At 46.5% G+C, this 70,382-nt stretch overlaps 5 protein-coding genes across 5 annotated transcripts; 1 reads left to right on the top strand and 4 right to left on the bottom strand.

The window, feature by feature from the left end:
• Positions 1-12,717: 12,717 nt before the first annotated feature.
• Positions 12,718-15,335, top strand: LOC124679071 (two-component response regulator ORR1-like). The gene is made up of 6 exons (XM_047214897.1): positions 12,718-13,105; positions 13,419-13,477; positions 13,954-14,031; positions 14,131-14,201; positions 14,633-14,825; positions 14,924-15,335. The coding sequence occupies exons 1-6, from the start codon at positions 12,982-12,984 to the stop codon at positions 15,059-15,061; spliced, it is 663 nt and encodes a 220-aa protein (XP_047070853.1). The 5' UTR covers positions 12,718-12,981; the 3' UTR covers positions 15,062-15,335.
• A 278-nt stretch (positions 15,336-15,613) lies between these two features.
• On the bottom strand, positions 15,614-22,264 carry LOC124679069. Its single transcript, XM_047214896.1, has 12 exons — positions 22,164-22,264; positions 20,531-20,683; positions 20,276-20,446; positions 19,981-20,063; positions 19,682-19,880; positions 19,008-19,129; positions 18,426-18,492; positions 18,301-18,351; positions 18,077-18,129; positions 17,546-17,756; positions 17,092-17,262; positions 15,614-15,911 (listed from the first exon to the last, which is right to left on the bottom strand). Exons 1-12 carry the CDS (start codon positions 22,242-22,244, stop codon positions 15,819-15,821), a joined length of 1,455 nt encoding a protein of 484 aa, XP_047070852.1. The 5' UTR covers positions 22,245-22,264; the 3' UTR covers positions 15,614-15,818.
• A 1,951-nt stretch (positions 22,265-24,215) lies between these two features.
• On the bottom strand, positions 24,216-27,747 carry LOC124674175. The gene is made up of 4 exons (XM_047210213.1): positions 27,376-27,747; positions 25,648-26,419; positions 24,772-25,157; positions 24,216-24,610 (listed from the first exon to the last, which is right to left on the bottom strand). The coding sequence occupies exons 2-4, from the start codon at positions 26,286-26,288 to the stop codon at positions 24,477-24,479; spliced, it is 1,161 nt and encodes a 386-aa protein (XP_047066169.1). The 5' UTR covers positions 26,289-26,419; positions 27,376-27,747; the 3' UTR covers positions 24,216-24,476.
• Positions 27,748-27,907: 160 nt separating this feature from the next.
• On the bottom strand, positions 27,908-31,239 carry LOC124674174 (putative pentatricopeptide repeat-containing protein At5g08490). The gene is made up of 4 exons (XM_047210211.1): positions 29,251-31,239; positions 28,773-28,901; positions 28,168-28,303; positions 27,908-28,000 (listed from the first exon to the last, which is right to left on the bottom strand). The coding sequence occupies exon 1, from the start codon at positions 31,191-31,193 to the stop codon at positions 29,265-29,267; it is 1,929 nt and encodes a 642-aa protein (XP_047066167.1). The 5' UTR covers positions 31,194-31,239; the 3' UTR covers positions 27,908-28,000; positions 28,168-28,303; positions 28,773-28,901; positions 29,251-29,264.
• A 7,749-nt stretch (positions 31,240-38,988) lies between these two features.
• Positions 38,989-44,290, bottom strand: LOC124673701 (auxin response factor 9-like). Its single transcript, XM_047209727.1, has 14 exons — positions 44,076-44,290; positions 43,062-43,177; positions 42,860-42,955; positions 42,682-42,738; positions 42,358-42,510; positions 42,194-42,278; positions 41,883-41,973; positions 41,600-41,764; positions 41,052-41,171; positions 40,885-40,969; positions 40,590-40,758; positions 39,999-40,426; positions 39,697-39,887; positions 38,989-39,610 (listed from the first exon to the last, which is right to left on the bottom strand). The coding sequence occupies exons 1-14, from the start codon at positions 44,125-44,127 to the stop codon at positions 39,403-39,405; spliced, it is 2,016 nt and encodes a 671-aa protein (XP_047065683.1). The 5' UTR covers positions 44,128-44,290; the 3' UTR covers positions 38,989-39,402.
• Between the last annotated feature and the right edge of the window lie 26,092 nt (positions 44,291-70,382).

Genomic DNA, 70,382 nt, shown 5'->3' with positions numbered 1-70,382 from the left:
TCAATAATGTGGCATGGAACATAAGAAATTATCGATACGTCGGAGACGTATCGGCATCCCCAAGCTTAGTTCCTGCTCGTCCCGAGCGAGTAAACGATAACAAAGATAATTTCGGAGTGACATGCCATCATAACCTTGATCATACTATTGTAAGCATATGTAATGAATGCAGCGATCAAAACAATGGTAATGACATGAGTAAACAAATGAATCATAAAGCAAAGACTTTTCATGAATAGTACTTCAAGACAAGCATCAATAAGTCTTGCATAAGAGTTAACTCATAAAGCAATAAATCAAAGTAAAGGTATTGAAGCAACACAAAAGAAGATTAAGTTTCAGCGGTTGCTTTCAACTTATAACATGTATATCTCATGGATATTGTCAATGTAAAGTAATATAACAAGTGCAATATGCAAATATGTAGGAATCAATGCACAGTTCACACAAGTGTTTGCTTCTTCAGGTGGAGAGAGATAGGTGAACTGACTCAACATAAAAGTAAAAGAATGGTCCTTCAAAGAGGGAAGCATCGATTGCTATATTTGTGCTAGAGCTTTGGTTTTGAAAACATAAAACAATTTTGTCAACGGTAGTAATAAAGCATATATATCATGTAAATTATATCTTACAAGTTGCAAGCCTCATGCATAGTATACTAATAGTGCCCGCACCTTGTCCTAATTAGCTTGGATTACCAGGATTATCATTGCAATGCACATGTTTTGACCAAGTGTCACAAAGGGGTACCTCTATGCCGCCTGTACAAAGGTCTAAGGAGAAAGCTCGCATTTGGATTTCTCGCTTTTGATTATTCTCAACTTAGACATCCATACCGGGACAACATAGACAACAGATAATGGACTCCTCTTGAATGCATAAGCATGTAGCAACAATTAATGTTCTCATATGAGATTGAGGATATATGTCCAAAACTAAAATTTCCACCATGATTCATGGCTTTAGTTAGCGGCCCAATGTTCTTCTCTAACAATATGCATGCTCTAACCATTTAATTAGTGGTAAATCTCCCTTACTTCAGACAAGATGGACATGCATAGCAACTCACATGATATTCAACAAAGAGTAGTTGATGGCGTCCCCAGGAACATGGTTATCGCACAACAAGCAACTTAATAAGAGATAAAGTGCATAAGTACATATTCAATACCACAATAGTTTTAAGGCTATTTTGTCCCATGAGCTATATATTGCAAAGGCGAATGATGGAAATTTTAAAGATAGCACTCAAGCAATTTACTTTGGAATGGCGAAGAAATACCATGTAGTAGGTAGGTATGGTGGACACAAATGGCATAGTGGTTGGCTCAAGGATTTTGGATGCATGAGAAGTATTCCCTCTCGATACAAGATTTAGGCTAGCAAAGTTATTTGAAACAAACACAAGGATGAACCGGTGCAGCAAAACTCACATAAAAGACATATTGTAAACATTATAAGACTCTACACCGTCTTCCTTGTTGTTCAAAACTCAATACTAGAAATTATCTAGACTTTAGAGAGACCAAATATGCAAACCAAATTTTAGCAAGCTCTATGTATTTCTTCATTAATAGGTGCAAAGTATATGATGCAAGAGCTTAAATATGAGCACAACAATTGCCAAGTATCAAATTATTCAAGACATTTTAGAATTACTACATGTAGCATTTCCCGATTCCAACCATATAACAATTTAACGAAGAAGATTCAACCTTCGCCATGAATACTATGAGTAAAGCCTAAGGACATATTTGTCCATATGCAACAACGGAGCGTGTCTCTCTCCCACACAATGAATGCTAGGATCCATTTTATTCAAACAAAAACAAAAACAAAAACAAACCGACGCTCCAAGTAAAGCACATAAGATGTGATGGAATAAAAATATAGTTTCAGGGGAGGAACCTGATAATGTTGTTGATGAAGAAGGGGATGCCCAAGCTTAGACGCTTGAGTCTTCTTAAAATATGCAGGGGTGAACCACCGGGGCATCCCCAAGCTTAGAGCTTTCACTCTCCTTGATCATATTGCATCATTTCCCTCTCTTGATCCTTGAAAACTTCCTCCACACCAAACTCGAAACAACTCATTAGAGGGTTAGTGCACAATAAAAATTTATATGTTCAGAGGTGACATAATCATTCTTAGCACTTCTGAACATTGCATAAAGCTACTGGACATTAATGGATCAAAGAAATTCATCCAACATAGCAAAAGAGGTAATGCGAAATAAAAGGCAGAATCTGTCAAAACAGAACAGTTCATAAAGACGAATTTTAAAATGGCACCAGACTTGCTCAAATGAAAATGCCCAAATTGAATGAAAGTTGCGTACATATCTGAGGATCACGCACGTAAATTGGCATATTTTTCTGAGCTACCTACAGAGAGGCAGGTCGAAATTCGTGACAACAAAGAAATCTGTTACTGCGCAGTAATCCAAATCTAGTATGAACCTTACTATCAAAGACTTTACTTGGCACAACTATGCATAAAACTAAGATAAGGAGAGGTTGCTACAGTAGTAAACAACTTCCAAGACTCAAATATAAAATAAAGGTACTGTAGTAAAAACATGGGTTGTCTCCCATAAGCGCTTTTCTTTAACGCCTTTCAGCTAGGCGCAGAAAGTGTGTATCAAGTATTATCAAGAGATGGAACATTGACATCATAAGCTCCCCCATCTGTAGTGGTACTAAGGGCTTTGTCAATTTTAGGCCTATAATAATATTTTTTTGGTTTAGGCACTTTAGAAACATACATAAACTTTTGCTCTTTACCCACATAAGCTTTCTCCTTAAACTTAAGAGAAGAAAAAGTTGAACCCAAAGTTCCCATAGCTTTTTCAAGTTCGCCAATCCTATTGGTTTGATTATCATGGACAACACAAGTTCCTAGGACACTAATTCTTTCATCAATTCCTCCTAAAGATTTATCACGTTCATCGGTCTTATCAAGTAACATTTCCAATTTAGTTTCAACACTTGGAAAATTTTTCTCTATGGTTTCCAATTTTTTCATAACATCTTCAAGAGAGGTTTCAATTTTAACTTCATTAACAGGTGGTATTCCAAATAAACTCTCAATAATGCAACTAGCTTCTAAAGCGGGAGCGCCTAGGAAGTTACCTCCTGCGAGACAATCAAGAACATACCTATTCCAACTAGAGATACCAACATAAAAATTCCCGAGTAGGATAGTGGTGGAGTGTTTCTTAGTGCACCTATTATGGGCATCACTAATTCTATACCAAGCATCTTTTAAACATTCTCCCCCTTGTTGCTTAAACGAACGAACTTCAACTTCAGGATTACTCATTTTAGCAGTAGTAAATAAAGCAAACTAGATAAAGTAAATGCAAGTAACTAATTTTTTTTTTGTGTTTTTGATATAGAGTGCAAGGCAGTAAATAAAGTAAAACTAGCAACTAATTTTTTTGTGTTTTGATATAATGCAGCAAACAAGAAAGTAAATAAAATAAAGCAAGACAAAAACAAAGTAAAGAGATTGGATTGTGGAGACTCCCCTTGCAGCGTGTCTTGATCTCCCCGGCAACGGCGCCAGAAATTTAGCTTGATACGCGTACAGCACGCGTCCGTTGGGAACCCCAAGTGGAAGGTGTGATGCGTACAGCAACAAGTTTCCCTCGCAAGAAACCAAGGTTTATCGAACCAGTAGGGAGCCAAGAAGCACGTTGAAGGTTGATGGCGGCGGGATGTAGTGCGGCGCAACACCAGGGATTCCGGCGCCAACGTGGAACCTGCACAACACAACCAAAGTACTTTGCCCCAACGAAACAGTGAGGTTGTCAATCTCACCGGCTTGCTGTAACAAAGGATTAGATGTATAGTGTGGATGATGATATTTGTTTGCAAAGAACAGTAGAACAAGTATTGCAGTAGATTGTATTCAAGGTAAAAGAATGGACCGGGGTCCACAGTTCACTAGAGGTGTCTCTCCCATAAGATAAATAGCATGTTGGGTGAACAAATTACAGTCGGGCAATTGACAAATAGAGAGGGCATGACCATGCACATACATGACATGATGAGTATTGTGAGATTTAATTGGGCATTACGACAAAGTACATACACCGCTATCCGGCATGCATCTATGCCTAAAAAGTCCACCTTCGAGGTTATCATCCGAACCCCTTCCAGGTATTAAGTTGCAAACAACGGACAATTGCATTAAGTATGGTGCGTAATGTAATCAATAACTACATCCTTAGACATAGCATCAATGTTTTATCCCTAGTGGCAACAGACACATCCACAACCTTAGAACTTTCCGTCACTCGTCCCGGATTTAATGGAGGCATGAACCCACTATCGAGCATAAATACTCCCTCTTGGAGTTAAGAGTAAAAACTTGGCCGAGCCTCTACTAATAACGGAGAGCATGCAAGATCATAAACAACACATAGGTAATAGATTGATAATCAACATAACATAGTATTCTCTATCCATCGGATCCCGACAAACACAACATATAGCATTACGAGATAGATGATCTTGATCATGTTAGGCAGCTCACAAGATCCAACAATGAAGCACATAAGGAGAAGACAACCATCTAGCTACTGCTATGGACCCATAGTCCAGGGGTGAACTACTCACTCATCACTCCGGAGGCGACCATGGCGGTGAAGAGTCCTCCGGGAGATGATTCCCCTCTCCAGACGAGGGTGCCGGAGGCGATCTCCCGAAATCCCCCGAGATGGGATTGGCGGCGGCGGCGTCTCGATGAGGTTTTCCGTATCGTGGCTCTCGGATGCGGGGGTTTCGCGACGAAGGCTATTTGTAGGCGGAAGGGCAGGTAAAGGGGCGTCACGAGGGGCCCACACCACGGGCCGGCGCGGCTAGGGCCCGGGCCGCGCCGCCACGGTGTCCGGCCACCTCGTGGCCCCACTTCGTCTATCCCTCGGTCTTCCGGAAGCTTCGTGCAAAAATAGGACCCCGGGCGTTGATTTCGTCCAATTCCGAGAATATTTCCTTACTAGGATTTCTAAAACCAAAAACAGCAGAAAACGACAAGCGGCTCTTCGGCATCTCGTTAATAGGTTAGTGCTTGGAAAATGCATAAATACGACATATAATGTGTATAAAACATGTAGATATCATCAATAATGTGGCATGGAACATAAGAAATTATCGATACGTCGGAGACGTATCAATGAACCACATAGCTACCGGTACAGCCCTTAGCCTCGATGGAGAACTACTCCCTCCTCATGGGAGACAACAGCGTTGATGAAGATGGCGGTGGTGTCGATGGAGATGCCTTCCGGGGGCACTTCCCCGTCCCGGCGGCGTGCCGAACGAGAGACTCATGTCCCCCAGATCTTGGCTTCGCGATGGCGGCGGCTCTGGAAGGTTTCTCGTACCGTGGCTTTTTCGTATCGAAGATTTAGGTCGAGGAGGCTTAAATAGGCGAAGAGGCGGAGTCGGAAGGGCTGCGGTGGCTCCACACAATAGGGGGGCGCGCCCCCCCTTGGGCCGCCCCGCCCTACTGTCTGGTGGCCCTGTGGCTCTCCTCTGGTCCCTCTCGGGTGTTCTGGAAGCTTCGTGGAATTATAAGATCTTTGGGCGTTGATTTCGTCCAATTCCGAGAATATTTCCTTACTAGGATTTCGAAACCAAAAACAGCGAGAAAACGAGAGCCGGCACTTCGGCATCTCGTCAATAGGTTAGTTCCGGAAAATGCATAAATATGACATATAATGTGTATAAAACATGTGAGTATCATCATAAAAATAGCATGGAACATAAGAAATTATAGATACGTTTGAGACGTATCAGTGACCCGCACAACGTCGATCGCGACGTCGAGTCCGTCGCCTCCCACTGGAAGTGGCGGGATCGGGACGCCCCCCGCGCTCAGGCGCCATCCTCCGGGCGCGCGGAAGTCCGGCGACGCCGGATAGCCCATCATGTTCAGAAGTCCCGCCTTCCACTGGTGTAGGGAACGCCGGCCGAAGCCGTTGTTCGTCGCGCCTTCGCCGTGGCCCGCCATTGCTCGCTGGAGGAGGATTGAGGAGAGAAGACATGGCTGGGGAGAGAAGGGAGACGGCAGTGCTGAATGCGGCCAGACGCGGTAGTTCCGCGATAAATAGAGGGAGCCGCACGTGAATCCGAGACGGCGGCATTACGCCGTGTGGAAGCTATGCGTCCGGCAAAGATTGACCGGCGACAGGCTTTTGCAGCGCGCGGAAGACGATTGGCCTTTCTTACCGACAAGTCGGGACCACCAGCCGCGCGGGAAGTTTTCTCGACGTTTCTCGCACTTTCGTTTCCTCCGGACTCCCCGAGTGCTCCCCGGGGGGAGGGAGGGGCGGGGATAACCTGGGCTTGCCGGATGGATGAAAGCCCAAATCCGGGCGAAAACAAGGATTCGGGGGCATGACTGGGCCGTTTTCGTTCATCTGGATGAAAAAAGGGGTCCTGAGGGCTTTCCCGAGAAGACGGCTGGAGATGCTCTCAGTGTCAAAGATAAATCCCCTTGATCGCGAAAAGTCATTTTGGATCCTTGGTATTAGTGCTCTTACCGTATTTAAAAATTCGAAAATTATATTTATGTGTTCTAAAAAAAATGTAACAAAATTTTAAAAGTAGCTGATGATGTATCCAACTAACGTACAAAATCTCAATTACAAATGCTTTTTTTTTCTGAGCTTCATAAAAATAACAAATGTGTAGGATTTGTTATTTTTTTGTAGCTCAAAATACACATTATTTCAAGTTAAAAGTTTACACGTTTGTGGGATACAATATTAGCTACATCATAATTTATTTTCATATTTTTCTAAACCCGTAGTCCGGAGGAAGACTACTCCCCCTTGATCATGGTATTGATGAGGAAGACGTTGGAGAAGGTGGAGATCCCTCCGACGGCGGCTCCGGCGGAGTTTCCCCCCTCCAATCTTCAGTGGCGCAGCGTCTGTTTTTGTGTTTCTGTGGCGCTCTCTTCCGAAAACCCTCAGAGGTAATGTATATGGGTTTTTAGGTTAAAAGAAGTCGGTTCACGAAAGAATTAGCCGAATCATACGATTGACAGCGAAAAGAGGTAGGGTGGCGCCCCCCGCTGGGTGCGCCACTTACCCTCTTTTGGGCCTCCATGCCCTCCAAGTCTAGTCCAAGTGCCCATGTTGCTTCTCTTGATGAAAAAATGATGTCCCCAGAATTCTAGCTCAATTTAACATTTATAGGTCTTTGAAAGTGAAAAATACACAAAAATAGGAGTTTCATGTTCTGCAGAGTTATAATACAAATAAAAAGAATCATTGGTAAATCCCCATAAATCAATATAAAACATGGAAATAACATCATATATGTTGCAAATATGTGGGAATATGTGTTAATAAAGTACAAAGTTCATGTATGCATTTTACATGCATCAATGACTTGATGATGAATTTGTCTCCTTGATCCAGTAAGAGAGAGGAAGGGGTAGATAAGATCTATGACTAGCAGCGCTACAGTGGTGGTGGCTACAATGGATAACTCCGTGGGCCGGCATGGCTTCGCCTACGCTCATGAGAGGAGGAAGAGAGAGGTAGTGGATGCATGGCCGGCTAGGGTTGGATGCCCCTGCGTGCCTCAACTTATATATTGGTAGGGAGGGGTGGCCAGCCTTGCCCCTCCAAGCCCTAGGGCCGGCACACAAGTGGGGGAGATTTCTTCCACCAATCGGTGTCTCTAGACCCCCTCCCTTTGGGCCAACTGCATGGGCCAAGTGAGGTAGGTGTGCTTCCCCATGTAGGCATGTGCACAACCCCATGGTCTATGTGGGCTCTCCATGATAGGTGGGGCCCATTGTGGGACCCTCTAGAACCTTCTAGAATTTTCCCGATACAATACCAAAAAAAACCTGAACTTTTCCGAAACCCTAAAATGAATTTCCCATATATGGTTCTTAATCTTCAGACCATTCCAAAGTTTTTCATGATGTTTTGGATCCCATACGAAACTCCGAACAAACCTTGGTCTCACCATCATTAAAATATCATTTCTATCCTAGCAAATATTATCTATCTCTCCACAACCATTCACCTTAAATTCAGAAACTTGGAAAAATGTAATATTGCATTTTCTACTTGAAAATTAGCTAAATTAAACATATTAACAAATATTTTCAGAGGAAGTAGGATCATATAAAGATATACTTAAAATGGGATTTATGAGAAAGGTAGATATGGAGTAATATAAGAATTATAAAAGCCCATGAAATTTAGAAAACTCACAAGTATTCCAAAGAAGTTAAAAGATCCAAGAATTTAAAACTCTTTGAAAAGGGGATCTTATGGTTTGGTAAAAAAAGAACTTGTATTCCACGATAAATACGAACTTGATGCATTTTCCAAAAATTACAAGAAGCTTTAGTAACTTCTTATAATTTCAGCTTCCTTTTTTTCCAGTTTTTCATTGTCACTTTAGTTTTTGCCTACTATTTTGTGATAACTAGGCTGTCATGTGCTTGCGAAATTGCTGGTACGGGCTTTCTCGGAGCCTGATTTTAGTGAGTCGTATGAGAAAATTTAAACAATATTGACAAGCGAGAGTCTCTAATAAGATGTGTGTTATTGGAGTTGAGGACAAACGTAATTCTTCGCAATAATAGGTGGACTAGAGATATAAGTTCTGTTTTATTGAAAGGTACTTGCAAAAACTTGCGTACCTACGAAGTTAAGATTCTTCTCATGTACGGGGTCAAGGATTCGCTAAAATACCTACAGTTGCCATCAGCTGCTGGCACTGGAGTATTGTACGTAGGATCAGATTTAGTCGTATAACCCAGGACAGCAACATGATAGTTCCGGTTTAACGTGCAATACAATACAAAAATAAAAAATGAATTAACTGTATCGGTTTTGCTGGAAGTTCATTAATACGGGTGCGCCGGTGGAAATAAAGTGAGTTCCCGCGACTAGGCTTCCGCGCGCCCCGCCCCCCGCCCCCCCCCCCCCTCCCGCCTTCGTCCCCGACTACCTCCTCCCCCTCGGCCCTCGTTGTCGCTCCCCGCGGGCGACAGGAGGGCCCCCAGACCCTAGCGCCCCATCGAACCCCTCCTTCGGCCTCCCCTTTCGTCGCCGTCGGCGCAAGCCGTCCGGGCTAAGCCCCGGGCGGTGCCGGCGGCGGCGGAGCTGCTTTTCCCCGGGCGTTTGGAGGTGGGTCGCGGGGCCTTCTCCTCCTGCGACGGTGCTCCTCGGCTCGGGAGGTTCCATGGCAGCGCAGGTCTTCGGGCAGCACAGCGACGGACGGCGGGCTGGCGATGGCGCGACTGCTTGGCGGTGGGGCGGCGAGGTGGCGCGTGGCAGGGCTCTCTCGGCCCAGAGCCAGGCCCTCGGGGGCCCATCTGGGGCTAGGCGGGCCGGGCTCAGGCGCAGCTGGACTGCTTCTCGCGGGTAGGGGAGGTGGCCGAAGCTGAGGTGGAGGCGCGCGTCCAGCAGCATCCCGACGGGGGCTTCACGAGCATGGACCAGGTGGGTCCGTGCTCGGCCGGGCCAGGAGGGCCCGGTGTGCCCCTTGCCGACATGTACGAACGGGTACCACCATTGGCGGTGGAGGCGGGTCCCTCCCACGTGACCACTACCTCATCGCTCCACGGCTTTGAGACCCTCCTTTAGCTCGCTATCCTCGATTCGTTGGTCGCGGTGAGGCGGCGATGGTAGTTCTGCAGTCGTGGTGGCGCATGTTGGTGGGCGTTGAGTTTGGTGGAGCACAATGGAGCGTCCGGGGCGAGGATGCGAGGGTCGGGAGAAATCTCTGTCGGTTTGGCCGACACCAACGCGGTGACGCTCGCGGGTACCACCTTTTCCTTCCTGAAGGTCGTTGGGTGAAGCTCTCCTTCCTTTCCCTTGCGTACCAGGGAAACCCTAGGAGCAGTTCGGGTAGCAGCGTCCTCGTCATCGCATGCCTTCTTGAAGGTGCTACTTGGTACGCGGTGTTGCAGAGTGCTAGGAGGGTGGTGGGAATTATCCGGAGGGCCCAACGGATGTGGAACACCTTCGTTTTCGTCGATCCGACCTTTTCGGCTTTCTTTCTCTTTTCTTTCTTTTATATTTTCTCTTGGGCGTGCCTGTGCTGATGCCCCAGCAGTTGATTGTACCGTGCGGTTGCGATATTAATATAGCAGGACGAAAACATATTTGGAGAAGGAAGTTCATTAATACATGTCATATTAAGCTTACGTCGAGATTTCACATAAATGGCTTGCGTTGCACACGTATTTTTGGAATTCTGTCAGATGCCCTTACCTACTGGTTGAAAGTTAAAACCAACCTCAAAGATCAATACCAGTTCTAGTTCTCTGTAAACAAGTTTAATGCAGATATAGATTGAAGAGTCTGAGCTGTGCATATTTGCATTAACATAAACAAGGCGGCAAGTGGAAGAGCATGTCAAACATTGTCTCATCTCTCGTCGCATATACATTACCACTATCCACCGCATATCAAACCATATCCGGGCCACTCGATCGCAAAGTATATAATCATCAAGATACGCATCCAGGTGAGCACGATTTAGTTGGCACAGACATGACGCGAATAAACATCCGCTTGGACGAGTGATGAAAACGGTTGGGACGTATCCTGAACCGAATCCACGTGCTGACTTTTCTAGTCCCACCGTTACCAAACGCCCGTCGTGTCATCATCAAGGTTTACAATAGTATGCTAAAAGAAATAGCGTCAATCTTATTTAAATGCAATACACGCTATATTATGCTAATATTAGCTCTAATATTATGCTATATTTTAAATAACATATTTAAAAAGTACAACATGTAGGCTAAAAGTAATGGATTTTAGAAAAAAAGATATATATTGTCTAAAGTGACACAACCATACATACATAACGATACATGCGAAAAATGTTTCGTGGCCCCGCACCTCCCCCAACCCCCTAGTGCCGCCTCTTCACGTCCCCTCCTTGCTTCCTCTTCTCTCCGCCACCGCTTGCGCGGGCTGGCGGCAGCGGCCGCACGGCGACCCGTGGCGGTGTTCTTCGGCAGATGGCGGTCTGGCGCGGCCGGGTGGTCTCAGTGGCGGTGTCGTAGCTTCTTGGCAGCGGGTGGCGTGTAGCTTGGGGCCGGCCGGCTGGTTGCCGGTGTGCGGCCACCATCACCTTCCGACCCAGATCTAAGTCCGCCGGGCTCCCTTCGGGTCTAGGCGGGCCGCCTAGGCGTGGTAGCGATGCCCCCCTGAGGGAGAGGATGATGCGTCGACGGGGATGGGTGGTGGTGACGCTGTCATCCGGTCTGCTGCAGCGCGGCGGTGGGGACTTTGCGGGCCAGTACGGCCCGGTGTGTCTCTGCTGCAATGTTCCACGAAGGCGGTGGAGGTAGTTCCCTCCCGCGTGGTTGCGGTGCTGCTACCCCCGACACCGTTGTCCTACTTTCCGTTCCTCTAGGCCTCGCAATGGTGACCACAGTGAGACGGCGAGAATGGAGCCAAGGCCATGGTGGCGCGTGCTGGTGGACGGTAGGTTGGGTGGGGCACTTTGAATCATTCGTGTTGGTGTTGTTGGGGGTTGGGAGAAATCCTTGTCGGCTCGTCCGGCACCGACGCAGTGACGCCTGCGGGTGCCATCTTGCCTTCCTGGAGGGCGTCGAGTGTACCCCCTCCCCCCTTCTCCGCGTATCGGGGGAAACCCTAGGACTAGTCCGGGCAGCAACGGTGTCGTTGTCGCTTTCCTTGTTGAAGGTGTTGCTTTTGTACGTGGCGATTCGGTGTGCTAGGAGCATGGTGGGACTTCTCCGGAGGGCGCAACAGTGACAGGTCATCTTCGATTTTCGTCGATCTGCCGATGTCGGCATTTGTTTCTCTTATATTTCTTTCTTTTCTGTTGGGTTTGGTTATGCCGTGACTCCAATATGTTCGTTGTACTATATGGTTGCTACATTAATATAGCAGGACGAAAGATTATTCCGAGGAACCATACATACATAACCACATATAGTTTTCTAATTTATAAAAGCTTAACATCAACATTTCACAAGGCAACACTATAGTATAAGTTATTTATTAAGGATCACCAGCACTAGAGATATTATCTTTTAATTCAGAAGAGGAACCAGGTTGCAGTTCACCATCACAACAAACAAAAAGCAACTTTTTTTTTCTTAAGAAGATAATCTCGGTCCTTAAACTAATAGGACGATAAAATAGCATGCTAAAGCTGTAACACTTTAGCATGATATAGCATGATCGATGTTTCTTATATAGTGCCATAGGGAGCAAAAGCGCTAAAATTTAGCGTGGAATATATACATATGCTAACCTTGGTCATCATGCTGGCGACGCGCGCGGACTAGCAGAAAGGATCAATCGAGATCGGACCCCGGCGCAGGTCAAATGGTTCTTAATCCCGGCGCACCACCGGTGCGCATATTACAAGAGAAACGCTGCTGATGATACTACCAGTAATTAGCGAGATTTTATGTGATACGCACGCGTCGCTCCACGACGGGGCCGATCGCCGTCGTTCGTACTGGCAAAAATCCTCGGAAAGGACCGGGGGTGGAGGAAGAAAAGGGAAAAAGGAGAAATGGAGAGCAGAGGAGAGGAGGTGGAGAGCGAGAGATTCCCCGACAGCAAAATCTAGAGGGGAAAAGCATTCCTTCCCCCGTGCCCCACGAGCTGGCCACCGCGGCACCGCCGGCGGGACCCACCGGCCGGCGCCTCCTCTCTATCTCTCTCTCCCCCACGCTCGCGGTCACCACTTCCCTGAAGAAGAGGAGAGCCTTCATCACTCGGCTGCAGGTGCACCGGGTCATCAAATGCTTGTCCTCCTCCCCAGACCTTCCACCTCCTTCTTCTTCCCGGCTGCTTAAAAAGGTAGCCGCGGTGACCTCACTTCGGTGCAACAACAACCTGCGGTCACAATTCTAGCATCTTACCATCAGTAGGAGGTCAGGAGGAGCTTCCGCTGCTGGACTGGTTCTTTTCTTCCTTCGGCAAGAGAGAAGAGAGGAGAGATGGAAGGAGGAGGAGGCGTGGAGGAGGGGGTGATGAGGGTGCTGCTGGTGGACGACTCACCGGTGGACAGGAAGGTGGTGCAGCTCGTGCTCGGCAGCAACACCTTCGCCGGCTCCTTCCACGGTCAGTCTCAGTCTCAGTCTCAGCCAGCCCCCTCCTTCCTCCATTCATTCCATCTTTCTTCCATGGCTACCGGCCGTTCAGTTTCCCTTTTGCTCCCTGCCCGCCTATGCTGCGATTCCCCTTTCACGTTTCTTGCTCTGTTTGCTCGTCCCGTTTCTTTGCTTCCCGTCTTCCGAATAGCATGTCTGCCCTGTTTTTCGTCACATCATTTTCCTCTTGCCTTCTCATTGCTGTCTCTTCTTGCGTGCTTCCATCACCATGATACTGAATTCTTTCCAGAACCTGAACGTCATCTTTATTGTTTTCATTCCAGTTACCGCCGTCGACAGCGCCAAGAAGGCCATGGAGTTCCTCGGCCTCAAGGACGGCAAGGTAAAAAGAAAAAAACTTAACCCGCCCTTTCATGAGCTTTCTTTCCATGGGATCCCCCCTCGCATTCAGCACACAGCAATCATCAAACCGCAAAGCAAGACTTGCTAGGAGTATTACTTCTTTTCATATTTTTGCTTCGCCATTGGCGGCACCACGGCGGTGCGCGCCACTTGTCGGTGGCACGCCGGCCGGCCGCCGTACCGTACGGGGTGGGCTCGCGCATGCGCGCGTGAGGGTTTTGTGTTCTTGGCATTGGGAGGAGCACAGAAAAGGTCGCCACTTTTTCATGGGGAGAAAGGGATAAAAACTTGCCATGTTTACAGCGGCCTGCCCCGGCTGTCTGCTCTGCTAGCTACATGACACCAAACCTCTAGTTTAAAGCATGGTTAGAAAAGGCTGTTCCTTGGATTAGGCCCTTAGGGTAACTAACTTAAATAAACTAGCATCACCAACTAACCCGTGGTGTTTGTTTGCAGGAGCAGGCCATCGACATGGTGCTCACCGACTACTGCATGCCCGAGATGAACGGCTACGACCTCCTCAAAGCCATCAAGGTACATGTCGCTCGCTGCATCATCTTTTTTCACATACATGGCTCCTGCTCCTGCAATTTGTTTTTCCAATTCAAATAATGTCTGTGGATATTTTTTCAGGCGATGAGTTCCCTAAAGCCGATCCCGGTGATCGTCATGTCGTCGGAGAACGAGCCCCAGAGGATCAGCAGGTGAGCATTTGCCCTTTCCCCTTTCATTCACATTTGAGTACCCATTTCTGTGCAAAGTTGATGCGGCTGTACGAGAGCAAACAAAAGGCTGTGTCTTTGCTGTAACAGTAGGCGGTAGTACACCATCATTCATTCATGGGGTTAAAAGCCGGTTAAAAACACGGATTCGCGACCACGGTGCTTTGCTTCAGTAAATACTCTTGTCAGTCAGTTCATTATGCTGCCTGTACTTATCCTCACAATTATGGCCGCCGCTTCAGTAAATCGTTCCCAGTGAAAGCTTTGTTTGAACGAGTGGTAGTACTACTCTAATGGAGATCTCGCTTTTCCATGCGCATTCATTGTGTCTTCGTAATATTCTGAACGTACTATAGAATCCTGCAGCTGATACCTTGTGATAGTAACCGGTTTAACCTTTTGCTTGGGAGCAGATGCCTGAAAGCCGGTGCTGAAGATTACATCGTGAAGCCTCTCCAGACCAAGGACGTGCCGCGCCTGAGGAGCTGCTCAAACGCGAAACCGAAGGACAATACTGTGAGCAACAGGAAGCTGCCTGCAGACCATATCGTCGTCGACGGCGCGTCGTCGCCAGGGCGGCGAGCGCACATCACCGAGATCGCCATGGCACGTCACCGCTCCTGCCACAGTTCATATCGAAACGTCATCTAACCATCCGATGTTCAAGAACTCATCGTCTTTCTCTTGCTGTTTTGCCTTTTCAGATTCTGCATTCGTCAAGTGCTGGGCTCTCGCACTACTTCCCGTTCCTCTTCAAGTTCATCCTGCTGGTCTACACCATCCTGTGCCTGGGCGAGCTCCTGCACAGATGGTCCAACGGCTCCTTCCTCTCCATGTGGTGATGGTGCTGCAGTGCATTCCAACGACATGCCGCAGCTCAGCAAGGAGTTGTAGCTTCTGCAGTGAGCAGTGAACACCCCAGGTGTTCAACAACCATGGATAGAGAGCTTTTAGGTAGAATTTGTTTGGTTTGAGATGATGCTAACCGGGCTTTGGTTCTTGGCCTTCGGCTGATGAGTGACTTGAGGAAGAACCCCCTGTACTGTATCCTTGTACAAAACGCACAATGAGGCAGGCAGTATCTCATGTCCCTTTTGGCTTGGATCTTGGCCGATCTGATGATGTGACATTCAGGGATCTTTTCTTCGCCTTTCGCTTGGCTGACGCCGACTTCTCACCTGTTTCATAGTAGTAGTCCAGATCAGATCTCGTGAGAAAATAACAGCACAAGTTGACCTTAAAGTAGCATCAGATACTTCTTCTGATGGAAAAAATGAAAATGCAGACACTATTAGAAGGTTCGCCTCAAAGTTTCCTAGTCGTAATTGCGCTTATACAGTAGTTCAGACAGCGAAGTTGCATCATACAACGGATGTTTCCTTTCAGACACGACCTTTCAAATGGACGACTTCAGATTAAAATATTTGCTATTTAAAATGAAGCAGAATATTTGCTATTTACATGCCTAGTAATGTACAAAGGTGGGGGATCCGAGTCTTTGATATCACAATATCGCCTCCTGGGGCAAGGGATCACCCGTATTCCTATTGCTACTTCATTCGTGCAGTAGGGTCATATGCATAGCTGCACTTCACTGTTCTACATTTCATCATCTTGTTGAGCTGCAAATTCCTTCATTATGTCTTCCTTGTATGGACCTGAATCGCGCAGGACATTGATGACATGCTTAACCTGATACAAACGCAAAAAGACAAGCATTAGTTGTAACTGTGGGCAATGGCACCAAGTAGAAAAACACCTTTTGGAGAATAAAAGGATTCTATAAAACTGGAGTGGCATAAAAATCAGCTTTCTCTAATATTTGTCCCTATATTCAAAAGCGTGGACTTAGCAAAGAGAAAGTAAATCCTGCAAAGGTATGGAGATAAAAGTAAAGAAGTGTTTATTAGAAAACATGGAATAACTCATGACATCATGAAATGGAGGTAGTCAGTACTGGTTAATACATTTCTAAGATGGAAATCCTAAAATATTTATTAGTTCATTTCTCCCTTTGCGCGTGAGTGACAAGTTGGAAAATAAATGACAAGAGTCAGCACAGAGCGTCAATATTATTTTTTGTGGGAATTCATATTTAGACAAATGTTATCATTTCAATGAATTCTAGTTAGTATATTAACAATCATCTTTTTTAAGTGCGCAACAAAGCATGCTCGTTATGCATGTGATAACATGGTAGACGAGGAGTGGCTAGACTGTTCGGCCTTTCTTAGTCACAGCATTGAGGCTGATTGTACAAACATTATGATGAATTAATAAAGAGTGTGGGTTCCCTCAAAAAAAAACAAGGCATGCACTCCTTCGCAGTAGCACTAGCCATTATCATTTAGCATTTAGCTTCAAAAGGTGAGGATCATGAACAAAAACAATAAATTCCTTGGCCATGTGTACATAACTCAGCGCACAATGTGAGAGAGGGAGTAAAATGCAAAACTGTGGGCCAGAGAACTATATTAGCTTTAATTGTGATGTATGCTCTACACAGTGCAAACTTGAGCACTCAATCTGCAAACTAACATGAGGTCATTGTTAAGAGTGTGTATATATGAGTATAAGGACCTAGAGCTATGTATGACATATATGCGCACTCCTATCAGCCATAAACACTTGAGTAGTAGTCTTTGGCTATGAGTTTGGTTTTCGGATGACAACATCACACTAAGTAATTGCAGACTATGCATGCAAATGGGTGAGTAGCAATTGTGGATGCAATATATCCTAAGAAGGCACATTAGAGAAGATCCATATGATGCACATATTGAAGCGAACAAAAATAGATGGCCCATCCACATTTAAAAGAATATACTTTTGAATAATCCTTAGAAATTGATTGAATATTCATGTGGAATACCTGAGCTGTCTCATGTACAAGAAAATTTCCTATAGCTGTCGCAAAACCAGGTTCTAAGAAGTAGTGGCAGCTGTATGTGGTCACTGGGAGGTAACCACGCTGGATCTTGTGCTCTCCCTGAGCACCTGCTTCCACCTTACTCAGGTTTAGTTCTATTGCTGCTTCAATTGCCTGAATACATAAATATTCTATAAGGACCATATGACCATATTGTTCAGAGTACCACTCATATATAATATGATTATTACAAATACAAGATACTTGTGAATTCAAACGGCTGATTCTTATGCACAGATGAGATGCATAAGTGCAATTAATGGATAATTGGATAGCCCACCATTTTTGCAGAATGGTCGAGTCAGGATGTCCAATAAAAGTTGGGAACAGTATTGTAGTGATGCATTGGTTCTCATTTAGTACAATACATATTCTTGTGCAAAGATGTGTCAATTACCTGGTAATAGCAAGCTTCAAAATGCAAATTGGGGAAATGAACATCTGGTAGGCATCCCCATAAGCGGCCATATAATGTATCGCCTCCAATAAGATTAAGAGCTCCAGCGACTAGTTTATCATCATGTTCAGCAACAATAAGCATTATCTTGTCACCCATCTTTTCTCCCAAAAGGTGAAAGAACTCCCGTGTCAAGTACGCTCTGCCCCAGCTGCAAACAGAAATATCCTTTAAGTGAAAAAATCACTGCACAACAAATTATATGCAAGTACCCCAGATTCAAATAGAAACTATGGGAGAATTCTATCAAAGTACAAAGGATATTCAACTTTGTGATCATTCTTGTTGTTGATAAAGATCAAAAGATGTGTTACTCAGTTAGCAAAGTTTGGTTTAATATAATGTCAAATAGAACAGACAACTATTTCAAGAAGCCCTTGTGATGTTTTTAGGACAGAACCACTTGGGAATTGTTTATTATGAAAAAATACGGAAAGTAAGTTACAAGGGAAGAGTGTTATTGGACCGAACTGATTATCAGTTGTGTTGCGGTAGAATTTATAGAAGGTGTCCCAGTGGCTGCTCTGCAATGCGAGGGAAAATCATTATAAATTAATAATATATGTAATTATTTTGTAAATACACTTAAAAGCACCTCAGATAGAAAGGAGGCTGAGAAGGTATTAATGAAAGTATATGATGATGTCAAGAAAACTAATATCGAGTGCAAATAAGCAGTTGACCATTGTAAGTACCTTTATTTCATCTCCGCGGAGCCGCTTCATTATTAAGTTCTGGGCAGGAATCTGGAAAGTGGGACAAAAAATATATGTTATTTACACCCAAGATTGAAACCAGGGGATCCAAAACAAAGGCAAACCTTTTTGCGTTCTTGTCTGATATTCTTCCGTTTGGGCTGCTTCAAATCCATCAAAAAATCGTCAAAACTGAAGGGGTGGGACAAAAAGATATCAGTTTATATTGATATATCATAATCACGTAATCAATAGCATGTCAGCTCATAAAATTTTCAAAATAAGCACATGAGGGCAATGGCTCCATCATAAAGTCCACAAGGTATAATGTTTACGCTTTTCAAATGGCAATTTCTGTTTCTGGCTATGGTCAACAAGATTAGATGTAATAGGTTCTCTTCTCTACAATTATCTATCCAAATAAACTCCACCACTAAAAGGAAACAAAAAGGTATATCAAGTTATAACCAACCTGGCACCATGATATGTTAAGGTGTGGAAGATTATTGTAAGGTAAATCCTGGAGTTTGCGTTATTCTGATTAAAATTATAGGTACCACCAGTATGCGAGCTTGTTTGTGCTGTAAATATGTCTACCAGTCCGTTCTTATGACACAAAGAAAGCCTTGACTTATAGTCTTATATGGTCAGAAATGCACTTTAAAGAATTATAATCCACAAGTACTATAGATCCCATGTTAGCATACCTTTTGTAGTTCCGGTTTCTCCAATGGTATTGCAACCCAATTCTTTGCAACAACCCCCTATCCTTCAACTTGCTGAATTCACCTTCTGATGGGAAAGTTATATGCAGTGATGACGCGTTCAGCTGAAATGCACCAGAAAGCAATAAGTTTGTCAATTCGTTCAGTAGATCTGAAGGCTGTCCACCTATTTAATTGTCACAGAAACAATCAATGAAACCAAGAATGGATAGGCAACTTACATGCTATTATTACATCGTGACAACACTCAAATCTAAAGAGGTCAGACTATAAAACTTTAGTACTTTTCACATTAACTTAGCGCTGTTACATGATTCAATAAAGATGTATCATCAATTTGAAAACATTAGCTGCAAGCGGACAACAGAATTCTTCTAATTCAGTGAAATAAACTTGGTGCCCTGTAGGGGTGTGCAAAATTTAAACCGGTTGAAACCGTTTCAAACAGGTTAGTGGGAGTAGTTCATTTCCTTTCACAAATTAAATATTCACTTCCACTTTAGTGCACAAAAAATTAATTAAGCTAAAACCGGTCAAACCGTGTTTGCCCACCTGTACTGCTAGTACTAAAAACAGTACCAACATACAGTAGCATTATTCGGTAGCCAAGAGATTGTTCACTTAACAAAATATTGCTAGTACTCTGATTTCAATACCTTGGTAGCCAAATTCTTCAAGGCTTTTACTAAAGCATCAAAAACTTGAACCCGGTAGGATGTATCTCGAAGTAATATTCTTTGACCAGTTACTGGAGTAAAAGGCACACAAGACTGCAACTTTGGATAATATTCAAGTCCATAACTGTAGTAAGCTTCTGCCCATGACTGATCAAATACAAACTCGCCCCTAGAATGGCTGAAATGCATATTGCAAATGTTCAGCCAATAAACAAGATGAAGAGAAGTTTACAGCAAGTAGGCAAACAGTAGATGATATTTTGTTAATTATATTAAACCTTTTAAGGTAAAGCGGAACAACACCCACAATATCTTCGTTCCCGTCCCGTGCAACAATATGCAGAGGTAGCCACCCCGTTTCCTGAAATCAGTCCAGAACATGACGTTTTCAAGGAGGGTCATGATTATTTTAATTGTAGCACCTGTGCTTATTGGTACAGAACAAGGGTTGGTGCTAATACTAGGTATTGAAATATCTGGAAGTACATTAACATGGATAAAATGAACCATGCATTAAGTATAAAGTCTGATTACGGAGGCAAGGAATCAAGAAATGGTGTTTTATGTGCTCACCTTCACTGCAGAACCTGATTCTTCTAAGCTTGAGAGAAATGCATGGGTAAGGAAAGGATTTAGCTTTTCAGGCTCAGCTGAGTCAACTGCACAGGCATCCCACTCTGCTGGAGGTATGTCCATGATAGAAGAAACAACAGAAATTGATACCTCGTGTGGCTTCATGTCCACCTAAAATCAAGAAAATGGTTAAGAAAGCCATGAATCAGGAGCACAAGTCCTGGAAAAGAAATTCACATAAGAAACACAAAACACCTCTGATTCTGACCCTGTGAGAGTGTACGATTCAGCAGATGGGATCAATTCACGAGTCCTCGCAAGTTTATCTCCCTTAATCCACCCAAAAAGTGCAGTGACTTTTAACCGTGAGGCCAAGCTTGGGGAACCCAACTTGGAAGGTGAGTACTCCTACAAATCATTGTGGATGGAAAGAATAATCAATGGCCTGAGAACAGAATTTGGCACGAGATAAGAAACATTACGCAGAAAACACAAAAATGAAGTTACACAGATTCCAGAATGGATATCATTTGTAGACACGGGCAGGAAGTTAGTGTAATGACAGATTTGAGTGTATATATGATTCATTTCTCCCATATTTATCGAATAATGTGGTCTATGGGTTTCATCTAGATACTTAATTGCACGAACCGGCACAGCGTGATCGAAAAACGACTGGCACTGGTCTTAAGCTTACCAAGATACTAATAAGATGTATGTACTACGCTACAGAACTAGAAAAAGATAATGTGAAATATAGCTTAGTTATATGTCAAATTAATTCATTTTGATGCTTCCATTTATCGGGGGCAGTAGTGGATAGAGTAGGTTGCTGCTATGCTCATAGAATTGTATGGTCGCACTTGTCAGGGTTAAGCCGAGGAAGGCTAGAAAAGGAGTGAGTAGACGACCACTAGCTCAAATCTTACAAAAGACATTACATCGGTGTGTGCTCTACGTATTAATTCTTACAGGCCAAATCATACCAACCTCAACCCTAAACCTAATGCTGCACGTCAAGTGGAGCCAATTCTAGGGTTCCGTCCTCCTCGCCGGCGATACCGCTGGTCCGCTCCGCCTCCGGTGGCCTTGGGGCCTTGGAGGAGTGGTGGACCACGGTCCCTCGTCGGCGGGGAGTTTCTGTTCTTAATTTAGTTTGCTTTTCAGTCTCTTTTTTTGGGATGGTGAGGCGGCGGCTACATCCTGAAGTCAGAATAAGGTCCTCCCCGCCCTATCCTCGCTCCGGTGGTGCATCTAGCGCTGTCGGAGGGCGCGTGGAGTTGTGTGCCCGTCGGATCTGCTGGGATCCGGTCGGTTTTCATGTTTGTTGGTGTGGTTTCATGATAGTCTCTTCCGATTTACGGTTGTCATCATTGGCGATGGTTGCTGCTCTGGTGCGCTGGTCCTTTGGGACCTTAGCACGACGACTTCCCGTCTGTCTACTACAACAAGCTCTACTACGACAAGCTTTGCCTGACTCCGGCGATGGAGGGGCGAGGACAGCGGCGCGCCTTCGGCTCGTGCTAGTGTTTGTAGTCGTCGCTAGGTGGTCCGAATACCAATTTGTAATTTTCTTTACTTTTTGGATTATTTGTACTACTGTTGATTATTAATAGATCGGTGGATTTCTCGCAAAAAAAAAAAGTGGAGCCAATTCATTTTCTGGAAAAAAAGAAGTGGAGCCAATTCATGGGCAAAGAATTCCCCTAAATACTTCTATTTCGCCTACAGTACGGCAGTCAAACTCCGGAGCGCTGGCTAGACTAGCTGATGGATTCCACAATCCACAAATCGAAGTGCAGGGTTCATCCATCAAAGCGCAGCAGGTAAGGGCTACAATTTCAACCGACGGAGGAGGGGCACGACATGAACGAGAGTGAGCACTCACGTGACGACGGAGACGGTGGCCAGGGCCGGAGGCCAGGAACGTGGGGGACGTGAGCCTCGTCGCCACCGCCGGCGAGGCCATGGCTGTCTAGCGCCTGCCTCCGAGACCTCGGTGCCCCGTGCAGAGTGGAGAATTTCGGGGAGGGGCCGAGGCCGAGCAGTGGGGACTGACACCTGGGACCCAGCACACAAGGCTATGGCCAGGCCGCATCAACGGCATCAACAGACCTTGTCGTGAAAACAGCAGCCACGTGGCAAATTCTGGAACGATGAATCGCTTCTTCACATTTTATCTTCTCTTCTTTTCCTTCTCTTTAACTTGTTTTTTTTTTGTAAACCATACTACTCGGCAAGTTTGACAGAAATAACCCTTTTAGACGAAAGAATGCACAAAATGACCTCCTGACAAAATTATTTCACTCCACTTACTCTTTTGTATGTGACCAACGTGAAAAGGCACACTACTTTTTATATATACGGTGTGTTCGGTTGGTGTCACCAAGTGAAACGTAATGGGATGGTTCCGCACCTAGATCTCATTCCGGTGTTCATTTGGAAAATGGAACGAACCGAGGTGGTTCATCAAAAGAGATCTCCCGAACGCACTCATTCCTCAAAATTTATGGAATCTCCCTATTTCTCTATGCTAAAGTCATCCACACTCACTCAACTTCTCTATTATCTCATAACTTTATTCTGCTAAACGCACCCTATGCATGCTCACATATTGTATTCCCGCGAATCCGTTACATTTCACTCTCCAACCGAAGACAAAAACGAGACCAACCCACTCCATATTTTAGCTCAAACTGAACACAAAAATGGAACCAACCTATTTTTTCGAAATGGAACCATGACATTACATTCCACTTTGTTCCAGTGGCGTAGACACATTGTGGTCTGTGTGATCAATTGTGTGATCAATTGACGATATGTGTTTTGGTATAAAAATAGTACAAAAATATTTAAAATAGGTCAAAACACATGTGGTTGACATCACAAATTTAAAATGACAACAGAGAATTTAAGTCCTGGTTCCGCCACTGCTTTGTTCTCAAACCGAACACACCTATAGTATTTGTCCAATGTTGATATAACAATACGGTGGCTCAGCTGGATGAAGCTTTTGCTGGTGAATCCTAGGTCGTGAGTTCAATCCCCACACCACCTGATTTTATTTTTAATTTTAAGAATTGTGCTTTATATTATTGTACTCCCTCTATTCCATCTATAGTTTTTTGGCACGGAAATTAGCGCAAGAGTATATTTTACACAAGACCCCTAGCTGAACGATTGGAGATCAACATAAAATTTGGAAAATCCATATCTTACTAACTTACTATGACAAATTTGGGACCTGAACGATTTGGGAGCTGAACGGGGAGGGGGTAATTGAAAAAAAGTTAAGCTACAACCTTATATTGTGAAACAAATGCCAAAAATCTATAGGCGCTATAGAAAGAAACGGAGGGAGTAGTACGTTCCAATAAAATAAAGGAACTCAAGATCTAGAATTCGGCAACAAAGATTTTATCCAACTGAGCTACCATAATAACCGTAGATAAACACTATATATAAATAGTAGCGTGTCACCTTTGATTTAGGCGTCACATATGTCTTCCACGTTGGCAGTTGCAGGCCGTGCACACCACGTAGGCAAGATGTATGGCGCCGGTCGCATAGGCGTCACATAAAAGAGTTAGTGGAGTGAAATAGTTTCGCCGGGAGGTAATTTCGTGCATTCTTTCATCCAATGGGTTATTTTCTATCAAAATCGCCCTTACTACTCCGTACTTTTTTTCATGGAACTGAGAGCTTTATTGATTAATTAAACAAAGTTTCAATCCCAGTTTCCTCTGCCATTTCTTGTACGGAGTAGTTTTAATTTATTTTTCTTCTAATAACTTGCATGATGCATGTACAGTTGGATATCAAGGGCTAAATAACAAACAAAAAAGTGCATTATAATTGGAAGATAAGGACTGTCAATGCAATGTTTTATGAAGCCAAAGAAAGGAAAAAAAAATGCACAACAGAAACTCTGAGGCATTCGTACCATAGAGAACCACAAATCATGTTCCAGCACTAAGCAAAATATATTACAACGTGACCATATTGTCATTATGTACAGTTTGCATCTCTCCTTACGTGGCTACAACATAATATTAACATCTGTATAAATTTGTTACATGCAAGATACATGAACAATGAATAGCCAAATCTCTATTATTTTGTTTTGCTGGCAGAGCATATTTCACAGATATTTTTTGCCAAACTAATACAACTTGATCTAATGGTTCAGTCTTCCCAGGGTTCAGCGGCGGCGGAATTTAGGACGAACATTGAAGACACCAGGCCTCAGCTCATCAAATCGATACCCATTTTCAATAAGGAAGCCCCTAACTGCGGCAGGCAGTGAAGCCTGTCCTTTGCTGTGCTTGCCAATCCCTGTAAAACGCAAAGCAAACAAGTTCTCACTAAGTTCAGTGTTGCTCTTACCAAAGGAACAGCTAAAAAGAGTAGTGTGCCAAAGACGGCGGTAATAAGAAACTATGAAGATAAACTGCAAGGCTTGATAAATACAAAAAGAATAGAGAGGCATATATTACCTGTGATCACCTCTAACACAGACTGTCTAGGACGAAGAAGCACCACCACCTTATCTGCAGGAACCTCATCTGAGCCAGCAATTGTGGGTTCTGACTTATCAAATTCATCAGTTGAAGCTGGACTATTTCCTGGTGGCTGGAACTCTAACATGTGCAGATGCCTCTCCAGTGCAGCTACAGCCTCTGATGCATGTAGACCATGCATGTCAATCTTCCAGATCCCGTTGTTTCTGTTCCTGAGGTGAAATATTTCTTCTGCTGCCTTATTATTTAACTTTTCAGCAGCGGACCGCTCTTCTTGAGCTTGGAGGGAGAGCTCCTTGGCAGCAGCATGATCACCTCTCAGAAATGCATTACTGGCAGCCTGAGAATGCCTTGTGGCAGCCCTATACCAAAAGGAAACACAATGGGTCAGTTACACAGAAAAAAAACTAAACCTACTTTGGTCATATCATTGAATCTCTTATCATTAGATGATATACACATCGTTTAGTAGTAACACATTAACTTTACATATGTGTTATATCTAAGTTTTAACCAATGAATTTTCAAGAAAGTTAACTCTTCCTTCTCTAAATCAACTAAGATGCTGCGGACATCTACGACAACCATCATGATCATGCAAGATATAAATTACAAAGGTAAGCCTGTACAGAAAGTCTGCACTCATTACACCTACATTTGTCTTAGTACGCAGGAATGCACTCATTGCCCATGAGATCTTACTTAAGATGCCAATGCATACTAAGTGGAAGAAGTTAGGTTTGATCTGTAATTTTATTTGAATTAGACTTTTTTTTATCGTACTATTTGAATTAGACTGATATGCATATAACCTAGTTAAAGCCATACCATGAACAGGAATTTGGAGTATACCTCATAATCTTCAGTGCATCTTTCCGGTGGTTTAAGTAATCATCATCAAACTCTTCCAATTCAGGTTCCAGGGGTATAGAGACAACAGTTTGCAATGGTAACAACTTCGATTCATTTGGATATTTACTCTCCGCTGTAGCATTTTCCGACGCTAAACCGTGTGCTTTATTCATCTCAAAAGCAGGCTGACAAGTTGTTCTACCCTCTTCTGGTAACAAATCAGGAGAGACCATAGCTTTCAACAAAACAGATGCTTGGCCTACATCATTATTCACACCGGCCAATACATCCTCAATTAAATTACTGTCGGCCCAACTATGAGCATCCTTCAGGAGCTTAATATTGTCAGATGCAGAGTTTACACCAAAGTTTGTTTTCTGTGTGTGGTCCATCAAATGCTTATTTCTCTTGTCATTACTAACAGCTGCACATTCAACAGGGGGGCGAATCACTGATGCAAAAGGCTTTGCCTTTGGCATATTATTACTTTCTGCAACTGAGCTGCTAGCCAAACTGGAGCCCCTCGAACTCGCGAGAGCAGGAAATTTGTTGGCATCAACAACTTCCCCTCCATCAGCTGTGCCGCGCAACCTGCGATCGAAAGCAGCCCACCCAGAATTGGAGATCTTTTGCCTATGCATGTTTACAGTTGACAGTCTTCTTCTAATGGTCTTATTTTAGCTCAAAAATAGATAAGACCCCAATGCTCGCCGAAAGGATGCTGGGTTGCCTTTGCTTTACTTCCTTGAATCAATCAAGAATTGCTCCAAACCTTTGATATAATGTGGGCAAAGATGTCAAATCACTTAATCTAATGCATTCTTTTAATATAAGACATTTCATAAGTGGGGAAAAGTGGAATAGAACACATCTCTACTAACAGATAGATAAATCAAACCCAACATTTTTAAAATTTCATAACAAGGTCTTTCGGAGCCCAATATGTTTTTCTGCATTAGATCATACTAGTATCAAAAGTAGCAAAAGTAGTAGTGCACTAGTTGTAATTTAAACTTTGACTTGAATGTGTGGGAATTAGCCCAACATTTATTTCAAAAGGGCTGATGCTTATCTAGTAACACTGAGCCAGCTTTATAGTAGAAATAAATAAGATAGTGATGTATGCGTGCGTGTTTGTTGACTAAGGCACAAAACTGTCACACTGCAGAATACATGAAACCACTGTCATGTACATAAAATTTGAGTTATAAGTATAATCGTGAAGTTATTTTCAGTTGATATTGCCTGTTTCCAGTGCTTTATTGATCGAAAATTTAGGCCCCAATTGGAACGAAGTAATTTCATAAGGAATTGGGGAAAAGTCCCGCTGAATGGGTCCACATTTATTGTGATGATACCTACTTCCTAACAACTACAACACTGCAGCAACTACGGCCGTCCTGAAGCTTCTGCTGATATGTAGAGTCGTTCTTTATCAATTTGGAGCTCTCCTTTTTCACAGCAATTCACGAACAAGTAGATAACAGACAAATAAATCTACTGCGCACATTTTTTTCACTGGATCCACTTGTCCGACTGTCCAACTCTTACAATTTATCCCAAATAACCCACGCTCAGAGATTTACCAGCCCTCCCAACAGAATTTACACAAACAGCACAGACAATCAAGCTTCAACCGAGCACAACTTAAGACAGCCTAATCTTTACCCATCATTCAAAATTTCAAACAAAACTGATATACCCGTATGGCCGTATGCACGTACGTACCTTTGCAGAGTCTGTTATTTTGAGGCGTTGACCCACAGCTCCCTGAACCACGGCGTGGAGGGGGTCGCTGGAAAGGGCAGGCCGAAGGGGCGTAGGGATGCACTGCTCTTCAATTCGTTCTTGCTGGTTTTTGCGGCGGTTCTTCCGAAATCCATCAACTGCTGCGGCGGCGGCGGTGTGGTCGGGGGGAGGATTCCGGCGAGCAAACGTGCGAGACTCTTTCTTTTCTCTGTCTGTCCGCGCGGTCGCGAAGGGGAACAAATTCGTGGGTAGGAGGCGAAGGCCGTTATTATATGGCCGTCGCAGGCTGGTAGGTAGGTGGCGTATTCCGACACGGACGGTGGGCATAAAAAGCGCGTGCCAGCAGCGTTCCTGAGGTAAGTTCGTGCTGGACTCGGTCTCCGTTTCTGTTACCCGCAAGGCCGCAAGTTTTCTATTTCCTCGAGGGCCCGTTCCCGGTCAGCCTGCTGGGCCTAGGTGTTATGGGCCGGGCTGTTCAGGCTGGCCGATCCAGGCCGGGCTGCACCTACCTTGCAGCGAGTGTATGTATGTCCACTCGAAAAAAAAAATGCAGCGAGTGTATGTTAATCTGTCTCTTTTCTTCAGCCACCTGACGATGACGTACCTGGAGATCCGGCAGAAGGGCTTCTCATTGTTAAACAGTATATAATAGGTACAGTACACATGCAAATCTTTATTGATTTATATGTAAGGAAATCGAAACAAGCAGCAAAGTGAGTTAACTGCACAAAGATATCATCGACAGCGAGCCAGTGGAACACAAGATCTTACTCTGATTCCTTCTGCTTGTGGTGTTTCATCAGCCAGACTAACACCGGTAGCAGAGGTCTAATCAGGTTTGCTAAAGTAGATGACAGTGCTGACATTCCCAATGCCAGAAACTGCTAACAAGACTTCCAGAGTAAACCTGTCATCAAGGAGCAAAGTTTATTCTTTCAGGACCTTGGTCACATTGGGCTCCTTAGTCTATTAGTTTGACTCGAGAGATATTATACTTCGTAGCTTGTCGCATAAGAGTTGTACTAGGAACAGTGAGAACTATGAAGAAAATAATGCCACTGTCTGATATGATGCCCATGACAATTTTACTGGTTTAGCAAAAATTAATATCGGGTTTCGGAAAGGTTGATCTGTAAGGCGTGCAGGATTTAGGTACAGGTATTAAGCACAAGGACCAGCCAAATGAAGAAGCACGCTTTCTCATCACGGCTCACACCCAAAGAAATACATAGTTGAGCCTCTTCTGGAGCTAAAGTAAATCAGCATGAACCCTTGTCTTATATTAGTTCAGTATCATAATTAAAATACTAACAAGATGTCAAAAACAAACAGCATGTTATGATGACAGGCATGAATAAACTGAGATGTTACTGAACCTGGTTTTGTAGAAAACCAAAAAGAGAGTTCCAATGGAGATAGCACATAATTTAATTGCCTCCTGCTTCAGTTACAAGATGCATGCTGTGATCCGGTGGATGGCAGCATGTTACTTATTTACCTCAAATCTGCCAGTAGGATGAATTTGTCAGTATAATTAAGCACCAATGGATACAAATTTAGAAAGTTCATACACGGTTCAACTACACAGAGATGTCACGAGACAAATGGGAATGCACAAAATGCATATCAAGTAATGTGCTTAGGTAACTGCTTATTTGCATACTTTAGGAAAATAAATACAGTACTATGGATGGCAAACAAGCTATCAAAGACACGATTGGCAATAAAAATCCAGATTCAAGATTCTGCAACCTGTGACCACTTTGATTACACCAATGTTGAAACCCATAACTGAATATTATGTGCATGCATCTTTCATTTGCTGGAACAGACTTCCTAACATAAAAGACCTACCTTTGTGTTTAACATTACTGGCTATATACAAGTGCCTGGCTGCATCCTGCAGGTTTCTTCATATCCTTGGACGTCAACAGTTTCCTGACATACTCAACACCATCCCATTTCTCATCAGCTGCATAGATGTTTGAAACGCTAATATAGTTCCCCATGTCCCCACCCTCCATGGCAAACAACTGATCAGCTGCGAGCTGGCCGATTCTGACCTCTCCATGGACATTGCACGCACCTAGCAGAGAGCCCCATGCATTGGCATTGGCCAAGTGAGGGGGAATATCCAACGCAAAACTGTATGCATCTTGGAGACGCCCACCACGGGCAAGAAGATCAACCATGCATGTGTAGTTCTCTGCTGTCGGTTCGAATCTGTAATTCTCTCTGGCGAACTTGAAAATCTTGATTCCTGCATCAACAAGCCCAGCATGACTGCAGGCTGACAGCAGAGCAGTTAGAACTACATGGTCTGGTTTGATGTCAAGTGTAAGCATATCAGAAAACAGCTCTACTGCCTCTTCTGCCATTCCATGCATTGCATAACCTCCTATCATGGCAGTGAATGTGACAATGTCCTTGTTAGGGCTGATTTGAAATAGGTTGAATGCATTGGCTATATTCCCGCACTTCGAGTACGCGTCAAGAAGAGATCCTTCAAGATGAATGTCTTCTAGGGATGCTCTGAGCATGTAGCCATGGCATTCTCTCACAAGTTGTACTGAACTCAACTGGATGCAAGCTAGGAGAATATTTGTAATGCTGACAGCATCAGGACACTGCAACTGATGAAACAGACTGAAAGCTTGGTCACACATGTTATTACGTGCATACAACTGGATCATGAGATTCCATGTTGTCTGATCTTTCTCAGACATCTGGTGGAAAATCATCTCAGCTTCCTCTACGCTGTTATTTTTCAGGTAGCAGGAAATCATGGTATTGTCTGTTACAATGTTCCGACCTGCAAGGTTTCTGAAAAGCATATCCGCATCCTGCGTGTGGCCACACTTTGCGTATGCATCAATAATAGCGTTTGCAACAGAAATATCACCAATATAACCAACTCGCAAGGAACATCCATGAGCTTCCCGAACCATCTTAATCCCACAGGAGGCACTCACACGGATAACATTCAAGATCGTGATCGAGTCCCAACGAGTTACCTTGCAGCACATTGCACTGAAGAGCCTGACGAACTCCTGAATATGGTGTCCTCTGTTAGCACAGGCTGATAGAATTGCATTCCATGATACAGAATCCTTGTCCAAAATATCGTGAAAGGAATTAAGTGCCTCATCAAGCATGTCACACTGGCTATAAAAAGTAACAAGAGCATTCATCAAGGATGTTTCCCGACGAAGTGCTGGACGTCGAAAAATATAGCCATGAACCCCCATCCCTCCTCTCACATCACCTACTTGAGCACAAGCAGTGAGCAGGCTGATGAATGAAACTGAATCCGGGGCCATCCCTGTAGACAGAAGCCTACGGAACAGGCCTAGCACCCTGGAGTGGTACCCGTTCATCGCATACCCAGCCATCATTGTGTTCCACGTAACTATATCTCTTGAACCCATACTTGTGAATATTGATTCCACGACCCCCATTTCACACACCTTGGAATAGTGGGCCATCAGCGCGTTGCAAACAGATACGTCCGTGTGTAAGCCAGACCGGAACACGAAACCGTGTACCTCTTTGCCGTAGTGCCTGCCGCGCTCCATGAATGAGCATACGGGGAGAATATTAGCCACCGTTGAATAATTCGGAAGGCAGCCCTCCGAGATCATCTGGCCGAATAGCGCGAGCGCTTCCTCGAACGACCCGTTCTCGGAGTATCCCGCGATGACCGAATTCCATGAAACAACATCCTTGCAGCGAATTGAAGAGAACGCGTTTCGGACATCACCCGTGATTCCGCTTCCGCCGCCGCATTTTGCATACATGGATACTAATGCATTCCCACAGAGAGTATCAGACTCCAGCCCGGTCTTTACGACGTAGCCATGGACAGTCCTCCCGGCGCTTAAATGTCTTAGCTTTGCGCACACCGGAATGACGACAGCCACCGTCACCGCGGTCGGCATGCTCTCGTCCGCGCCGCAAGCAACCATGGACCGGAAGAGGCTGAAGACGGAGTCAGACAGCCCGGCGCGGGAGGACCCGGTGATGAGGATGTTCCAGCACACGGCGTCGGGGCAGCTCATTTCGTCGAACACCAGGCGGGCGTCGGCCAGAGCCCCGCGCCTCGCGTACATGTCCATGACCGCCTTGGCCACCGCCGCGCCCGCGGCGTGCCCGGCCCTGACGGCGAACCCGTGGAGGCAACTCCCCAGGGCGCCGCGGTCCGGGAGGGACGAGGCGGACTTGATCGCCGCGGCGAGCGCGAGCCTGTCGGGGCGGAGGCTCTGTCGGAGCATGCCGCGGAGGAGGGAGGCGGACCCGGCGTGGTCCCCGCTCGCGGTGCGCGCCCTGAGCAGCGCGCTGCACTGGCTGCGGTCCGGCGCGGGCGCCGCGTCGAACAGGTTGTGGGCGTCGCCGGCGTGGAGGTGGAGGTGGAGACGGTTGCGGCGGAGAGCGGCATGGGCGAGACGGGAAGATGTTGGTGGAGAGCAGCATCCGGGTTTGCCCAGTCTTGCGAGGAGGAGCATAGGAGAGTAGCTCGGCGGGAAGGTGGAGTGAGGGTACAGTAGGGCGTGGGCATTGGAGACTCGTTGTATCCTTGGATGGCTTGCTGCAGCGAAGAGACGTAGGCACGGGCCGCGGGCCCGCAGTCACGCTCCCTGGGATACCTGGCCATTTTCCAGGCCGGGCCGGGCTTCGGACCGGACCAAAAAAGCCCGAAGCTGAATGTCTAGACCTGAGTCTGGCCCGGCCCGACCGTCGGGCCGAGAATAGACCCAAACACAGCCGCAGCCTGATAAGGCCTAACCCGGCCCGTCCTTCGGTAAAATGCAAATTCCTTTGGCCCGAGGCTCGGTCCTGCTCGACCGTCACGCATCCGGGCCGGGCTGCCCATGCCTAGGTCTACTAGGAAGGGATGAAACGGGACCGACAGGAGACAAACTGGGGTTCCGCAGATAACGCGGAATGCGCGGGCATCGTGGACGCTTCCCGTGAACGCGAAGTGTTGTGGCCCACCGAGATGCAAATTTGGGTTGTTTGGTTATTTACCATCCCATCTGGTTGGTCTCGGGTGCACCTATACACCGCGCGTTCCGGCGCCAAAAGACGACACTGCATGCATTGATGCGCATCGTGGGTCGGCCCACCTTCTTCTTCCTCAATAGTACCCCGCCTCCGCCATCACCCAGGCCGCCTGCTACTGACACTCGCGGCCGATGGTGCGAGCACGGCCTCGCCGCCTGCCCTCCTCGATCCGTCTCCCACCGCCGGTCCACCACCACCCGAACTCCCTCTAAATCCCTCTGACTCCTGACCTCCAACTCTAGCGAACCCCCTCGCCATAAACCCGAAGATCTCATTGTCGGCGAGCTCTCCGCGTCCCACCCCATCCGGACCCTAACCCTAAGATTTACTACCTCCATCCCAAAGCTTAAGGCTTATATTATTTTTAAAAAGTCAAATTATGTCAAGTTTGATTAAGTTTTTTTACCAAAAATCATTAACATGCAAAATATAAAATCAATATCATTAGATAGATGATGAAATATATTTTCGTGTGGTATCTAAAAAGTATTATATTTGTTGATATATTCTTCTAAATATTTGGTCAAACTTTATTTGGTTTGACTTTTCAAAAAAAATATAAGCCTTAAATTTTGGGATGGAGGTAGTATTCCTCACCTTCAATGGCGACGTAGCAGCTAGCCGTGTCGTCCCTAACGTCGGTGAGGTTGACTATCATTGCATCGTCGGGTGGTGATTCATGTAAAATGCATACATAAACTTTGTCCTTTATCATATTGAATTTCCACATATTTGCAACATATATGATGATAATACCATGTTTTACATTGATTTATGGGGATTTATCAATTGTCCCCTTTATTTGGCTTATGACACTGCAGAACAGGAAAATCCTGGTTTGTGTATTTTTCACTTTCAGAGATCTATACGGAGTCAAATTGACCTGGGATTTTTGGAGCGTCACTTTTTCATCGGGAGAAGCACCCTGGGCCCTGGAAGCACATCTGGAGAGGCCTGGGGGCCGAAAGAGGCCAGGTGGCGCGCCCAGTAAGTTAGGGCGCAACACCGCCCCCTCTTTCAGCCGTCGATCGTTCGATTGCCCTGATTCTTTCGCGAACCGACTTATTTTCCCCTAAAAACGACTATATATATGAGCCCGAAGAGTTCTCGGGAGGAGAGCGCCGCACAAACACAGAAACACGAAAACGGAGGCTGATGTAGAGAAGAATGGAGGGGGGAACTCCACAGGGATCACCGCCGGAGGGATCTCAACCTTCTCCAACGTCTTCATCATCATCACCATGTTTCTTAGGCGAGCGACTGAGACGAGAACTTTCAATTGTGTCGTTTTGGTAAAATCCCAGGGCTCTTTCTGATTTTATTAAATACTTCTATGGTGTATGATAATAGAAAGTCAAGATCTCACTCCAAGAGGGAGTAGTCCCCCTCTAGACTACGGGTTTGTGATAGCAGCTTGATCTACTTCTCTCATGTTCTTTACAGTTCTTAGTGCCATATGAGTTGCCTATCATGATTATGGTCATATTTGTAATACCTATGTGGTGGATCCTTATTCTATGATATATTTTTATGAGATCCGATCGTATTATATTGTGAGATGTATTGATAGATGCATATTATGTACCTCATTCTTAAGTATTTATTCTGATCAAACATATGTGCAAGAGCGTGTGTGGGGTGATGCGTGTATTAGATGGAGTAGCATGGTTTTAGTGATTGAGTAGTGATAATATGTTCAAGATCTATTATGATTTTGCCATTCTTTGCTACCTCACTAGCGATAAAGTGAATGCATGTGCTATGTTCATCACGTGACAGTAGTGGTGATCATGTTTGTTCAAGGTAGCATATTTGATATTCAAACTTTATGTCAAAGTACTTTTTTTTTTGCGGGGAAACACTCGAGATTTTATTCCATGAACATGTCAAAGTACTTATTGCTATGCTCTGTTAATTCTTAATATAAGATTGATGAAGTTTCAAGAAATCTGTGAAGATCTGTGAAGGAAAAAAAAAAGCTTCATTGAACATATACAATTTCAAAACAACTGATTTGTATACCTTGTAAATTGGTCGAACTCGTTATGATGAAGAACCGGTAATAAGATGACCTCAGCTATATCTATACTCTTTATTGAGTGTTATTAAATCACAACTGAAAACTCGTGCTGAATATTTAGATGGTTGTTGTCTTCAACCATGAGGAAACATGGTTCACCCAAGTCCAAACTGATGGAGAAGGACAGGCAACTTGTAAGGTAGTAGATCAGTCATGACGGAGGGAGTGTTCGAAAGGAATGAGTTGGGCACGGAGCTTGGAAGAGGGAGCGCGTCAAGGAAGCACGGGCGGTACGGGAACACACCCTCGACGCGGCTATCAAGCAATGCTACATCGCCAAGGAACCGCAGCTTGGAGGTGACGAGATCGTACGCCACCACCAGGGACGATGCGGTGAGGAAGAAGATCACCTCTTTGCTCGGGTGGAACCCAAGGATCGCGATACTGCTCCACGGCGTGAGGCCGGGCCTGTAACCGAGAGCCTCCAGCCGCTCCTCGTCCGGCTCGGGGTCGAGCACGCCTCCTCTATCCATGGCCTCGTCCCAGCTGTTGCACGCGCCTGCTTCTGCTTGCCCTGGCCACCTCCAGCGATGGCTGCACGCGAGTTGCTGAATGGCCAGCGCGTACAGGTGCGGTTCGAGGTCCTTGTCGTGCGTCGGCGTCCACTCCAGCTGGTCCTCCGTCGGTTCGCGCAGCCGCCATACCCTGACGCGACACTTGTTCACGCTCGCGTACCGCAAGACGCCCCCCGTCTCGGGGTCGGGGCTCAAGAAGATGGAGCCCCTGGGCATGACGCCGATTGCTGCCCCGGTGGCGACGCTGGGGAGCTCGACCATGTCGTACGTGCCCTCCGAGCAGCGCAGCGCCAACAGGACATGACTGTCACTCTGCACGTAGAGCGAGCCGCGCCGGTATGCCGCCGACCGCCAGGTCCGCGCCCGCACTTCCGGCGACGTCACCCTGTCATAGAGGTGGCCCGGGGAACAGCGCCCCGCCGCGAACACCCGGCGCGTCCACCGGCCGTCCTCGGACGAGAACACCAGCACCGGGACAGCCTTCTCGTCCCGTTCCTTCTTCGTGACGAGAAGCTGCTTGTGCGGCAGCTCTCCACCCGATCCCGGTACGAGCATGCCCAGTACCACCATCGCGCTGCGTAACGGGACCTTCGGGGCCGGTGCCGCCGGGAGGAGGAACACCTGGTAGTGCGGCGAGACGGCCGGGTCGAAGGCGAGGAAGAGGCCGTCCTGGTGGCGGGGCAACTCCGTCGGAGGGCGCGGCAGGCGGGCCCACCGCTTCGTGGCCGGGTTGCACACGAACCCAGCGCTGCCCTGGAAGCAGAGCACGAGGCCGTTGCAGCTGTCTCGGACGGCGGCACGGGAGCTGCTAAACGGGAGGTGCGGGCGCAGGAAGTCGAGCTTGTCGACCTCGGGAGGTCGCCGCAGCTGGGTAGATGGCGGAGACAGGAACAGGGGGCCGGAATCCAAAAAGTGGACGGTGTTGGCGAAGAAGCCGGGGAAGAAGGCGTCGCGAGAGAGGGCGCGGGGGAGGAGGAGGAGGCCGTGGGCGTCGACCAGCGCGCGCCATGCCTTGCACACGCACCGGCACCTGCCGATGGCGCGGGCGCCGCCGAGGCCGCTGAGGATCTCGAGGAGGATGTCGTCGGGGAGGATCGTACTGCGCTCCGCCTCCATGGGAACCCGCCGCGCGCGCGCGCCGTGTTTCGCAAGTTTGTCGCGCAACGTGTGTCGATTAGACAAGGTGCTTGCGTTTATAGCGTGTTTGGCAAGAGTAGGGAAGGGGATTGGGAGTTTAACGCCTCTTCCCTATCCCCATCTCAATTACCAGGGTCCCCCTAGGTAAGAGATTTGTGGGAGTTTAACAAGTGAATTCCCTTTCCACTTCCCTCCTTAATTCCCATTTCATCCAACCAATCAAGGGATTAAAAGTCACCATACCATAAACTCCCATTCCCTCCCTCTAATTCCCACGAACCAAACAGGTTGTTAAGTACGAAACGGGGTATCCGATTATACGCGAACTCTGCTGCCGGAGTTTGCCTACCATCATGCAACCGAGCTCTTATTCCATCATTTTTTTTTTTCAAACCGAGCTCTTACTCCCCAACCAACAGAGACGCCGCGGCCTCCAGGAAAAAACCCTAGAAACCGAACCGGACCGGCCGACCGGTGGACGGCTGAGCGGTGGAGCTGGGGCTTCGCCAAGATTCGTGCGTGGCGAGAATTCGACGGCCACGGATCTGACTTGAAGCCAATTCCAATTTCATCTAGCTGAAAATTAGGATCGGTGGAGAAAAATGCTACATGACACAGTTATTGTTTTTATGTTAAACACATCGCCCAATTGTATTTTTATTAGGTACCATTATAATTTTGGTCATATTTGTTAAAACACACAACATGGGCCAACAACGAACAGTTTGGCCCATTATTTTCAAAACTGGTCATAGCATGGTCATCCGAGCCAAAAGTGCCAAACTCTCCTTATTTGGTCGTGCGGTGTGATCTGGCAAATGTGACACCGAATTTTAATGGTACATGGAAAATACACAATTGAGCGTTGTGTTTCGGCATACAACTAGAAAATGAGGGCCTCTTCGTTTTGGCCTTCACGTCAATGAAGATGGCAGCGTATACAATAATTGATGTTCAACTCCTCCTTCCATGAGAAGATCTTTTTCCCGACGTTAATGGTGATATTGGAAGCTAAATTTCTCTAGGATAATTCTTTAGAACTTCGATCGATTTTGGACTTTGTCTCATCATTGTCGCGAGGAGTATTGTGCTTCTAGTATTTTGTCTCAGTTGTTATGTTCTCAACAATGGTGATTCGTATTCTCAACTCCACGCTATGTCGACCAAGCTATTCAGCTAATTTTCTCTAGAATATTGTAGTTGTACTCTTGCTGATATTGCTTGCTCTAGGATATTGTAGTTGGTACTCTTGCTGATATTGCTTGATTAATTTAATGGTTGCACGTATGCAGGTAGCCTTGGCATTTTGGAAGAAGAAATGATTTGAAGACATCGAAAATTTGCTCATTTTTGTACATATTAGATAGCCAATTTAAATATATGTGGATTTGATTGTAAAAAAAAGAACTATGATGTCATCCAGTTTCGGGAAGGTGCAGTTGTGACTGGATTATTGGACCTAGAAGTTAGACCGTTAGGAACAAGTTTAAAAATGTTCCTCATACATTTGTTGAATCCCAAGTAAATTCGAAAAAATAAATTTATTTGAAGAAACGTGATAAGCTTATCTCGGTCGGTTTCACCAAGTACGGTGCTTTTTTTCCAACATTTCAAATGCTTCAACCTATAGCAAGACACTGTGGGTCACCACTTTCCTCAAATGCATGGCCTTGAAGCAATGTTGGCGGGAGTTGCAGATGGAGGAGATCAGACTGAAGCTGTTGGACTGTGCCAATGCTCGGGAAGTTCTCTTGACGATACTGGATCTGAATATTGAGAAGAAGCTTCGAACTCTGATCCTTTGCTGGCAATGGTGGAGTGCAAGAAACAAGTTGAACGCTGGAGATATGGACTGCGGTGATATTTGCACAACTGTGCACAGATGGATGAATAACTGTAAAATGTTCTATCTAAAGGGTACCTCCACAGCTGTGAAACAATCTGCAAGATGGACCAAACCTAGGGAGACATCATCAAATTTAATAAGGATGGTGCTTTCTTCCCAGGTTCTAATAATGGTGGCTGGGGTTTTATCGCTAGAGATGCCTAGGGTGTTGTCCGGGGCTCCGGGTACGGATATCTACGGTGTATCTGTGATCCCCTTCGAGCTAAAGCTGAGGAATATATGCGTGCTTTGCAATCTGCCGCTGGCTGGGGAATGACCATGATTCACATTGAAACTGACTCCACTATCCTTTCTGAAGCGTTTCAAACCAACACCTACGATCGCACTTCGTGTAGAGCAATTTTTAAGGAGGCTAGAGCTTTTATGCATCTCAACTTTCATACTTGTATCAGTAGCTATGGCCCAAGGGCTTGCAACTCTGCAGCGCATAAACTTGCTGCTAGGGGAGCCTCATGTTTGCCTGATTCTGCTGTTGTTTTGGCAGAGGCTGCCCCTGATGATGTAATCTGATGATGTAATGGTTCTGGTCGCCAGCGATTCTGCTGATTCTGCTCTGTCCTGTCAGTAATGGAATCCGGGTGTTCCATATCAAAAAAAAAAAAAAAAAAAAAAAAAAGAGAGACACCGTGGGTCACCCCCGTTGTTTCTTTGCGTGGAATCTCTAGATTTTATTCAGACCAACACAATATCAAGAACTATATGAGACATCAAGCGCAAACACTTGCTCTCCAGTTGCCGTAGAGACAAGTCATGGCGGTCTAGCTATTGTCAGCATAGGCCCCTCTCCATCCCTGATTTCCCATCCTTGGCATGATGAAAATTTCTCACAAAAAAGCTTCTTAGATATATACGGATCACACTGGACCTCTGGAACTGAAGGAACAAAGACCAAAGAACAGAAAGCACAAGTTTCTTAGATATATACAGATTGCTTCCACAATGAAGAAAGGTAAATGCTGCAAGAAACATACTAATACCACCACCACCACTACCTAAATTGCATCAATTCATACATATACTCGAACATCAATATACATACATACGCCTATTTACTAGTACCAAGCAGTGAAGGCGGGAGCTGTTCACCAGTTATCTCCTAAAACCAAGCAACTGGCAGCAAAACGGCATGAAATGACAGAATACCTCTTCTCCGCATTCCATGTTGACACACGACCAAAGGCCACTACAGTTCAAGAAAAAGGCAGTCGACACCCTTTAGTCTGTGAACCAATTATGAGTAGCTCTTCCCACCAGAGTGAAGGATCATGGACATTTTCCCGAATGATCCAGTGGAAGAACGAACAGAATTAGAGCAAAGTTAGCATTCGGCAGTCTGTGTTGGAAAATGAGGCCCGGTAGTCTAAGCCGCTCCGTGGAGTAACTGATTCATGAGATGAACTAACGCCACTGAGCTTCATGGTGTCAGCGATAACTGATGACTTAGCCTTAGGTGCCAACTGTTTCGCCTCCTCGTACGAATAAATATAAATTCTTTTCACCATGCTGCAAAACTCGCTGCAATAACATGAATTACAGAGGGATTAGGAATTGCATATAAGAAATTTGCATCCATTCAGCAACAGTGACATAAGGGTTCTTACTCCCAAGGATCGTCCCCAACAAGCATCATATCATCCTCTTCATCGGCATAAACAACCTGCCATTTCTTGAGTGTGAAACATAGCTCCCCCTGTATATCAAACATCTCCTCCAACTTGCGGTGAAGATTGCCATACCCATCTAGCTTTGTTAAGTCCACTGCTCTTCCAACAGCCATTCCTTTCATAATTACCTATAGGAACAAAAAATGTTGTAAGAAAAAAACTAGAGGAACAATAATTAATAACTCTGCAAGTTACAAGATTTCAAAGTCGGGCATCTTTAAAATGTGATGATCTATCACCTTTGTACAGCTTCTAACTTGGCGACTTTGGGTCTCGAGAAGAGCACGTTCACTGCTTGCTGCTTGAGCATTGGAGTTGTTGACATTGGATGGCTGCGAGAGCTCAGCTGAGTCAACGTCTACAGATGCAGCCATTTGGTTATAATCATCACCAGAAAAAGTAACCACAGGCTGTTTTTCTTCCACAGCAGATCTTATCTCAATTCCAAATAATCTGCAACCACCAGTAGTTGGTTCAAGCTTTCTTTCAGCTGTGACTTTGTTAGTGCTTCCAGCATAAGAGTCTTCTCTTGATTCTCTTGCTGGCCAGTAGAACTGATTGAATGCAACATTTGATGACGATGAGAAGATTGAAGTAGGAAATAACTCGCGTTGTGGTTCCGAAAATGAGAGGGTTTGGCTTGGTTCAGTTGGGGACTTCCATAGTCCTGATATAATAGCACCAGCTTAGATATGTAAAGCAAAAGGATACTGGGGGAGGCACTAAGTTATATCAAAATACAATATTCATGACTATGAGCTGAGCATTGTACCCGTAAACCAGATCACTACTTGTAACTTAACAGATGCTAAGGAGTTCATATATCTTACCAAATTTTGGAGGAAGTTCTGGAACCACGGCAGGTGAAGCTGGAGGTCGTGCGCGCTTATTCCTTAATGGAAGTTGTGGGGGTTGTGGATTAGCTGCATCCAGTGGTTCCAATTCCCATGGTGAAACTCTATCTGGACGAAGAATGGATGAAGGTTCGTCCCATTGTACCTAGCAGTAATTACAGGAAAGAATCAGATCTGAAAAGCAAACATGGAAACATCACAATGAACCACTACAAGCACGCCAAAGAACACCCATTTCTAGTTGAAACCATAAAACTCAGTATCTTCATACCTTCAGAGATTTCCAATCAGAATCTGCCCATGCAGAGGTTGGCATTGTCGCTGTGCTCCCAATACCAGTAATTGTTCCACTGAACCTGTAATCACAGAAAAGTTTGTCAAATTCACCTAGATGGTTGTAGTAAAGCCAACATCATGTCTAAAGCGGTCTCATATTACCTTCTTTCAAGAGCTTCATCGCCTTCAAATTTCATCTTAAATCTCATTCCAACAGAAATATTCTGCTTCTTCGCTTCAAGGTACTTGTTAACACTCACTACAAACTCAGATCGACTTGTTCTGGGGGAAGAGAATCAGAGACACCCATTAGGTGTTTTAGACTAGATAGTATGGAGAATATAAAATTCGCCAATTTTCATACACATTAATTCTATCTCGGTTCAGCAATAATAAAGGATGAAAGGGGTAAATTCTCAGATGTAAATGCACAACAGGTAGTATAAGAATTAAGCTTAAGGGCCTTAATGAGCAATAATTATCTCTCGCACCTAAGTGGAATGTACAATACACAGGGAATTGCTATTTGAAATGAATAAAATATGCACAATAATCTTCTTTATTTATCATGCATCTGGTAATTCTTTATTAGCTTGCATTACTGGTGAAGAGGTGATGTTTTAGTTATCTTGCATTACTGGTTGGTTGCCACAAATAAACAGCACTGCGCAAAAAGGGCACAACTAAAAGGAAAATTGGTTGAATCTTACCTGGGTTTGTAGAAAACAGAAAAGAGGGTCCCAGTGGAGATAGCATGGGAGGCTGTTGCAAGAACTCCAAGATGCATGCTGTGGCTTGATATGACAGATGACGGCATGTTATCTACTTGTCTCATATGCCTCCTTACTCCAACCCGTAACTCACCATTTTCACCTCTGCAAATTATACCAATACTACTTAGTACTATTCATGAGAACTGAACCAGGAGAGAGGTGCAAATGCATCAGAAATATGCCTCCAAGCGACAAGATTACAGTATGATGTACTCCCTACCTCAGAAAAATAAATGCATCACCAGCAACCAATCTCTTTGAGCTAACAAAGACACTCCACCCAGTTGTAAGTAGGTGCCGTCTAGGTTGTCCTGAAAATAAAACACAAGGAGACATGAGATAGAACCAAAGAGAGAGATCACAGAAATACGCATTAACTAATGAATTAGCAGACATTGAATGTTTCTACAGTGGTAACACTTTAGCATTCAATTCAATATTGACATTAATTGCTACAACACCAAAACAATAGGAGAATAGCATCAGGAAGTTATAGGGGCTTTGTGCTGAATGCTGAAATTGTAAACTCACCACGAAATATGTGACGAAAATGCCACTCAGTTCCATGGAGATCTTTGGCAACCAGTTCTTGACATGGGGGATTCTGAGACATGTCCTGCAAAGAAACAAACCATCCAATAAGCCAGAAATCGTGTAGACATCAACTGGAGTAAAAACATGGTTTCGATGCTAACCAGCAGAGGAAGACACTCTTCAGCATGCCTCCTAAGAACAGAAAAACCACCATGGGTACTCGTATCCGAAGCTGTCAGTGTCTTGCAAAAGGAATGTATTGTGCCTCTCTCAGGTTCTTGTGGCTCAGGACCTGAGCTTGTGAGCTCACTTTGCTAATCAAGAGAAATCAGTGGAGAAAATTAATGAATGCACATGTAAAGAAGAACAGGAAACAGAGCTGACAAAGTAAACCGCGTCATGAAAAGAGTATATGCCATAAGATTGTACATTGCAATAATATGAACCATTTGAAGGTTAGCAATGGTTAAAACAGGAATACTCACGTCAGCTTCTGGTTGCAGCATGATTTGAGCGTAAACTTCATCTGAATCAGCTTCTGTCTGCAATACAGAGTTCAGCCGGTTAGGTAGGTATAACATTTCTAGCACAGTGCGTAGACTAAGTATTTCCTGGACACTCGGATGGAAGAAAGTTACAGCAGACAGATAAAAGAACACTGACCCGGAGTTCTACGTTGACCACACGGCATAGTATTTTGGATGGGAGATTGAACATCGGCAGGTACTGGTCAATATGCTGGCTCGTAGATGCCTCAAGCTATAGAGCGGATCATGATCAGATTGAGGGGATCAAAATATATATCAACAAAAAAAGAATTAATCCAGTGAAATAGGCAAAGAAGACTCATAGCCTGGTTGAGTACCTGCTCCATATGACCCTGTGGAAGGTAATATACTCGTTCGCCTTGTCTGGGCACGGTGATCAGCGGTCCGGCGCACGCATGCCATAACTCCCGGAATAGCGCGTCACTACAGGTTCCTACATTTCAGCAATCGATTTACAACATCAGTTCATCATAAGTTCAGAAGATCAGAGACTAAAGATACATGGTAGTAAAACGCTGGTTGTTCTCCGTATCAGAATTACGCAGCTCCGACTAACATGGCGCACAAAATTGTACCCAACTCAAAGTGTCCGACAGTCGGATTTGTCAACAGCACAACAGTACTAGGTCCGAAACTTGGCACCATAAATACAAAACAAACATATTAACAAAAAAACATATGTAGAAGACTGACGACTGGCCACAAGAATATATTCCGATTGGGTACATGTTTTTATTTCCAATTGAGTGGATCACGCTTCCGACGGAAAAATGAAAGAAAAAATCAGGTGGATCACAATTCGCGTCAGTACATCACATCGACTCGAACTAGAAGAAGTGCAGAAGCGTCGGTATGGGAGTAGCCCATCAGATGTGGTACCAAATAGAGAGAATTGCACAACCATCGGTATGGGAGTAACCCATCAGATGTGGCACCGAACATAGAGAGAGAATTGCAGAAGCGTCGTGGATACTCTCAGCAGATGGCACAGTACATACGGATCGGGTCGACAAGAGCGACTGCAGCCCGAATACTCGAACAGAAGCCTAATAGTGTTGTGCTTTATCGGCATCAAAATCGACCCGAATTCGCAGAAGAACACGGCTACTTTTTCTACACAAAGGGTGAGTCAACCAGTTGAGTCCACTCCATCAACCAACTACCGACACAGTTTGCCGAAGAATCGTAAAACTTACCACCACGCGAAGGCAGACCAACTACTTACTCAGTTTTCTGACCAAACCAGTTCCTCCCCAAACGGCAAAAACCGCATGGACGGAAATCGCGGCTAACAGTAGAGGGTGTGCGGGGTGTGGGGGCCGAGATCGAACCTGTGCCGGCAGCAGCCGCGGGGGGATTCCCGGTCTCCATCGCCGCAGCCATGCTCCGGGGACCGAAACGGGGCGGAGAAGAGGAGTCGGTGCGGACGAGGGAAGCAGGAGGTCCTGGCGACGTGCTAGTTCTGGCGCTGCGGCCGGGTCAGCTCCTCCATGGATCTGCCTGCGACGGTCACAGGCCGTACGGCGGCGCGGCGACGGAATTCCCGCGAAATTGGGGCAGTCGTGGACGGGAAACCTCGGCTGGCGAGCGCGATGCGGGCGGGGCGGCGGGGGCTGCGTGGCCGGGTCGGGGGCAGGAGGGAGGCCGCGCTGGTGGAAGCGGGGCGGGGGGAGCCGGCGAGGAGGTGGCGTGTAGCGTGTGTGGTGAGGAGGAGGGTGTGAGGTGAGGTGCGTTTGCTTGGTAGGAGGAGTATTTGGGTGGTGTCGGGGGGGCGGGTGGAGTGGTGTGCTTGGTTTGGTTTGGTTTGGTTTTGACAGCGAGCGGCGGTGGCGGTGGAAGGGGGGGGGGAGGGGAGCTGCACGGGGACGAGGAGACAGGCGGATCACGGGTGGATGCGGGTGCGGGTGGATAGGACTTGCTGCCTGCCTCGTGCGGCGCCTGCTTGGTTTCACCGGAGTTTTCCTTGTTTCGCCCGTGTTTCTCGGTGATGGGGATGGATCACTGCCAACTCTGTCTGACATGGTTGTTTTTTTTTTTTTTTTTTTTTTTTTTGCCAAACACACACTCTCACAAATACAATCGCCCTATAAACCCACACGCATATACCCTGGCTTTGAGCATTTAAGCAAACTATCCATTTTTCATGTTTGTTTCTTTTCACATATCATCAACTATCCATGTAGACTAAGTAATAGGTTGTACAAAAGCTTCGAGACTCACATTAAACAGATCAAAAGCAAAATATGACGTAGGTCTGACAAATTTGGTTCACGGGGCATTGATGATGTGGTATTATTGAGTGCCCACTTCTCGTCGGCCCGCTGTCTCGTAATTTTTTGAATAGTTCAAAAACTTTACACAATTTTCGCCTAATCTCACAAAACATTACGACAACTATTCAATCCTTGGGCACGGACATCATATCTGATGTAACTTACTCTAGTCTACGATTGCGACCTGTATGCAACTTATTACACGAATAGTCAGTGATTCGTATAAAAGAAACAAGCAAAACGAGCAGTTTGCGCAGCTTGCAAATCTATCGAGCTTAGTAGAAAGACACTCGCTGCTGTGCAACCACATGGCCATCCTCCAGAAACCGTACCGTGCAACCTTTGGAGATGCTCTAACCCAAGTTTTTTTTTCCGCCAGGAGACAGCTGAGGCGAGATATGTGCGCTCCGCCGCCTCTCATGTGTGCTCGGGCACCGAGCTGTTTTTAGGACCCTCTCACCGTACACGGATCTCGTATGGTTGTGTCATGGCCTCGTCCAAGATCGTAGAAGGCTTCATATCGACACTTCAAATATCTAGCAAGAGACGACAAGGAAGGGATCCAAGTTGGATCAAGCGAAACGGCACCGGCGGGGGAAATCCATTTCTGCTCACACGTGCATATGAACCCATTTTATGGAAACACATTTCAAAATGTTAAAAAGTTCAGAAATAAAATTCCTCACATACATCTAGACATTCTATGTTCGCACATAATTCTTCGGAAAAAAGGAACATTTTCGGGTCTTGTATCTTGTGTTTTAACATAAAATGTCTAGATATACACGCCGTATTTTTTTCAAACTCTTTTGACATTTTTAAATTTTAATTTTATGCCTCTTCTATAATATGTTAGTGTGCACCTATGAGTCAAAACATCACCTCCGGACGGGGAAATCATCGGCAGCTCCTTCTCTCTCCCTTTCTTGCTGCTCATATGTGTCCAAATTATTCCTCAAATCCTTGCATCAACTGCTACTCGAAATTACTGATCGGATCCGAATATGTTGGTGATGACATGCGAAGTTAGCATGTCCCTCACCGACCCGGCATGCAACCGCACCCACCACAACACAAAGCCAGTCATGTCGCGCCGACGAAAGCAGAGTACGCACCTTGCCGTACGTACGCTTCCTTTCTTTTTCTCTAGCTATATACGGAGCCCCAAGCTGTATCTCGATACGGCCAACCAGCCATGTGATCGAGACGAGCGGCTGCAACTGCGATGCAAAGTCCAGCAACGCGGCTGGACCGGTGCTTGCTGCTCCGGCTCCACCCGAGTAGCTAAAGTTGACGCATGGCGGTCCGATGGATTTGGACGCTCGAGCGTGAGTTCAGATGAGAGATGAGAGCTGGAGTAGTTGGTTTTATGCGATTTTAATCCCACGATTGGTCGTACTCTGGTGTGCTGCCAAATTTGGTGCAGCACAGTACCAACTTGGTGGTGTGTAGTCCGTGGACTGGTGCAACTTGCAGCTATTTTGAGAAAGTGATGTCCGACGGATATGCAGCACGGACACGATGTGCTGTGTTGACCTGGTAACTTTAGGCGACCCGACGCAAAATAGATGTCAAAGTGATTGAGCGCGTTCGTCATGATAGCTCTCGCCTTTTTCGTGTGAAGAAAGAACAAACAATCACTCAAACTAGAGTTCTGGGCATCTGCACCTTCGCTGCGATGGAAAAAACACCCAGAAACCTACATTAGTGGCTCCAATTGCACTTGCCACCTTCGTTGCAAAGAAAGAACATCCTAAAACCTACAACTGGCCATGGTTGGCATTGTTGGAGTCGTCGTTGCCTTCACCGGAGTTGTTGCTATGGTAGTGTCTGCGGTAGGACGAGTCGTCGAACACACTTACGCGCATGTCATCATCGCCTTCGTAGCGGTATAGCGGTAGACATCTGACCACCAGGCTGTGGGCGCGGGCAAACTTCTCGAAGCCAGCGTCGAGGTACATCTTGCCTTGCCCGTCGAACATGACCTCGACGACCCACCAACACTGGCTGCAGCTACCTCCCCACAGGTTCACGGCAGCCGGCGAGAAACTCCGCAAACTTGTCCGGGAACCTCGTCATCGTCCGGCTCGGGTGGCTGGAGGGGGAGTTCGCCCTCCTTATTCACGACCGCCAGCTGCTCGGGCAACCACGCGAGGATGTAGAGGTAGTCTGCGGTCTCGTGGCTCCTCGCCAGGGATGTCTTCGCCGCCCACGATCGGCTCCTCCTCCACCACCTTCACGACCAGGGCCTCGCCGTAGTCGCACTCGTCATCGTCGTGGAAGCCGGCACGGGTACCACTCCCGGGGCCCGAATGTGTCCCGCGCCATGGAGTTGAGGGCGTAGGCGCGGTGTGCCAGCAGATCCGGCTGCAGGAGCTCTCGACAACACTGGACCTCATTGTGTCGTGCCCTTCTCTTGGCACTGACGACAGAGGCACCTAACGATCATTTAGTGCCAGCCTGTGGGGAGATGGACGTCGTCCCACCCTGTCGGCGTCCTCATTCGGTAGTGCCAACACACCATGTCCACGATGACGTACTGGCGGTTTCCCGTAGGCTTGGTTAGCGAGGATCTGACCTCGTGGTTGTTCTTCGTCTTCTTCCATGGCCATGACTTCCCCATGGCCTCTTTGCGGGGACTTGTCGGTGTACTGGAGGGCATGTTTGGTTGGGAACGACAACGACAGGCGCAATGTTTACTGGTGAGCATGGCATGTTGCCTTAAAAAGGTCTAGGACGCGGCTATAGTTAATATCGGCGCTAGACTACAAACGTTTGTAGCATTGCTGACGTCGAAGAAGGCCAGGCTCTCATTGACGGTGGCGCAGAATGCCAGCACCGTCCGCCAGTCCGCCAGTACTGGTGCGCGTACAGTAGATGAAGCGAGTGTGCAAAAGACAAAGCGGGTATGGAGAAACTGCCAGGTGGAACCGAGCGAAAGCAGGTCAGACGTATTCCAAGCCTAAATTTGAGCCTAGAATAGATTGGTTCGCACATCTATCTGTTTGCGTCCCTGGCCGCTAAGTTAGGATTTTTGCGTCATTCTATCCATGTGGACCGAAAGTTTGATCCATTTGCATCGAGCTGAAAATGTAAAATGAAAACTGCTCGCGGACAAATGGAACAATCACGGGCAAATCGGCGTTGTGTGACATCGCTAATCTTGCCATGCGTGGTGCTCTCCAACCGCAAATTCGAAAAGATACGTGTGGAAAAACGAATGACAAAGGGAAGAAAAAAGAAGAAAAGAGCTACTGTACTAGCAAATGGAGCTGGGACGATGGTGCCAGGGTAGTGGCCACGTCGTTGTCCGTCGGAATCCCACGGCCTGTCTGTCTGTCTCCCCGTGTTCTTGCGTACCTCGTCCCGTCGATTCTCATTGATCCGAGATTTTGAAAGCGAGAGCGACGGCCGGTTTGGTAGCTGTCTCCCTGCCGCCCGGACCAACCGCACGCCCAATGCCTTCTCTTCTAGAGAAGCTCTCGTTTGACCGTTCGTTTCGCCATTTTTGTGAACCTGGTGTGACGTGCGGTACAACCCAACCAACCGGGCACGCTCATCGCGTGACCCCGTGCGCGGACATGAATGGAGAGGCACCGATATTGCCTTCGGAAGAACACCGATAATGCAGTTGTGAGAGCATCCCCACTCGTTGGCGCTCCCCACGCCCAAATCCGACGAAATTTTCGTCCGGATTGGAGGAAGATTTGGCGTGGGGAGTAGTAGTTCTCGACCGCGTGCCTGTGCGAAGTCGACGATGCGAATTTAAAAACGGAAACTTGACAAACTACGGCTAAAAATGGGTGAATATAGACTAAATTTAATGATATTTATTATATTACGGGCGGAGTTCATACATAGAGGCCGAATCGACTATATTTCGAATTCGGCTAGGGGAATTCAAACGCTAATTTAAAACACGGCGCTCTACATGCCGAAATGGCGGTAGAACACCGTGTAGTCGCCGCCGTCGTCGTCGGAGCCGTCGTCGTTGGCCTTCGGCCGCGCGGCTCGGGCTGCCGCCGCCCGGCCGGCGTCTCCCCACCTCGGGGAAGGCTTGTACCGGTCGTCGTCGGAGGACTCGAGGTCGACGACGGGGACAGCGACGCCGGATGGAGGTGTCGCGAGACGGCGGTACCGCGCGACATCGTCGTTGGCGGTTGGACCGGCGCGGGCGGCGAGTTGGCGTGCGGCGGCCGGGTCCGGCGGCCGCCGCCGCTGCTCCGCCTCCTCGCGCTCCCGGTCGCGCGCCGGCCCGGTCCGGCGCGGCGTCGTCCGCGCGCTTCTCCTCCTCCATGTCGTGCGGCGACCGGCGATCGCCTCCGCCATCGCGGCGTCCTCCGCGCGCTTCGCCTCCTCCTCGGCGAGCCGGCTTGCGGCGGCCTCTTTCTTCGTCTTCTTCCGGCCGCTCGCGGCGCGGAAGGCCGGTCGCGGATGACGAGGGCGCCGCTGCTGCGCCCTGCGGTCGTCGGCGGAGACGCCGGCTCCTTCTTGACGCGCAGCGGCGTCGAAGGCGACGTCGCCTCCTCCCTCTTCACCGGCGCCAAGGATGACCTTGACGCCGATCCGGAAGACGACGAGCCGGCAGCCATGCGCCGTGGCTGCCGCGACGCTTCCCCGACGGCGGCTCGCCGACGCCCTCGATGCCGATGGAGGGGGCATCGTGAGCACCGGGAAGTTGCCGCCCTCGATGTGCGCGAGGACGTTCGCCAGCGTCCTTTCCGGCGCGCTCCACCACCGTCGGCGGCCCACGGCGTTGTTGCGCGCGAGCGGAGGTGGCGGGCCGTCGTAGGCCGCCAGCTCCCGCTCCCACCGCCGGAGGAAGTAGGAGTTCCACGCCGTGTAGTTGTCGGGGTGGTGGCGTGGCTCGGCGCGGTCCTCGTCGGTCATAGTCATCCTCGCCTCCTCGATGGCGACGTCGAGGGCATGGCCCCGCGGCGGCGGCGGGATTGGATCGCCGCCAGCACTTAGCCGCCAGCCGCCTCCGGGAGGCCTCGTGTCCGGCGGGCAGGGGTACCCCGCCTGGTGGAGGAGGTGCCCCTCCCACGCGTGGAGCGACCGGCGGGGGAAGCCGTTGTTGGCTGCGCCGTCGTCGTCGTAGAACGCCATCTTGGAAGTAGAGGGAGAGTGGAGCACGGGGTACGCCCCGCGGTGATCGGACCGGCGTATATATGCGTGGCTGGCGCGGGGATTAAATGCCGCGTGGATTGCGACGCGTCCGCGGCGAGCTGACCGGCGGCAGCCTTTAGTGCGCGCGGAAGACGATGCGTGCGCGGAAGACGACGACATTAACTCGCCGCGTGGCCGGCGAATGCGGACCGGCGGCGAGGCTTTACAGCGCGCGGAAGACGATGCGATGAGGACGACGATCGGTTTCTCTCGCCGACAAGTTGGGGCCACCGGACGCGCGGGGAGTTTCCTCGCCGTTTCGCGCGCTTTCGTTTCGTCCGAGTCCCCGAGCGCTCCCCGGGGGGCCGGGGATGGCGTGGGATCGCCGGATGGATTTAGGCCCAAATCCGGACGAAAACGAGGAACCGGAGGCGCGACTGGGCCGAATTACGCCGTCCGGATGGAAAAAACGCTCGCCGGGAGCCTGTTCGGGGGGACGAGTGGAGATGCTCTGAACAATAGCTGGTTGAGCGCTGCTACACACACGACAATTCCCGTCCGATACGCATACGATCCTTTGTAGCAGCGAGCTTGCTTCTCACGAGCAACTATTGGACTCTATTTTTTTCTTACCTGCCCAAAATTCAAGCCCAGCCAAATGGTAATGTGCTTTCATCCTTCCGCTAAAAAAGTGCTAACGGGTTTCGGCGTTTCCGCGGCGTTTATCAAAACCCTTAAATTGCTCTACCCGTATTAAATTTTCCCAGTTCCGTCCCGGGTCCGCTTGGAAACCCGTAGGTGTGCGGGTTGGCAGCCAAAACTGAATCGCGACCCGGCCATTTCGTTCCTCAAGGGCGCACTAAATTTCAGGATCCCCCACTCCTTCCGCCCGCGCACAGCCGCCACTTTCTTCCGCCGCCGCCGCCCTCCACGAATCCGGCCGCCCTATCACGAGCGGCAGGGAAGTTTTACGGGTGGTTGAGGCATGTGTGATAGGATAGAAATTGCGCCGCACTGCCACGCGTGTTAGATTATTTTTTGTCACGCTGTAAATTTTTTTTGGGCGTGGCCGCATTTGCTGGAGCACTCCTGCGTCCGAAAAATAGGGTTTTTTGGTGCCACCCTATTTTAGGGCACCTGTTGAATAAGCTCCAAGAGCATCTCCAGCCGCGTCCCCCAAAGCGTTCCCCAAAGGGATTTGGGGTGCGCCGGACAAAAAAACGTTCCCAGCCACGTCCCCCAAAGCCGCTCTTTGTCCAGCGCCCCGAGGCCGTCCCCGTCCCACAGGGGACGCACCGGGGACGCCGGACGCATTGAAAAGCGAGGCGGGATCCCACATGTCGGCGACTATTCCCATAAATCATTGGTTCGCGCCTTTTTTCTCGTCGCTCCTTCCCTCCCGTGCCTCCCACCTCTCCACCGCCGCTGGATTTGCCGGCCGCTTCGACGACTGATCTCTTCTGAGAGTCGGTACCATCGTCGCTGCTGGCACTCTCGCCGGTCGTCCCGCCGCCGCCGCTTCGCCTGCGCGTCCTGGGGAGCGACGTCCCCTAAACCCTTATTTAATGTTTGGGGTCGGCGTTTGGGGGACGCGACTGGGGAGCGACGTCCCCTAAACGCGGCACGAACAAAACACGTCCCCCAAACGTTCGATCCGGCGCGGTTTGGGGGACGCGACTGGAGATGCTCTAAGGATTTTAGCCGATTTTCCGTTAATTAACCAAACAACTTTTCTGCTTAATAATCAATGGAAAGGCATAGCTTTTGTCTCGTTAAGAAAAAGATTTTGGGCTGGGACTTGGGACGGTGACGGCGCACTCAGTAAAGGATTGATTAGCGCTATGGTTAGTTCCAAACAAAAGAAGGTAGCGCTGGGAAGAAGCATCGGACAAATATCGTACAGAAATTATCGTGTGTGAAGCAATTCCGTAGCTGGTTTATGGTTCAGTCTTTGCTTGACCGCAACCAATTGCTCACCATACCGTCTCTGCAGTCAAGCTCCGTTTAGTCAGCTATCCCACACTCCTAATGCAGAATCCTTAATCTATCTTGAAAAATCTGGATGTCCACTCTTTTATTAAAAGTGGTATTTGCTGCAGAGTTTACGATAAATATCCACTTCTTAATCTATCTCTTTTGCTAGCTCAGGAGTGGATGAGTGAGTAGCTACTGCCTTCATGTCATCATGTGTAGTCTGACTAATGGCTACCTTGTCTGTGCAATACAAGCTTAGTGAGAAAACACAGATGTCTCATCTCGGTAAATTTATAATATTACTCCTTTCATTTCATATCAAGCGATTATATATATTTCTTGGCTAACAGTGATAGAAAGATTAGGCAAGCTGTAAAGGAGGACTAGGCCGTGTGTTATCACGCTTTACATCGAAGTTTCAGTCGAAGAACGTGAATCCTGGTCACAAGTCAAGTTAGGCGAAAGCTAATCTAAACCACGCCAATTACCAAGGACCAGCAAGTTTTCTAATCCCGCCTTCTCACGACTATGTGTATTAGTATAACCAAAGGCAGCGTCAAGGATTACTTTCATTCATTCTGCATTATTGCACTAACTAATCTAATCCGGTGGTGGACTCTCTCCTTCTATCTGTGCGTGGTTGCTGGTGGGGAAGCTAGGGAAACAAGGCACAGGAAAAGGGGGCAGGAAACAACAGACCAAAATTATATTGCAGCCAGACCAAGCAAGCAACCCCTGCCGGCTCGACGATTGGCAGATTGTGCCGCAAGCGTCGTACCAATACTATGCTCCACTAATCAAACAATGTTTACTTAATCCATACCAAGAACATAAACTATGCTAATGCATGCCGGCTGTTTCCTGGCAATGGCCAAGGGCCAAGATTCCAGTTTATTCCTCCTTGATTCTGTCTTTGTAATGTAATCAAAGCTTGCGGGTTAGTTTAATCCCAACTTGCATATTAGCGGTAACGGGTTTCGGACTTTGATATATTAGACCCAGACTCGTTCTAGGAGATTCTCAGAAGTTGCACTGAAGCTAGTACACCCTTGCAAGGAAAATATAAAGTGTATTTCTCTTGTCAACTAACTGCAAGATATATCCCGATATCCCCAACTGAGAGTTCCAGGCTGTAAACCGCAACCTTGCATTTGATATAAGGTCTCATTCGAAGAAAAACAAGCTTTCTATATACTCGTCTGAACAATTCTATATACTGAGCATAATTTGTTCGGAAATACACCAGAGCTAATACACGTTTGAACAATTCTATACTAGCTAGATGTAGTGCATATGTATTGTAGTTAGGCACTGGAGTTCATTGTTTTCTCCCTCCCCTTACCTGTGGAGCATACCAAGGAGATCGAGAAGCGCATCATATCTTCTTCTTCATTGTCTTCCTATTATTCCCCGGGTCCAAAGTTGTTGAAATTGAGGGATTGAATAACTAGATGGATGCTCGTTGATATCTATGCAAATCAAGAAAGGGAAAGGTAAAGAACTCAAGGGTGTCTTATATTGTGTTAGTGTGCGTGTAGTGCACTCTGCATGAACTGTCAGTGCTAGCGCTGATATCATAGTCAATGTAGTTTCTAAGCATCGACAAGAAAACCAACTGGCATGGCCACTCACGCCTTTAAACAACTGTGCAGGATAAGATGCTATGCTTCACCAGCGCCATAATGGCATCGGCCATTTACTTAAATCAGAGAAATGCTCTTCGGTGCTGTCCGGAAGATTTCTTTCAACAAAACCTGAAGCATACCAATGGCTGACAAGATGTATTAATTAGGTAGGGAAAGGGTGTAATTCCCTATAGATTTTTTAAGCAGTATAATTCCCTATAGGTTTGCATTATTACACATTAATTAATAACAGTGGCCTGCCCTAGTTTTTTGGTCTTAACTAGTGTGCTGGAAAAACTGGTATTTGGGCTACAGTCTACTCTGTTGCTGGGCTTCGGGCCTTCAGCGACGTTTGGGGAGGGGAGACCCAAAAAATAAGAAAAGAAGTGAAAAGGGAAAAGATGCACTTATGTGATTCTGATTCAGAAAGTGAAAGAGCCGAACAAGATGAAGGTCCATAGGCCAATCAGCATGTGCAACAGCTGATTTTCCCAAATCAATCCACGTTTCTGCCGAGGAGCCTATGAGTATACCGTACCCATTATATGCAACTAGGAAAAAGGGAAGCAATGGTTTTGCAGTAGTAACACACGATATGAGCAAAGCATATGACATGGATGAATGAAATTGCAGAGGCTGGGGCTTTTTTCCCATTTCCAAAAAAAAATGGATGAATGAAATTTCTTGGAAGTGATGACAAGGAGGTTGGGTTTCCATGATAGATGGATTGAACTGATCGTGAGGCGTGTGAGCACCGTCCACTAAAGAGCAAAGGTGAACCAAATACTCACATATGTCCTACCGGAGAGAAGACTTTGGCAAGGTGATCCTCTCTCACTATATCTCTTCCTCCTATGCGCTGAAGCTTTCTTGGCGTTGCTCAATAAAGCCGAGGAGGATGGCAGATTAGAAGGAATAAAAGTGTGCCAAAATGCCCCGAGTTTTAATCATGTAATATTTACATATGATTTGATAGTGCTACTGAAAGCTAGTGAACAGTGTGCAAAACATCTGCAAGGGATCCTTAACTTCTATGAGAATTGCTTAGAACAAACAATAAACCTTGAAAAATATGCACTGATGTTCAGTCATAATACCCCAAGCCCTTGTCACATAATTTAGAGAACCTCCATTCTGCGCTTTGAGCCTACTCTTCTCTTGCACGCACATGACTATAGTCTTTTCTATGTCCCACTTTTCAGGATTCATGTTGTAATTGACAGCGAAATTGTCAAACTTTGCTGGCAATGAAGCCATGACCAAGTGAACAACAAGTTCAAGCTTTAGCTCCAGGTCATCATCCATGGGCTTTAGCTTTGCAGCCAGGTTGCTCATCCTGAGGATGTGCTCCCTAATGCCATGTGCACCTCTAATGTACTTCTCTGTTACCAGCTGCTTCAGCAACTGGGTTGGATATGTCTTTGAAGAACCAGTGAACTGGCTCTTTATCTTTTCAAAGTACTCCCCAACAGAAGCACACTCTGCAATTGAGCACACGATGGCGTTCTCAATTGTGTTCTTTATAAATGCCATGCATTTCTTATTGGTTGTCTGCCACTTTTGGTTCTCTAGGGTGTATCTCATCTCCACTGGAGCATGATCTCTTTTCTTTTTCTGCCATGCATCATCATCGTCATCTCTGACAGGATCAGCGGCCTTTGTGGGCTACGGTGTTTCAAGCACCTAGTCAATCTCAACACATACGAAGGTGAAATCCACCTTCTTCCTCCACTCAGTGTAGTTATCCCCTCTTAGGGTGGGAACGTCCTTGATGCATCTCATCAAGTAGTACCCTCCTTAAAAACCACAAATAAGTGAGAAAAGTACAATTGCATATTATAACCCAGCGTTGGTCCGAACTAAGACATGCAACTGTTAGTGCAAATAAAACTATATCACCATTGGGCAGAAAATAGAGATAAATGCACATATCATTGCAACAAAGCATGATCATGTCATTAATAATGTTGGTCCAAAAATAGAACCATAATTTGTCACAATAATTACTTTAATCATCTCTTTAAAATTTTAATTATCACTTTTGCATTTTTCAAATTTAAAATGCACTTTTTAACTATTTGCAGTGGAAACTTTGAATCTAAACTATTAACTTTGAATTTTTCAGAGGTATAACTCTCACTTTTAATTTCCCAAACAAATATTGCGTTGCTCCTATTTATTCAGAAAAAACTAGACAAAATTTGGCCAAAAAACTGCCCAAAACTTCCTAAAAAGCCTATGGAAATAATTAACAGAAAAAAGCCCGTGGGCCATGGGCTGCATTGCTGTGCGCGCAGTCTGCACAATTTGTTTCTGTTTATTATTTTACAGAGGCATTTTTAGGCATTTTTTGGGCTGGTTTTTGGCCAATCTTTGTCTATCTTTTTTCTGAATAAATAGGATAAACAAAATATTTGTGCAGAAATAAAAAAAGTGAAAGTTCATGCCTCTGAAAAGTTTAAAGTTTAAAGTTTGAATTCATAGTTTTCGCTGCAAATAGTTAAAGATGCATTTTAAATTTGAAAAATGCAAAAGTGGTAAATAAAATTTTAAAGAGATGATTAAAGTAATTATTGTGACAAATTATGGTTATGTTATTTTTGTACTAAAGTTATTAAAGACATGATCATGTTTTGTTCCAATGATATGTGCATTTATCTCTATTTTCTGCCCATGCCCAACGGTGATATAGTTTTATTTGCACTAACAGTTGCATGTCTTAATTCAGACCAAAGTTGAATTATAATATGCAATTGTACTGTTCTCACTTATCTGTGGTTTTCAGGAGGGTACTACTTGATGAGTTGCATCAAGGATGTTCCCACCCTAAGAGGGGATAACTACACTGAGTGGAGGAAGAAGGTGGATTTCACCTTCATATGTGTTGAGGTGGACTAGGTGCTTGAAACACCGCAACCCACAAAGCCTGCTAACCCTGTCAGAGATGACAAGGATGATGATGATGCATGGCGGAAAAAGAAAAGCGACCATGCTCCTGTGGAGATGTCCTACACTTTAGAGAACCAAAAGTGGCTCACAGCCAATAAAAAATGCATGGCATTTATAAAGAACACAATTGAGAACGCCATCGTGGGCTCAATTGTAGAGTGTGCTTCCGTTAGGGAGTACTTGGAAAAGATAAAGAGCCAGTTCACTGATTCTTCAAAGACATGTGCAACCCAATTGTTGAAGCAGTTGGTAACAGAGAAGTACACTAGAGGTGCACATGGCATCAGGGAGCACATCCTCAAGATGAGCAACCTGGCTGCAAAGCTGAAGCCCATGGATGATGACCTGGAGCTAAAGCCTACACATCTTGTTCACTTGGTCATGGCTTCATTTCCTCAACAGTTTGACAATTTTGTTGTCAATTAAAACATGAACCCTGAAAAGTGGGACATAGAAAAGACTATAGCCATGTGTGTGCAAGAGGAGGATAGACTCAAAGCACAGAATGGAGGTTCTCTAAATTATGTGAAGGACAACAAGAAAAGGAACTTCACATAAAGCAACAATTGCTCTCCTTCTAAGCCATATGCAAAATGCCAAATGCAGCATCATCAGCAGTAGCAGAACAAGCCAATCCCAGTGAACAAAGATCAATGTCTTCACTGCAACAAGACACGACACCACAAGAAATATTGTCCTAATTGGCTAAAATAATTAATGGCCAAGAGAGGTAACAATTTAGTTTCCTTTGTAAATGAATCTCTGTATACACAGTTTTAGAAATCTACTTGTTGGACTGAGTCAGGTGCAATTGTTCATGTTGCAAATTCTTTACAGGGAATCCATTCGACGCGAACTACGAAAAGAAGCGAAAGATCCATTGAAGTCGCGAATGGAGTTCAAGTAGAAGTTAAAGCTGTTGACGACGTTCTTTTGGAGTTAGCTGATGGCTTAACCATTCTGCTTAAAGATGTTTTATTTGTTCCTTCTTTACACGGAAATTTGATTAGTGTATCACGTTTGGATAAAGACAATTATCAGTGTTATTTTGGACATGGCAAGTGTGCCATATGGTGTAATAATACTTATGTGGGGGTCACTTTACTCCACGATGAGCTTTATTTATTATCCTTGCGTGAAAAAATATTGTCTGTGTGTAAAGTGAATGAGCAAATATCCGCATCGGAAAAAGAACAAAAGAAAAGAAAAAAAAAACCGATGAATCATCGAAATTATGGCATTCTCGCTTAGACCATATTTCGAGGGGGGAATAGAAAGACTTGTTAAAAATGATATTCTTCCTCCATTAGAATTCCCAGACATAGAACAATGCATAGATTGCATTAAAGGAAAATTTGTAAAACAAATTAAAAAGGGTGCAACACGAAGCACTGCAACACTAGAAATAATTCACACCGATATATGTGGACAATTTCCTGTAAAAAGTGTGGATGGGTATTATTCGTTCATAACATTCACGGATGATTACTCCCGATATGGTTATATTTATCCAATCAAAGAAAAACAGAACTGTTGGATAAATTTAAAATATTCAAAGTTGAAGTTGAAACTCGGCAGGATAAAAGAATAAAGATAGTGAGATATGATCGTGGAGGGGAGTACTACGGTCGACATACTCCATATGGCCAAGTCCCTGGACCTTTTGCAAGGTTCTTATACGAGACTAGAATAGTTCCCAGTATTCTATGCCGGGCGAAACTCAACAGAATGGGGTAGCTGAAAGGCGTAATTGTACCCTTATGGATATGGTGCACAATATGATGAGCTATTCCACCCTACCACTGGGATTGTGGATTGAGGCGTTAACAACTACTATTCACATTCTAAACAGAGTACCAAGCAAATCGGTGCCCAAAACCCCGTATGAGCTATGGATAGGGAGAGTGCCTTCTCTAAACCACCTGAAAGTATGGGGGACCCCTGCTCAGGCCAAAATATTTAATCCAAATTTCGCAAAGTTAGATACCAAAACAGTCAGCTGCCATTTTATTGGCTATCCTGAAAAGTCAAAAGGTTATCGTTTCTACTGTTCAGATAAATACAAAAAGTTTGTGGAAACGAGACAATGTTGTCTTCTTAGAGGACGAAATGATGAGGAGGAGCATGGTAGCTTGGAAAATTGATCTTGAGGAGAAGAGGGTGCACGCACCTAATCCAATGACTCATGAGCCATTTTTTGCGCTACCATGTGCACCCACACCGTTAATCCCTGTGGTTGTGGTGTAAGCGTCTATTGTGACTCCACCCACGACAACGATGAGTGAAAATTCGGAACCTGTCCGTCAAGAGCCAAATGAACCATTTTTCGTGCATGAAAGAGAGCAACAACAGCCACCCCTAGAAGCTGAGCCACACGTTGAAAAACAGAATGCTTAAGAGAATGAGACCCTTAGAAGGTCTACAAGAGCTGGAAAATTAGCCATTTCGACTGATTACAAAGTTTACAACACAGAAACAGTTCATATGGAAGGTGATCCCACTTCATATGAAGAAGCAATGAGAAGTCCAGATTCATCAAAGTGGGTGGAGGCCATGGGAAGAAGAAATGAGATCGATGAGTGCCAACAATATTTGGAACTTAGAAAATAATCCTAAAGGAGCCAAAACAGTGGGATGCAAGTGGGTCTACAAAAATAAATATGGGAATGTAGAAAAGTACAAAGCACGACTTGTAGCAAAAGGATTTACACAAAGAGAAGGGATAGATTACAATGAGACATTTTCTCTAGTCTCATGTAAGGATTCCTTTAGAATCATAATGGCACTAGTTGCAAATTTTGATTTAGAGTTGCATCAAATGAATGTAAAGACGACATTTCTAAACTGGGATTTAGAAGAAAAAAAATGTCTACATGAAACAACCCAAGGGTTTTATCATGGAAGGCAAGGAAGAAATGGGATGCCGACAAAAGAAATACAGACAGTGGTATCGAAAGTTTAATGAGACAATTAAGAGATTTGGATTTAAAGAAAATATTGAGGACAACTGCGTTTATGCAATGTTTAAAAGTGGGAAATATATTTTTCTAATCTTGTATGTGGATGATTTTCTACTTGCCAGCAGTGATGTTAGTCTACTGCAAGAGACAAAGAAGTTCTTGTCCTCAATTTTTGATATGAAAGATTTTGGTGAAGCATCATATGTTTTGGGCATAGAAATTCATTGAGCTAGAAAAAATGGAGTACTAGGACTATCACAAAAGGTTTATTTAGAAAAGATTCTAACTAAGTATAATATGCATAAGGACAAAGCCACACGTGCCCCTATAGTCAAGGGCGATATTTTGGGAGATTTCAATGTCCAAAGAATCAATACGAGCTCGATCAAATGAAAGCTGTTCTGTATGGTTCGGCCATTGGAAGCCTACAATATGCACAAGTGTGCACTCGCCTTGACTTAGCTTCTATCACAGGGGTACTCGGTAGATATCAAGAAAATCCAGGTATAGAACACTCAAAAATGTTAAAGAAAGCATTGCGTTATGTGAAAGACACAAAGAACTACATGCTAACATACATAATATCTGATTACCTAGAGATAAGATGGTATTCAGATGCAGATTTTGCGGGAGATAAAGATGATAGAAAATCCACATCAGGATATGTATTCACTCTCGCAGGGGGAGCTATTTCGTGGAGAAGCTCTAAACAGACAATAGTTGCATCATCCATGATGTATGCATAATTTATAGCATGTTATGAAGCCACGGGGCATGCATTATGGTTAAAGAAATTTATACCCGACTTGAAAGTGGTAGATTGTATTGACAAAACACTAAAGATGTACTGCGACAATCAACCCGCAATATTTTATGCTCACAACAACAAGTCGAGTACTGCTACGAAATCGATTAAGGTAAAGTATTATGTTGTGAAACACAAAGTCCATGATCGAACTATAAGTCTCGAGCATATGAGGATAAAAGATATGCTTGCGGATCCGGTAAAGAAAGGCTTACCACCCAGTGTGTTCAAGGAACACGTAGCCGGCATGGGTTTAAGGGAAAGTCTTACCTATCCTAGATCATAACAGGCCCAAAAGTAAAAGATTTTGTTTCAGAATAGACAAGTGTATTGTGACTGTATGATTCTATCGGCAATATAGAGCAGTGACGATGAAACATGCCCTTTGTACTAATCCAAAATGAAACAAATAAAGTAAAAGTATAAAGTTGAAAGTTGAAAGAAAAGTTGAGATCAAGGGGGAGAATGTTAGGATGATCTTGTTATGGCCAGGCTCCAGTATGCACGGAAGAGGCCCAATAGTGGGCCGAATTAGGAGCTTAGCCCAAGTTATCTAGGGTTCAGAGGAGCTGTCCTCCTATATAAACACATGTACCCCTTCGATTAAAATCAGACAATAAACATATATTGTTGTCGTCTCCCTCAGGAGACGGGAGCCCCAAGCCCTAGCCGCACCCTACCCTAGCCGCCGCCTCCTCCCTTTCGCAGCAACGATGCCCAGCCGCCGACGTCTGCGCCTCCAGCCTCACCGCCCTCACTTCCATCCCTATAATCTACGCCCGAGATCTGGTAGAACCGCAGTCTCTACCAATTTGGTATCAGATTGCTCTGGTTCGATGACTTCTTCAGGTCTCCCCACCACCGTTGCCGCCTCCACCGCAGTGGCCACCGCCACCTCGCAGCAGCTGTCGCCGGCGGCAACCTCGGGCACCGCGGCCATGGCGGCCGACGCGGCCCCCGTCCTCTCTCCAGCGGAGATGTCATCGGCGATCCGCCACCTCACCCTGGCGGTCTCGAACCTCCGGACCTTCCTCCAGGCTCCTTACGTACCACCGTCGCCACCGCCACCGTCGGCTGCGCCCTTCACGCCACCACCACCGTCCACCGTCGCGCCCCAGGGACTCCCGATCACCCAGATCAGGTTCCCGTCGTCGCCGTCACCACTGCCGACGTGGATCGCCATGCCGACCTACACGACGGTGCTGTAGCCGCCCGCCACCAGCTTCAGGGGGTTCGGCGGGTATACTGACCCACACGCCGGAAGCTCCATGGTGCCGCAGTACTCTCCTCCCGCCACGATGGGTCGCCATGAGGGCGCCTACACGGCCTCGCCGCACGTGCAGCAGCCGCCTCGCTTCACCAAGCTGGAGTTCGCAACCTACGACGGCACCGTCGACCCCCTGAACTGGCTCAATCAGTGCAACCAGTTTTTCAGGGGGTAGCGGACCATGGCGTCCGACCGCACGTGATAGCCTTCTACCACCTCCGTGGCGCCGCACAGACATGGTACTACGCCCTCGAGCAGGATGAGGGCGGGATGCCTCCGTGGGAGCGCTTTCGCGACCTGTGCCTCCTCCGGTTCGGCCCCCCATACGTGGGAGCCGCCTGGCTGAGCTCGGTCGCCTCCCCTTCACCACCTCGGTGCAGGACTTCACCGACCACTTCCAGACGTTGGCCTGCCATGCGCCTGACGTCACAGCTCACCGGCACCGAGCTCTTCGTCGGCGGCCTCCCGGACCACATCCGCATCGACGTCGAGATGCGCGACCCCCAGGAACTGCAGACGGCTATGTACTACGCGCGTGCGTACGAGCAGCGCGCCAATGCCATGCAGCAGGCGTTCCCGGGCCACGGCGCGCGGCGCCGACCCGCCCCACACCGGCGACCGCAGCCCCGACGCGCCCCACCCTGACGGCCGCTGCTGCAGCCACCCCCGCGCCGACACGTACCTTCTGGCGCTTGACGTCAGCCGAGCAGCTCGAGCGGCGCCGCAAGGGCATGTGCTTCAACTGCGACGAGCCGTACGCGCCGGGTCATACGTGCGCCCGCCTGTTCTACTTGGAGACCGTCGACGACGCGGAGGTGGAGGCCCTTACCGCGGAGCTCGACGCCACCACACTCTCCGACGCTGGCGTCACGACCTACGGGCCGGTCGGTGCGACCGCCTTCGTCGTCTCCCTTCATGCCATGGCGGGCATTGACATAGGCATCCCAAATGGGCCTGCCAAATATAGTACCCGGGGTTTATTGAAGGCCCACTACCCGAGGAATAAGAAGATTCGGAAGCCCAAGATGTGTTAAAGGAAAAGATAGAGTTGTAATAGGAAGTGTTATTTGTAATGCGGCGGGATGAGTTAGAAACCGTCCCGGACTGCGTAACTTGTACAAAACGAAACCCTCGGCTCCACCTCCTATATAAAGGGGAGTCGAGGGACGAAGAGATCATCGAATCATTGTCTGCAAACCCTAGATTTCATATTCGTCGAGTACTTTTCGGCTGAAACCTTCGAGATCTACTTGCCCTCTACTTCTAACTAAACCCTAGCCTACAATCCATAGGCATTGACAAGTTAATCCCTTGTCAATTGGCGCCGTCACGTAGGAATTAGAGGCGTAAGGATCCGATCTCGATGGCACGTTCAAGATCTTCATCGTCAACCGGAAGCAACACCATGGATCGAGGTAAACGGATCGCTGCTGGTCTTGTTGATTTTGTTCCTCACCCACCCTCCCGTTTGGATGCATATGCGTATCTGGCGGAGCCCTTGGAGATGACGTTCGGAAGGTTCCACTTTCGCGTCGAGAAAGAAGGATCGTATCGTGTCGAAATTCCGATTTCGTCGGGATCGTCGGCGGTCGATTCTGATTTTTCAAGCTATACATCGGCAACTGAGTCAGAAGAAGAAACTTCGGCATCACGTTACGTCAGCATCAGAGCAAGAGAGAAACTCGCCAAGACCTTCGACGACGCATCGTTTGAGTCATCCGCGGACTCATATATAAGCGATGGCTCAAGCGATGTCGACAGTTATGACTTCATCGACAAATCTCTCGCAGTGGGCAAGGTCTTCATCAATCTCAACAATGATGTCACCGAACCCAACATAGATCTGAGTACAAAATATCATCAGATTTATGCTATCGAAGATCAAGAGGAAACATCGGAGGCTTTCGACGAGTTGGGAAATCCTTTTGTCGATCCCTCAGATCTAAGGAGAGGTATGGGCACTAAATACGTCGGGCCCACACCACGCGTCGAGTCCAACTTCCACGGGCAGCTCTGGGATAGAGCGGCAAAAGCCATAGATGGTTCAGAACCAATGACGACAACAGCTACAGCTCAAGAGCTGCAAGCTTATCAATATATGCTCGCACGAACCGCCGAGAAATAGAAAAACGAGACGGCTGAGTTGAACGAGGAGAAAGGAGGCGAGCTTCGCATCTAGCGAGGAGAAGGGCAGATCTAAGTGGACAATCTAGAGTTTCGGGTGATAGCCACGGGAGGCTCGGAACGAGAGGAAGATCAAGGTTACAACACATACCCGAAGCGGAAAGAGAGTTCTTGGTTCAAAACCTCGACATGTCTTTTATGTCGATAGATACAAGGGGAAATATTATCCCTAAGACACCGGAAAGCTGGGTATATGGCGACACAAGCTTACATCCTTGCATCCAGGCCACCCCGGGAGATCCAAGGGAAACATTATACAACATGGCATTGGCAGGAGTTGGAGCTATGGGGACAGCGTTCGTAGCAACGCCTCCCGAAGGAACGGCAAGGCAAAATAGTCCACGACCTGCGGCAGCAACGGCGGCAGCTCCGGAAGGACCAAGTGGAGCAAGAGATGCAGGAGTACAAGCAAGGGTCGATAGAGCAAGGCAAAGCAGAAGGGATCATCGGCAGTCCCCGAGCTTAATGACGAGGATATGTGCGGTCTACGCGTGCTTCACGAGAAGAGTCCGAAAAACTCGAGTCCCCTCGGGATTCAAGTTACCCGATCACTTCAAAAAGTTCGACGGCCTGCAAGATCCGGAGGACTGGTTAATTGATTACCTCGAGACGGTGAAGCTAGCTGGAGGAACTAGAGCAACGGCGATGCAAAGTATTCAGGTGCACTTAAGTGGAGCCGCACGATCTTGGATCAAAAAACTTCCGCCGGGATCCATCGGCAGTCGGGAAAGTTTCGAGGACGTATTCGTCAAGAACTTCGGGTCCACGTGCAAAAAACCTGCGTCGTTAGAAGAGCTGAGGGCATGTCGACAAAAGCCGAGATGAATCAATGAGAAAATATATCCAAAGGTGGAACATCATAAAAAACTCGGCAGAAAATATATCTGACGAGAGAGCAATAGATGCGTTTGTCGCAGGAATTAGGCGTGGAGACTTTGTCGAGGATTTAGGAAGGACCAATCCAAAAACAGTATACGCGTTGATGGAGATAGCAAATAGATGGGCAGACGGAGAAGACGCTGTCCACAATAAACGACACAGGTCGCCAGAAGAAGACCGTGGTCGAAATTATCGATCGAGGCGACGATTTCCTCGGCGAGTATCCAACTTATGATGCCCCGGGGCAAATTTCGGCGAGGATTTCGGGCAAATACGAGGAGGAAACAACGAGAGAAGATTACCAGAGAAGCAATGAGCAGCGAAGCGATAATAGGGAAGACTCCCGCAACAGGCAAAATAGTGGGCCGAGGTTTCCAAGACCTTTCGTGTCCCCCGAAGAAATGCTGAACGGACCGTGCCAAATGCATTTTTTCCTCGACTGCAACGGGAAAAGACAGTCAGGGCACCTGCAAAAAGACTGTCGAAATTTCCAAGCAATGTTCGGATGTGCGAGAAAATGCTCACGCACGAGCAGCACGGAGAAACCCTCGGGAGCCTAGGAGCGAAGTTCATCTACCGCCACCTCCCGCGATTACGAGAGGACAACCGACACCAGCTCGAGAATAGCGGCAGCACCTGCACCACCACCTTATGTTGATCCTAACTCCAACGGAGCGGTGTCGATGATTCGAAGGGAAGGCCGTCCAATAGAGCTCAAAAAGTAATCTCACGACGAGTGTTTATGGCGAGAGAAAATGCCTCCACCAACGAGTTGAGTATCTTAATTGGTCGAGGACAAGATATCGGCTTCACAATAGCGAGACCATCCACAGCAAGTTCCTCGACCGGGGCGGTCAGCACTTATTACGCCGGCGGTTATTGCGGGCTTTGATGTTTCTCGAGTATTCATAGATGGTGGCAGCAGCTTAAACCTTATGTATGCAGATACATTGAGGAAGATGAACATATCCTTAGCAAACTTGAAACCAACAGACACAAGGTTCCACGGCATCACACCGGAAAAACCAAGTTACCCATTGGGAAAGATCAACCTCGACGTTCAGTTTGGAACCCGAGAAAATTATAGAATCGAGAAGCTGGAGTTTGAAGTCGTGGATTTTCCATCGCAATACCACGCTTTGTTGGGACGACCAGCATATGCTAGGTTCATGGCAGTACCACACTATACATACCTGTTATGGAGATTGCCTGGACCCAAGGGACCAATCACGGTCAAAGGGAGTTTCGCCTTAGCTGATAAGTGCGACAAGGATTTCCATCGGTTATCAGAAACCTTCGGGATGCAAGCTGAATACTTGGCGTCGAAAAGCATGACTGATTACGACGTATTGCCAGACGTTGGAAGGCCAAACAAATAATCAACTTTCAACACGAGAGAAAAATTCTAAGGAGGTGCGGATTCACCCGACGGATCCAAAAAGACGACATCCATTGCAAACAACATGGATATCGCATAGGAAAGCGCGCTCGTCGAGTTCCTCCGTGAGAGCTGGAAAATCTTCGCATGGTGTCCAGGTGACATGCCAGGAGTACCCAGGGAACTTGCCGAGCACCACCTAAATTTGGATCCAACAGCGAAACCAATCAGACAACCTTTGCGGCGTTTTTCGGAACCAAATCGCAAATCCATGCTATCGAGAAATAAATCGACTAGAGGAAGCTGGTTTTATCGGAGAGATATCTACAGAAGCCACATGGGTAGCTAACCCGAGTGATGGTGCCGAAGAAAAACACGACAGGTCCTTCGCATGTGCGTCGACTTCACGTGTCTCAACAAACATTGCCCTAAGGATCACTTTCCCCTCCCAAGGATCGATCAAATCATCGACTCCACGGCAGGTTGTGAACGTCTTTCCTTTTTGGATGCATATTCTGGTTATAACCAGATCAGATTAAAAGAAGACGACGAAGCCAAAACAGCGTTTATTACACCTTACGGCGTGTTTTGCTACAAGACAATGCCCTTCGGTCTAAAAAATGCGGGAGCAACATATCAGAGGATGATGCAGAAGTGTTTAGCAACACAGATTGGAAAAAACATGCAAGTATACATCGATGATGTCGTCATAACATCAAAAAGGGGACGATGTTAATCGAGGATCTGAAAGAAACTTTCGACAACCTCGACAAATTCTGCCTCAAACTGAACCCGACGAAGTGTTCCTTCGGAGTCCCAGCAGGAGAACTTCTTGGGTTTCTAGTTTCAGCAAGAGGGATTGAAGCAAATCCCGACAAAATACAAGCCATAGTAACAATGAGGAAGCCAACGAAGCTGAAAGAAATACAGCAGCTAACTGGGCGAGTCGCAGCTTTGAGCAGATTCGTCGCCAGGTTAGGAGAAAAAGCGTTACCATTTTATGCGCGGTAAAGCAAGGAGATAAATTCCGAGTGGAACGAGGAAGCCGATCGAGCTTTCGAGGATCCGAAGCGAAAAATATCGACACCACCAATCCCGGTGGCTCCAAAGGAAAAGGAACCTCTCTGCTCGTATATTGCAGCCACACCCCAAGTGGTTAGCACGGTGTTAGTTGTCGAAAGAGAAGAAGAAGGGAAAATCCATGGAGTACGGCGACCGGTATACTTCGTGAGCGAAGTCTTGTCGCCCTCAAAACAAAGGTACCCTCGGTACCAAAAGCTAGCATATGGAGTGTTCACGACGAGCACGAAAATTGCGCCACTATTTTTCGGCACACCCGATCATAGTGGTCAATGAAGCTCCTTTGTCAAATATACTTGAACAACCCGAAGCTACGGGTCGTGTCTCCCTTTGGGGAATAGAACTTTCCCCTCGGGACATCACGTATGAAAAAAGAAAAGCAATAAAGTCGCAAATACTACCGGACTTCATCGCAGAGTGGATGGAGTTGCAAAATACAGGACCCCCAGATTTATCGAGAACCTGGACTATGAATTTTGATGGGTCCAAGAGACTAGAAGGGGCTGGCGCAGGAGTAGTACTCATATCACATGAAGGCGACAAGTTGAAGTACATCCTTCGGATGACATTCCCTAACGCATCTAACAATGAAGCGAGAATATGAGGCTCTCATACACGGGATGAAGATGGCGAAAGCACAGTGGAGCAACTCGGCTAAAAATCTTTGGCGATTCACGGTTGGTAGCTCAGCAAGTTATGAACCAATGTGACGCGAGTCAATGATAGCATGATGGCATACAAGGAGGTATACAACGAGCTCGAGAAGTTATTCGATGGATGCGAAGTAAATCACATTAGTAGATTGAGCAACGACGAAGCCGACGTTCTTGCAAACATCGGGTCGCGATGCCTTGCGGTCCCACCGGGTGTATTTTGGGAAGAGATAACGAGAGAGATCCATCGAGTCGATAAAATCAAAAAAGAAGGAGAAGAAACCCTCGGGGGCTACCAAGGAAAAGCAAGAGGAAGAAGAAGAAGAGCAAGACCTGGTCATGGTAATACAGATACCATGGATGCAGCCATACATATCATATATACTCAGGAAAGAAATACCCGACGATCCAGTCGAGGCAAGGCGAGTAATTCGACGCTCCAAAGCTTTCACGAGTGGTTAAGGGAGAATTATATAAGAGAAGTATCTCAGGCGTCTTGCAAAGGTGCGTCACACCTGAAGAAGGAAGAATAATTCTGAAGGATGTACACGAAGGAATATGTGGCCACCACGCAAGTAGTCGAGCTATCGCAGCCAAGGTTTTTCGGGCAGGATTCTATTGGTTAACAGCAATTGAGGATGCTAAGGACATAGTACGAACTTGCGACGCGTGTCAAAGGTTTGCCGCAAAACCTCACTCTCCGGCGGCGAGCTAGCACCAATACCTTTGTCGTGGCCCTTTGCACAATGGGGACTCGATATGGTGGGCAAGTTACACAAATCATGGCCAGGAGGAAAGGAGTACATGCTAGTAGCCGTCGACAAATTTACAAAGTGGATAGAAGCGAAGCCGATAAATTCACCGGACGGAGCATCCGCGAGTAAAATTCATACAAGGCCTCGTCTTCAGGTTTGGAGTGCCCCACAGCATCGTCACAGACAACGGCAGCAACTTCACATCCAATGAATTCAAAGACTATTGCAAAGAAGTGGGGATCAAGCTGAACTTTGCGTCAGTTGCACATCCTCAAACCAATGGGCAAGTCGAGAAAGTCAATGGCATAATCTGCAATGGCATCAAGAAACGTCTGTTGGGACCTTTAGAAAAAGCTCGACATACCTGGCCTGAAGAATTACCAAGTGTGCTTGTGGAGCATCCGAACAACACCAAATACGGCGACACAAGAAACCCCGTTCTTTCTAGTCCATGGTGCGGAAGCGATACTTCCAATAGAAATAGAGCACGACTCCCCTAGAGTCACGAGCATATGATGAAGAAGCGTCAAAAACAGCATCTGGAAGATGATGTAGATGCACTCGACGAAGCTCGAGACGAAGTACTATCTCGGGTAACCAAATATCAACGGGACTTGAAGAATTACCACAGTCGACGTTTGCGGCCAAGATCTTTTCAGGTGGGCGACCTAGTTCTTCGGCTCACGCAAAAAAGTCATGAAAAACTCGAGTCACCATGGCTTGGCCCTTACATCGTCACGGAAGTAATTGGAGGAGGAGCATACAGAATAAAGGACAAGAAGACAGGTGTGGAGGAGCAAAACCCCTGGAACGTGGCGCAACTCAGGCGGTTCTACGCCTAGAGCTAAAATATAGTCCTTGTAAAAACTTCAATGTACTCGAAACGCCCACGAGTTTTCGAGACGCACTCTTTTCCTTTTTCGGGGCACCGAGTGGGGCCGGGAAAGGTTTTTAATGAGGCGGGCTCGTGGTGCTACAATATAATAAAGATAGTGGAGATATACTTCTCATTTTTCGACACGCTCGGGGGCTCAAACGCCCAAGCCTCAAAATACATACAATCTAGATTCACTGAAATATTTCGCCTTGGTACATTAATACCTCGCCAAATATAAAAAAATCGGGAGACAACAATCATAAATATAGCGTACACATCAAAAAACATAAGTGCCTTGGTTTAAAAACCTCGCCATGCAAATATAGAACTTCGACATCAACGATACTCAAAAATGGGCAATCTACCCAAAGGACAAACAAAGATGTCTTATTCCAGCAGGAAAAATAGATTTCAAGGAAGGAAAAATAGTGCAATCTTCGAGCTCGGGGGCTTCAACAACATAGAGGACCTCAGCAACATGCAATGAGTTCCTTCGGAAATATGAGATACAAGATTTCTAACATGATACAAGTCAATGAAATCCCAAGATAGTATCTACCGATAAACCCCTGGTTGTTTTGTGTTCAGCATAAGAACCCTTGGTAAAGAATTCGGAGTCCATCCGAAGAAGTTCATCTATCATCGACTCGGCCACGGGAGCTACCATGGCATCGATTGAGTCAATATCATTCTTTCGACGCGTTTTCTTGGCCGGGCAACCGGCAACAATCTTCGTCAGGTCCAACTTTGGGTAACAAATGTTTATCATAATCATGGCAAATCTCGCTCCGGCGAGTGAGTTGAGCCCGCACAAAGTTATGGATGCGAGGAGCATCTCCGAATACTTCCAATAATTCGGGAAGAGTTTTT

The sequence above is a fragment of the Lolium rigidum genome, chromosome 7 (genome assembly GCF_022539505.1).
Source record: "Lolium rigidum isolate FL_2022 chromosome 7, APGP_CSIRO_Lrig_0.1, whole genome shotgun sequence".
NCBI lineage: Eukaryota > Viridiplantae > Streptophyta > Magnoliopsida > Poales > Poaceae > Lolium > Lolium rigidum.
This window is presented reverse-complemented; position numbering and strand designations above follow the sequence as displayed.

Bases quoted from the DNA above. Each gene is read 5' to 3' on its own strand.
- LOC124674174 (XM_047210211.1), bottom strand. From the start codon at position 31,193: ATGTATGCAAAATGCGGCGGCGGAAGCGGAATCACGGGTGATGTCCGA.
- LOC124673701 (XM_047209727.1), bottom strand. From the start codon at position 44,127: ATGGCTGCGGCGATGGAGACCGGGAATCCCCCCGCGGCTGCTGCCGGC. The intron at 42,511-42,681 runs GTGAGTATTCCT...TCTCTTGATTAG, and splicing joins TGCTGCAACCAGAAGCTGAC to CAAAGTGAGCTCACAAGCTC. The intron at 39,611-39,696 runs GTAAGAACCCTT...ATGTTATTGCAG, and splicing joins GTTGGGGACGATCCTTGGGA to CGAGTTTTGCAGCATGGTGA.
- LOC124674175 (XM_047210213.1), bottom strand. From the start codon at position 26,288: ATGCATAGGCAAAAGATCTCCAATTCTGGGTGGGCTGCTTTCGATCGC. The intron at 25,158-25,647 runs GTATACTCCAAA...CTTTTGGTATAG, and splicing joins GATGCACTGAAGATTATGAG to GGCTGCCACAAGGCATTCTC. The intron at 24,611-24,771 runs GTAATATATGCC...TGCGTTTTACAG, and splicing joins TGTGTTAGAGGTGATCACAG to GGATTGGCAAGCACAGCAAA.
- LOC124679071 (XM_047214897.1), top strand. From the start codon at position 12,982: ATGGAAGGAGGAGGAGGCGTGGAGGAGGGGGTGATGAGGGTGCTGCTG. The intron at 14,032-14,130 runs GTACATGTCGCT...ATATTTTTTCAG, and splicing joins ACCTCCTCAAAGCCATCAAG to GCGATGAGTTCCCTAAAGCC. The intron at 14,202-14,632 runs GTGAGCATTTGC...GCTTGGGAGCAG, and splicing joins GAGCCCCAGAGGATCAGCAG to ATGCCTGAAAGCCGGTGCTG.
- LOC124679069 (XM_047214896.1), bottom strand. From the start codon at position 22,244: ATGGCCTCGCCGGCGGTGGCGACGAGGCTCACGTCCCCCACGTTCCTG. The intron at 20,064-20,275 runs GTGAGCACATAA...GACTGATTTCAG, and splicing joins AATCAGGTTCTGCAGTGAAG to GAAACGGGGTGGCTACCTCT. The intron at 17,757-18,076 runs GTTCGGTCCAAT...TTCTGTTTGCAG, and splicing joins CGCAACACAACTGATAATCA to CTGGGGCAGAGCGTACTTGA.